The 61,904-nt window shown below is 37.5% G+C and overlaps 1 protein-coding gene across 1 annotated transcript; it reads left to right on the forward strand.

Annotated features, from left to right (window-relative positions):
- The first annotated feature begins 5,669 nt into the window (after positions 1-5,669).
- MEOX2 (mesenchyme homeobox 2) lies at positions 5,670-59,015 on the forward strand. Its single transcript, XM_048304332.1, has 3 exons — positions 5,670-6,570; positions 45,006-45,178; positions 57,699-59,015. The coding sequence occupies exons 1-3, from the start codon at positions 6,060-6,062 to the stop codon at positions 57,921-57,923; spliced, it is 909 nt and encodes a 302-aa protein (XP_048160289.1). The 5' UTR covers positions 5,670-6,059; the 3' UTR covers positions 57,924-59,015.
- The last annotated feature ends 2,889 nt before the right edge of the window (positions 59,016-61,904 follow it).

The following is a 61,904-nucleotide window of genomic DNA, read 5'->3' on the forward strand; positions in this document are numbered from 1 at the left end:
TGTTTCCTATACCTATTATTAATTAATGTTGCTATCCTGAAAATGTTTCTAGTCAAGCAAATCACCATGAACACAAATAAGACTCTGTAAAAACACAGGATTACTCCCATGTGAAACTAGCAAAATGAATAGACCCCGAGCTCTGCAGGGCAGTGAATATCTTTCTGTTCTGAATACTAGCTAGTTAGGGGTTTCTGCTCCAAGTCTAGAGTTCATCACACTATAAATCATAGCAAACACACCTGCAAAGTAAATAACATAATCCCAGCAGCTATTAAAACCTAGAGATTTTGTGATTATTTATTCTTGCTGCATAGATACATGCCTATGTGTCTTTTTCTCCCTTCAGAGAAAAGAAAATTAGGAACTACTGCAAACACACACTGTGAGAGCAGTATTATACTCATTAACTTGTAAAAGAGATGACAAAAATTAGTGACTTATCACTCTCCCAATGATGGAGGAAGAGTTATGAAATATGCCCCCTGCTGCTGGTCCTGCAAGGACTTGGAAATGTCAGCCAGGAGACAGTAAATATTTCACATAGTGGTATGTTTTTGTCTCTATTTCAGTTTTTTTACTGTAAGCATACTGTGTACTTACCTGGTTGGTAGGCGTAAGTCTTAGCATAAATATTTTGATGAACAAAGTTTTCAATCATCTGTATTTTTTATTCTGGGTGACTGAGACTTGAAGTATAATCAGCAAAATGATAATTTTGCAGCACAGTTAGCCGCAAACATTGTTAAAAATACGGAATGATGAAAATGCCCTTCACCTTTCTTCCATGCACAACAGTATCTGTATTTTCAATGGGGACTCCAGTAAAATGTCTTTTAAATGCATACACAGATCAAAATCCACAATGTGAATTGTATCAAACAATAAAATTATTAAAGTGTAAAATACAAGCCTTTTTTTCCCTCTGTGATCAGTAATTTTATGAGGAAAATGGACTGAGTGTAGCGTGTAATTGTCAAGATCTGGAGACAACAAAATGGAAAACATATTTTTCAGGCATTATTGATTTGCCTGCATATGCATTTTGAGTACATTTCTAAATACAAATGAAAGATATGTATTATTAAAGTGCTCTACAAAGCTTGTCATAGCTGTTTTCTAGTTCAAGTATTCTAAAGTGGAGAAAATACTAGAAAGAATAAAAAAATGTTAAATTGCAATACAACATGCAGATTGGGAAACAAATAGTATTGTGCAAGATGGTTCCGTTTGAAAATAAATTACCTATTTAAAAGTTTTGAATATGACTTCTGGGATTTTTGAGTATCTAATGTGAAATGCAAGTTTCCCATAGCTCAAATTCTAAGAGCATTCCTGAAACATCATAGCCCAGGTGAGAAGCCTCAAGTACATTCACAATTTTAATACTTCATCAGTTTATTTAAATTAAATAGGAAACATAAGATATTTTACTAGTTACAGTGGGCTGGCAATACAAATAACTTTTAATGATGTAATGCAAACTTGTAAATCATTTTCAGTGAAGGCCTCATGGCTCAGCACAACTTTTCTGTAATATACTAAATTGCTGGCATAACTTTAAAATTTGTAATACTTGGAGATCGTGAAAATAGGAACAGAAGCCATATGTATGTGGAAGAAGTAGCTGAAAATACGGATTTAGGCTTAAAAGTTTTTACAGATCTGTAGAATTTAGATACTACAGTCTTTAAAGCAAAAATTGTGTCTGATAAGTGTTAAACCATGGTACATGTAAGCTCTATAGAGAGTGAAATGGAAGTACACCACAGAAATGCAATGTTAAAATTATGTGTTACACATTGTTGTAACACAATTTCTCAGAAAAAAAATGTTTTTATGACAAAGTATTGTAAAGATACTGGAATACCATAGGTTTACGAATGGTAAATGAGATTATAATCAATTTTAACTAGTTAGGGATTCAATATTTTTGACTAGTCAGTGAACAATCACTCATTTTCTGTGCTAGGATTTTCAGTTAAGGCATTCAAGCATCTCTGAAATGATGCATAATCCCCAGGCTTTATTACCGCTTATATCTGTGGGTTTAAATTGCAGCACAGGTACCAAGAGAAACGAATTATATTGCTTCAGTGGGAGTTAAACTGGCAAAAATTAAGGAAAAAAAAAGGCTGAAAATAAATCTACATCTGTTGTGAATCTGGATTGACTCTAAGGTTAAATGATGCCTGCATTCACCAAATTGCCATGGAAAAATATGAACTGATCATAATTACAGTAGAATAAAACTTTGTCCCCTTGCTTTGGTAGGCTCTTGAGTACAATAAAAACCTTGGCTAAAAGAAACTGAATTCATATTTGTAAGCTTTCCCTTTGACAGTAAGGAAAATATTCTTAAATAGTGTAAATTGCCATCCTTTTGCTGACTTCAGCAAAGTTATGGCAATTTGTATCACTCAAATGGTGGTCCCCAAGTATGACTTATCTATCTGATTTTATTGTAATATGTATATTGCAAATATGCAAACCACACACTAGAAAGAACAGATAAGAATCCTACTTACATTCTGATAAATATTCAGGAAGGTGGTTCTTTCAGTCTCCAATGTAAAAAATCAGAAAGACTACAAAAGTCCCGAAGAGGAGGAATTGTACACTGGTTCGTTCAGGTCAATTTTACATGATCTCTTTCCCCATAAATGGTAAGTTAAAAAACCAAAAACGACCCACCAGCAAAACCAAGAAACACAAAGTGAATGCAAATAGTAGCCCATACATGAAAATATAAATGATGTTCCAAACTGTGTTGGCTCCAGATGTTTTTATGAGTTAAACAGTTTACTGTTTTCACATATTTAAAACATTCTGTTTTTTTCACTTGATGTTTATAACCTTTGGGCAAACTTGCTGGCATTGATTTAAGTTATGCTTTTGTACCACATGTAGGTTAAACACACATTCTGAAAAGATACAATGCGAACAAGAATTCAATCGTTAATATTGAGAGTTAATAACTGCTTACAATTTTTCCAGCAATTAGTCTCAGTTATTACTGAGAAGCTTTGCACTGAAGCTATAACTAAAAAGTTATATTTTTTTTACAAAGGATGCTATCGTATAGCCATAGGTATTTGGTAACTGCACAGAAACTTTCTGAATCATTTCAGAAAGTGCTTGAAGCTGTTTATTTGCCTTAACATTAGATGCCTATATTTGCATTCTCCTTATATAGTTTAAAATGAAAGCATAAAGCTCTGCAAAGAACTGCATTTCCAGTTCATGCATGCTTAAAGCTGATTTTTAAAGAAGTAATAAGAACACTTGATGTAGGACTTGCGAACTTATTTGGGACCTCAGAAGCCCAGGGAAGCACATTCCTGATCAGTCAGATTTGGTTATGAAGCTACTGACAAACACGGAGGTGTGCCATTATAGCTTTGCTATTGCATTCTTCTTTTTCTTCTTCTTCTTCACCTTTAGGAACCTCTCCTACCTCTTCCTAAAAAGTCCTATTTGGCTTGTCTCTTATTTCTCTTGTAAACCTTATCTTTCTCCCTCCCCCTCGCACCCTCTCACTTTCTTCATTGTGCTTCACTTATTTAATTTTCTTTTTTTTTTTTTTTTTTTTGGTCATGTGCGAGAAATCCTGTATGGCCATCCTCTAGAGCTAAGAAAAAGCATTTTTACACCGCCTTGGCTTCGGGACTTCCCGACCCCTTCACAGCTGTGGCGGTGTGAGGGCTCCAGCGGCGGCGGCCCTTAAAGGTGGGGTCCTGGCATTCCGGCCCCTCCGGTCCTGGCCCCCCCGACGGCGACTCGCCCCCGTGGCCGAGGCGGGCGGGCGGACAGCAGCAGGTTGGAGAGCGGTGGAGGGCAGCGGTGCGGTGCGGGGCGGTGCGGTGCGGGGCTTGGGGGGCCGCCCCGCCGCTCCCCCGTTCCCACCTGGGGCCGCCCGCGTCCCCCGCCCGCCCCCGCAGCCCTTGGGCCGCCGCCGCCGGGGCCGCCGCGGGCTCGACGCTCCGCGCCTGTCGCTGCCTCGCAGTTATTGCTTCATGGCAGCGCCTGTTTGTGAGGGACAGCAGCACCCCTGGGCTGGCAGTCCGGCGAGTTCCCAAACTCAAGAGAGGTTCAGCCATCGAGATTTCTTTGTGTTCCTCTCTTCTAATATTAGAACACATATTGAAACCATATACACAATGAAAAGCACAAAATATTTCATCAGTGTTGTAACTGTATATTTCCTTTATTCTGAAGAAATAACAAGTTTTGAACGGTGCACAGAGGCAGCAACTCCTGCTTTGGATGCTGCTCTCTTTGTAAAGACCGCGTTGTTACAGTTAAATCTAGAGACAGTTATTAAAAAGAGTTAGATGTCAGAAAAGGGGGGAAATCTTACCGTCGAAAGACTGCTGCAGGTTCCAGCTCAGTCTGAAACTGCAGGGAAAAGTGGAGCAGCTGCTGAACAAAAGTTTTAGATTTTTTTTTAAAGAAAGTCTGCAAAACTAATTTCCCACAAAATAGGACTCAATTTCCGTTTAAGAAACTAGCTCTTGCAAAAGTCATACAATTGCTGATTTTTTCCACTAGCAATTGAAATTCATTTTATCTTTCGCACATGGACCCAAGAATTTAGACTTGCAGGAGCGAAATGGTTTTCCTTCTCTACTTTTTTTTTTTTTTTTAACTTTGACTTGGGAGGAGGAGGAGCAAGGTACATCGAGCAGGAAGAGCTGAAGAGCAAAACCTTTCTGCAGTGGGCACCTCTTCGGTCATTGATCACTAAACGCGTTATCCTGATTTAAACCAGTTAAGAGCCGCCTTCGTGGCTACTGTAATTTCACTACACGCATGTTTAAAAATAGTAAAAAAAAAAAAAAAAAAAAGAAGACAGGCCCAGGCTGTCCAGGTTGTCCCCCCGATCCACTAAAGATATTTACAACGAAGCAAATGAAGATACGGGAAATAAACATAATGCGACTTCTTGTTTTGAAGGGGCAGGGGGCAAGAAGGGAAATTTCTCTTTCTGCAGCCAAAGCTGCTGGCACGGTGGGCCACGCAGGTTCGTTGCAGAACCAGCCGCCGATGCTGGGAAGCAGCGTGAGGCTCTTGAGGGCAGCCGGGGCAGCGCCGCGGCTCACCGCCAGTGCCGGGGCAGTGGGCGCGGGCGAACTGGGGGGATGACCCGCACCCGCACCGGGACCCTCGGTGCGGGGGAGCCCGGCGGGCGGCTCCGGCCTCTGCCCGCGCAGCCCCGCAAGCCGCCGCGGTCGCCTGCGCCCTCGCACCTGGGCGAGCAGGTGAGGTGCTGGCGAGAGCGCTTCAGCCCCCGGGGAAACGGGGCGGTGGTGGCCCCTGCGCCCCCCGCCCCAGAGTCACCCCCCGTGTGTCGCCTCACGTCTTTATTGTGCTCCCCCGCCCGCTGCCCCCGAGGGGCGGCAGGACCCCTAGCAGTCCGTCAGCCCCGACGGGGAGGTGATGGCCCTGCGAGGGCCCTGCGGCTGGGGGGCACGGCCGCCGATCCGCCCGGGGCGGGGGGGCTCCGGGGCAGCCGCGGCGGGGAGGCGCGGTCGGCCCGGGGGCAGGGACGGGCGGGCTGCGCCCCCGCGGAGCCGCCCCCCCGCCAGGCCGCGGGCGCCCGGGGCGCGGGCGCGCAGCGCTGCCGCCCGCTGACGGAGCGGCTCGGCGCGGGGACGGCGCTGGCGTTTTGGAGGGAGTTTGCATGTGGTCAGTGCTGTGCTGCTGAGCCAGCCCCCAGCTCACATTACACACTACTGTATTTATAACCTCTCGAAGCTGTTTCCCCCTTCAAGCAGTTCTCTGGGACCACCTTCTATTGGCTTCAACCTCTCCCACTTCTTGACATCTGAGCGGCTCTGAGAACGGCTCATCTAGGTCCGAGTGTTTATGCAGCGGAGACTGGCCACTAGGGCTAAAGACCTGGATTATCTGAGCTCAGCTGCCTGCTGCAGAGTCTGTCGGTGCCGTTTTGGAAAAAAAAATCCCAGCCCCGATCTGTTTACAGTGAAAGTTGACAAAGGGTGGTGAAGTTGGATCTTTCCTAAACTCTCCTGCCTGGAACCTGAGACTTGCATGCCATGGATCACACACTCTTTGGCTGCCTGCGCAGCCCTCATGCCACTGCGCAGAGCTTGCACCCTTTCTCCCAGTCTTCTCTTGCCCTGCATGGAAGATCTGACCACATGTCCTACCCTGATCTGTCTTCTTCTTCTTCCTCTTGCATAATAGCGGGATACCCCAATGAGGAGGGCATGTTTGCCAGCCAACATCATAGGGGGCACCATCACCATCACCATCACCACCACCACCACCACCAGCAACAGCAGCACCAGGCTTTGCAGACGAACTGGCACATTCCTCAGATGTCGTCTCCTCCCGCCGCGGCCAGGCACAGCCTCTGCCTTCAGCCTGACTCAGGAGGACCTCCGGAGCTGGGCAGCAGCCCTCCCGTCCTGTGTTCGAACTCTTCCAGCCTGGGCACCAACACCCCCACGGGGGCAGCGTGTGCGCCAGGGGACTATGGCAGGCAGGCTCTGTCCCCGGTGGAAACAGAGAAGAGGTCCGGCAAAAGGAAAAGCGACAGCTCAGGTAAAGGCTCGCGCGTTCCCCAGCGGGGCGGGATCCCCGGGTGGCGGGTGTCGGGGGAAGCGGCACGGTCGGGCCCCGCGGACCTGCCGCCGCTCGGCTGAGCTCGCTTAGCCCGGCTCGTTTGGCCCAGCTCGGCTCGGCTCGGCTGGCCCGGCTCGGCTGGCCCGGCCACGGCCGCCGCCGTGCTCTCGCCGCCGGCTGACACCGGGCTGCCGGGTTGCTCCTTCCCTCTAACGCGCTCTCGGGATCTCCATCACTAACGCAAGCTTTATTAAGGCTACGCGGGGAAAAATAAAGAAAAAATCCAGCACGTGATAGAGTATGAAATCAAGGTGGTGGGGGAGAGTTTCCTACAGCCAGGGAGAGAAACGTTTGTAGTTTTGGTGCGGTTTTCAGCATCTGGTCCCGCGTCCCCCTCCCCCCTGCCCGATACGACACCTCTGCTTCAAAATTCAGAATCCAGCGCGCTCTTTCCCCTCCGCCCCTTCGCCGTGCAGTTGACTGCGGCTCCGAGGCGATTGCACAACGCTTGGAAGCACTGCCGTGAAAGCGGGGATTCGGGAGAGGAGCTGATGCCTTGCTACCCCGTAGGATCTGAGTGAGCCTGCATCAAATCCTCAGCGTGGAAGGGCAAAATTTGGAGTCTGTAAAGCAAACGGGTGAATGGGAGTTTCAGAAAGCTACTTCACTTCAGTTTGCTGGTGGCGGGGACAGACGAAGGGAAGGAGCTGTCTGACTTTTAAAATCACTGTAATTCTTACTTAAAGGCGAGCATAGAAACATGTAGATTCACAGTCATTCTAGAGCGATAATTTGGCATCAATGAATGTGCAAAAATCCTTGACATTATCTCTGCTTTCTAGAATAGCAAAGCCTGTCTAAGTCCCACTCTGACAAAAGCCACTCGGCAAAGGCAACACAACTGATGGGACTTCCATTAGGGCACACATGAACTGGCGGGTCACCAAAAACGTAGTGAGACAGGCAGGAGGCACTTGAAAGAGAGGGCTCAACAGACTGAAAACTCAAGAGCTGGCATAGCAAATTATTTGTTATCACAGAAGAGAAAGTGAAAGGCTTTGTACGATATATATGAAGTTCACAACTGAAACCATCACCTCTTTCACTCAAAAGGTTGTAAGCTTGGTAGAGTGTAAGCAACAGAAAGCATTTTAAAAAGTAATCCTCAAGAATACCATCAATTCCTTCATTGTCCATTACATTAGCAAATGTTTGCAGTAATTCAGAATGTATTTAGCTGAATTTTGTATTACGTAGCTGGTATAGTTGCTAAAAACTCCTCTTGAGTTTAAAAGCTGTATTTAGTTCAAACGCTGCTGGTAAAAGCTTTTGTTTTGTCTTCTTTACCTTCAATGAGACAAAATGAATTATCTGATTTCATGAGGTGTATGAAGAGTCCCTGTTATAACTGCGAAAATAACTGGATGTCTGCTGGTGTAAGGATTGATTGTATTTGTCAGTCTATTTAATGCTAAAGGAAAAAAGGAAATCGGTCCCTTTCACTGTCAGGGAAGCATCTGAATCACTTTCTGTTTATTTCGTTCTGCAATGCAAACCAAAAAAACACCAGTGGGGAAAGTCCTAAACCTTACCCTGAAGTGACTGGAGTCTTCCACTGGATTAGTGGACAAGAGGTCGAGCCTTTAGCCATGGTTACGTTTATATTGCAATGTACTTCGATCCTCACTTTCTAAGGCTTTCTGAAGATCAAGGTAACTATTTCCTCCTCCCTTCCGCTAAGAAAAAAATATGACCGTTTACACAATTGTGAATCTCTCAAATTGAAAATAGATGTCTTTTGACAACAACTGCGTAGCTGCTGTATGTTTGGTTTTTCTTCAGGAAAGCCCTGTATTTTGGACTGAATATTTAACCACACCCCTTTATTAATCCTGATCTCTGGTGTTAGATATTTAGTGCCCTTCTAATATATGGCAGCAAGAACTATTTTTAATTTGCTGTGTTTCTTTATTTGTCATCCATAATTGCCCCTCATTTGGTTGAACATCCTCTCCTTTATTTCTCATTAATCTTTTTTTAAAAAACAAATTACTGTGCTTGAAAGAATTTCATCCATGCCTTCATCGTACTTGGAACTACTTCAATAGACATTTGTAAAAAATCCTAATAGTAAATAACTAAGGGGTGAAGAGAGAGAGAGACTGTTTTAAGTTTCAGTGCCAGCTTTTTGAGACAATTATTAATGCTCCTGCTTAATTTACACGTATATTTCCTCTTCTTAAGCATATCACTTAAAGCCACAGAATACTCAGTGTTTTCTTGAACTGAATCTGTTCTGCATTTCAGAGCTGAATTAACCTTAGGCTACCCCTTTTTTGCACTACTTAGCTTTTGTTTCTGTGTGTTTAAGATCATAAAGCTGAGTTTGTAGATAGTTTAAATAATGTAAAACATGATCGTTCCTTGTATCATTTATCTTCTAAACAAGTAACTGTTTCTTAGCCGTATAGCTACTCTGAAAATTTACCAGAAGGTATACCCCATTTTACTTATTTGTTATGATGGCGGGAAAGCAACTTTTTAAAATTATAAACAGAAATCCAGAGGGCAAGCAGAATTTCGTACAATGGACTGGGTGTTTTTCCCTGGAATTCACATGTTGCAAAGGAATGGGAGGATATAGAAATATTTTCCTCTAAGCTGTTACAGTTTCATTTGGGATTGAGAAAGCAAAGTGAAATGTGCTCTCATGATAGTTTTATAAACTGACCTAGTTTTCTTTAGTCCTAACCCAGGTTTTAAGCAGTCTGGGAAGTTCCCTTTGAAGATATTGAATAGACTGCTACTGAACAGGGTGAAATTTTCTACTGTTCTCATTGTAAAGGACTGGGAAATACAGTTTACGTAGTCATCGACCCCTGCTTGCTACAGCTGTCAGTGACTCCAGGTTTTGTAGCTGCTCTCTTATTATCTGCAGAACATTCCTTTCAACCTGCATAGGCCCAGAAGTGGGTCAGTAAAGTTGCCTGTGAATTGAGGAGTGGCACATACAAATCTTTCTATGTGAACGTTTTGCAGTGAATAATGGCATCTGCATCCTCACCTTTGTAACTCAGCTCTGCGTATGTCAAGGGTGTAGGAGTAGAGAGACAATACTAAATTTGAGGGTAGGTTACAAATAAAATTGCTTATTTTGAAGTGCATTAATGGTCAGAATTATCTGTGTGCTAATGAGGTGCGGATGAAAACCATGCTGAGTGTATAGAAAACATATTCTTGGAGTGCTATGTTGCTTTGTGGTATGAGTTATTCTAGATGGAATATTTTGAATTTTTCTAATGCCTCCCCTTCTCATTACTTGTCTGTGAGTTTCAGGGCCATTTTATTTCTGTTTATTATAGAGTAGGTTTTGATTCTTAGATAATGCAGAGCACATCAGATGCAAACATACTACTGTGTTTTCCTAAGTTATGTCACTTAGGTCCAAGTTTTCTTAAAACTTCAGTCAGGAAAAAAGCACATTAAAGCCTATATAGGAAGTGCTATCTAGATTTACTGAGAAATATGAAAAAGGGTGAATCTGGTAGCCTTAAGGAAGTCTAAAATGCTATGGTGAAAAAAGATATCTGTACTGTGCTGAAAAGGTTGGGGGGAAGCTGAGTATCATTGAAGGAGTTCTTCTAAGCACTACAGCTATTCAAACATTTAATTACAATAGATAAATATATAAGGAAATTGCATTCCTCTTAAAGTCTAATGTAATTAAACACTTGTGCCCAGACAGAAAAAGCCATTTTTTTAAAAAAAAGAAACCAAATTTTGCCATGGGAAAATGCTTTTTGTATGGCACAGGTTTCCAAGGAAAGGCTAGCAGGTAATAAAAATTATTCATATTTTTGACTGTATTTACAATAGCATAATTTAGAAATGCTTCTGAAAAAGTGTTTTAGGAATCCACTGTTTCAGTGGTGCCGTCCAGTGTTTCAGTAGCTGTTCTGTTGGGTTTTGTTCATTGACAAATCACATGAAAAAAACCAATACTTTGTTTCCCCCTGAGTTTTAATATTTTATAACCCACCTATTCTCAACATGCAAGCAGTAAAAAGTTACATTGCCAGGGAATTTATTTTAAACACATCCAAATATCATAAATCATATATACTTGTTTGAAATGGTTGCTAAAAAGCAGGTCATTTTGACAAATGGTTATAAATACTGTGAAATCATGAGTTTTGAGGACTTCTGATTGGTTTCTGAAACCTGTCAGTAAGAAAAATGAGCTGCACACTTGTAGTCAAAAAGCACTGTGTAACTGATTCATCAATATGTCTGTGCTTTTCAGTGTGGTTGTAAACAGAAGCAAGAAAAAATACATAATAAAGCATAGCTTTTCCAGAAAGAGTTAATTTGTTTGTTATCTGGTATAAAAGCATCACTTACACTTAAGAAAAACAACAACAACAACAAAAACTCTGTAGATTTCATAAATGAAACCATTTCAAAATCCGATGAGTAATAAACGTACTATTAGGAGAAAACTTTCAAGACTGATTGCATATCAAATGTTGGGCTTACTAGTGAGCTACTTGCTGAATTGTTTTAATAGGGGAGAACTTGCAAGAAATTCACTTTTGCTCTCAGGAAATATAATCAGGAACTTTTCTAAGACTAAAATTTGAAAGACTATTTTGGTGATACATTTTCAAAATTCTTTGCCCCAAGCCAAAGAAGAACTTTCTGTGGACAAAAAAAAGAAGAAATATGTATGGCTTCTAGTTATGCATTTCTGTCTGTTTGTATAAATGATTCAGTAGGATTTACACTTCTCCCTCTCCCCCTCCTCGTCAACCCACCCATTTGGAAACATTGGAGGGCCGATTCAAACCTTCACTGGATCACAAATGTTTTTGTGAGAAGGTCCATTGACTCCAGTGGAACTCCTGAAGTGCTCAAGGTTTTTTTAAGCCATCGGAGCTTAATTCTGTTACATGGGGATTAAAGATTCAAACATTCTGGCAATATCTGGATAAAATGTCACTAAAAAATTTCAAAAAATCATAGTTTTAGTTACCTTTTAGGATTTTTAAACTTCTGTTACATAGTAGTGAAAGAAAAATGCTTTATAATTCTTGCAGATATTTACTGATGAAATGTTTGGATTGCCTGATTGTTTGAAAATTGCCAATTGAGCATTTTATATACACATTGAATTTTACCTACATTGCTTTTGACATCCTAGGATAAAATTTGTACTAACATATCTAGTATGACTTCTGTAGTATTTTGTAATGTAAGTAGTAAGATTGTGATTCTCCTTTTTTGTCTTTTTGCCATTTTTAGACATGCCAATTGTTTAATAAATGTTTTTTAATTGAGCCTGTTAATCTGCATATCATTTTCCATTTGGAAATACTCATTCTTTAGTAATGCGATGACTTGATATGCTGTATCTCAATTCCTCAAGCGTAGCATTGAGCTCTGTGTCTTGAAATTCAAGGGAAGGTAACATTATCTTTGCTTCTGTCTGCTGATACCCTAATATTGCTCACTGGATTTATTGCTTTCAAAGACACCGTTACTGGGCAGTATGAATGGTCGCCATAGCATGTTTCTCTCAGTAGCAAAATGTATTCTACCAAGCAGTGCTATAAGCCTATGGAAAGGAAGCAAAATAAATCTGGTTTCATCTGCTAGACTGAGCAAAGTTTAAACCCATCAGTAAAATGTAGTTATGGTGGGTTTGGGTTCAATCCTTATTTTTGCTATGCTACCCTGTGTCCTTGTTCTAATATACTTAAGAATGCAACTTGAAAGGATGTGAAAGGAAAGTCATATTTTTTAAATATAAATACTTGCATATGTCGCTAATAAGGTTTCTAACTGAAATAGTGTGGTGTTAGAGAATTTTGATAAATAGTGCTTGAGGCTACTTCATTACATCAGTGCACAGCTGGGCATTGAACCCAGTCCTATGATCTGTCTCGAGCCTGTGCCCTGTCCTTTTATGACTGTTTGCCCAACTTATACAATGGCCATACCAGTTCTTTCCTTCCATTTGTAAAGTGCTGTAAACTTTTATGGATCGAAAAGCTTTTGTGTGTGTGTGTGTGTGCGTACATGCTTTTTATTTTTAGTAGGCTTTAAAGACTTACAGATCTGCATCACGATTTCTCAAGTTCTGCTAGTTGCAGAGTACGAGCAAGATGGTGCACAGCCACCCTGCAGAAAAACTTTCCTCCTGCTACTCAGCAGGGCAATTGCATCACCTTTACCAGCATGAGCTGGGTGACCGCATACGTGGTCACAGCCAGGAGTCATTTGACTTCTGGGGTGAGCGTCTGGGCTCTTCCATGAGCATGTAGCTGTTTTTCTATTGTGTTTAATGCAAGTCTGAATTAAAAAATAGCCTGATGTCATTCTGCTGGATACATGCAGTCTAGTCTGATATTTTAAATATTTGAATCAGTAAAAAGAAAGTTGTTGAAATAAATGGTTTATAAACAGACATGATAAGGGAAATTTCACCAGGAAGATACTGATGACAAACTCCTACTGATTTTTGTTCGGACCAGATTTTACTATAAATGTAGCTCAGCTTGGGAGGAGATAGACCAGTTAGCCATGGTAGTGCTTATGTTTTTTTTGTTATATGCCGTCTTGAATTCTTCCAGCGGCAAATATGGCAAAGGAATGCTTGTTTAAAAAGCCACTGCTGCTATTGGTCTTGGCTTTCTAGCATGCATTGTCCTTGTTATTTATTAATACATATTACAAAATCTATGCCCTTTGATAAGTTTACCTAAACCATATCCATTTAAAATAATATCTTAGTAGAAAATAATATAAATCACAACGATGTTATTCATTTTACTCTGCAAATTTTATACATGTATCTGTGATATCACTAGTGCAGAGTTACCTCACTGCATCCTAACATCCAGTGAATGATGCAAAGTGAAGAAAACCCCACATTAAAATAACGGGATATAGTAGTAGACAGTGCACTGTAATATGTGAAAATTTCCTTCTTAAGTCTTCTATTAAACACTATAAATAGACTACTTATGTTGACTTATGTTGTCAAAATTCTACTTGGTAACATCAGTGGTATTAAAGATGTAATGTTCACTGTAGATTAGGGATGGTATCTTTTATTGCAAGATCTTGGCCCTACAGAAGATACTAAGGCACCTCCTATTCAGAATGTGAGTTGATTTTCTGTGTGAATTTTTACAGATAGTTTTGGGGATAAGTCACTTGATTGGAATTTGTAGATATTAATAAATAGACATAAGATTATATGTCAAAAGAGAAATCTGGAATAATATTTGGAAATTTACTGCTGAATATCTTATTGTTTAATGATGGATGTAATCACTGAATGCTGTGAAGTCTGAAATCCCTGGAGCTTCTTACTCAATGAAATGGAAAATAAGCATTCGGAACTTTGTATTGAAAATTACCTGTGCTGGATAAACATCACAAGATAACATCCATGAGAAGTTAATGGTCATGTTATGGAAAGTTATATTGTACTTGATTCTATGTTTTCTTTTGTTTTCCTTTAATAAATGAAACAAAATAATTGACAAAACAGAAGAAGCAAGTCTCAAAGCAATGAGTCAAATCTTTAATTTATGATAGAACATAATAGTTTTACTAAACCAATAAAATCCAGTGGATTATGAAACTCTAACTGGAAGCCAAGTGATTCTTCTTTTCTTTTCTTTTCTTTTTTCTCTTTTCCCTTTTCTTTTCTTCTTTTCTTTTTTCTTTTTTCTTTTCTTTTCTTTTCTTTTCTTTTCTTTTCTTTTCTTTTCTTTTCTTTTCTTTTCTCTTTTCTTTTCTTTTCTTTTCTTTTCTTTTCTTTTCTTTTCTTTTCTTTTCTTTTCTTTTCTTTTCTTTTCTTTTCTTTTCTCTTTTCTTTTCTTTTCTTTTTTTTCCTTTTCTGTTTTCTTTTTTTTCTTTTCTTTTTTTCTTTTCTCTCTCTCTTTCTCTCTTACTTTCTCTTTCTCTCTTTCTTTATCTTTCTTTCTTGCTTTCCCTCACTCTCTTTCTTTTGCTCTTTCACTCTTCAACTCTTCCTCTCCTCTCCTCTCCTCTCCTCTCCTCTCCTCTCCTCTCCTCTCCTCTCCTCTCCTCTCCTCTCCTCTCCTCTCCTCTCCTCTCCTCTCCTCTCCTCTCCTCTCCTCTCCTCTCCTCTCCTCTCCTCTCCTCTCCTCTCCTCTCCTCTCCTCTCCTCTCCTCTCCTCTCCTCTCCTCTCCTCTCCTCTCTTCTCCTCTCCTCTCTTTCACTGCTTCTTGGACTAGAGAAAAACTGGTTGATTGAACATTATTTTATAGCAAATAGGATATGAAAAACTAAAACTGAAACAGATTACTGCAACCTTTTAAAAGCCCTTCTTCCTTCTGCATTCTCTCAGATCTCTAATAGCTATTTCTTATTTTTAGCAAGTAAGTCTGAACAAATGCTGCCTTACATAAACTGTGTTAGATGCACTTCAGTATCCTCTGCCACTATTGTGAGTTTTAATTCTTAGACTGTGATCTTATGACGGTTGTAGTATGCATTTAATTTTGTGTGTTGGGAGATGAATGAAATCTCGGGATGCTGAAGTCAAAACTAGCTATTGAGTGGAGCCAGGACTTCACAGCTGAAATAGTCACAGTACTTTGATATGAACACCACTGAAGTTAAGTGTATGTTTACACATTTTGGTGAATTGAGGGCATTAGTCACTTAAATTTACCAAGCGGAAAAAAACTGTTTCCCACTTTGGTCCTTCTAAAAATAGATACAAAAAAAATCTGTTGGACATATGTGGACTGACAATATAGCTCTGAAGAGAGTTGAATGAACTGTGGGGTTTTCTACCTGCCAAGCAAAAAATGGTATATTCTAGATGCATGCAATATATCCTGAGTGTGCATTGGAAGGGGGTGTTTTGACACGGTGAGTGAGGCTCCTTAGGCACATTGGTCTCAATAGCTTTTCAAGCCTTTCATTTTCTTTCATCTGGTGGAGAATACCAGAACACTGTAGGCTTCATAGAATATGTGGACAAGTAAAAACTACTTATTAAAATATGCTTATTATTGTAAAAGGAATGGTAGGAACAGTGACTAGATGTCTCCTACATTTGTGAAAATATCGGTTTGGTTTAGTGAAGAAAAAAAAATTTAAGTCAGATGTGTTGATAAACTATACGACAACATATTTTGCGAGGCTTCGTTACACTGAATTGCTAAAAATGGTGTGAATGGAAGCCTGTGCAGCTACAGCGATGCTGACCACTCAAAGATTTCTTGTAAAACTGTGCTTAGAATGCCAAACAGTATTTTCTGCCAGAAGAAAGCGCCAGTCTAAAAGGTGCTTAAGCACATTCACGCCTTTCACATTTATATTTTCAGAATGAGACATTAAAACATCGTAAAAGTCTGCAATTCATACCCGCCTTACATAGGACTTAGGAAGAGCTGAGAACATTAAAAGTTCTTTGCAGTTTGGGTTGATTGACTGAGAATTGACATAGTAATATTAAGCTCTTTTTTTCCCTGTTCCTATATTCTTGTTTTGGGAGTACCATAATGATCTCAAGCTGCAGCTGTGTATTCAGTCTTTGCGTTCCTGAGGACATTAGAACAATATACACTAATGGTCTCACTCCTGACTCCCTCTCCCTCTCTCCCTCCCTCCCTCTCTCCCTCCCTAATTTTTTTTTTACACAAGTCTATTTCTGAAGGAGTGCCTGCCTATATATCCTTCCATTCATCCATGTAAAATGAGCACTCTCCTAATTTCAAAACAAAAAATACAACCCTTTACCTTGATCAGATTTCCATTAGATGTAACCTTCAATAACTTAAGAACTGCAGTGATCTGCTAAATAAGATAATGTTAGTCTATCAAGCAACGCAAGATGAAACAGTTATGAGTCAGTTAAAAATAGACTACATTAGCAATTGTTCATGGGGCATCTTGAATCTGCAGAATTATCTTTTTTTTGGGTATTATTACCACTTTAATTTACATGATTTTTTAATAGCTTATTGGGTCAATAAAAAGAGTGACAATTCTGTCTGTATCATTTATTTTTATGAAATAATACATTGTTATTAAAAGTCGTAAATGCAACATCTTAAATTCTAAATTTAAAAAAATGATGTGAGCATGTACAGGAGAAAAAGCTGGAGACAAGAGTGCAAACAATTTTGATTGTTCTATATTATGAAGAAATATTCTGCCAAATTTACCTGTAGTTTGGCTTAGCTTTGCACTTTAATTTTTACTCCACTCATTCTGACTCCTTTGTTTTTACACTTCAGTACATTGCTACAACTTTATGAGACAAATGTCTTTATTACTTTAACATGAGGGTATGTACAGAAATCTAACAGTATTCAAACGCTATAAAGCTATCTTTATTTCACTGGTTCCAAATGGAAATGTAGACAAAGACAGGAGGTGCCAATTGAGTTTGCAGTCTGCTGGCATGAGAAATATCAGAGATTTCATACTTTTGTATTTGCAAACATATTGGGAATGCTTTTCCAGACATGACGCCCAAACAAATACTTTTCTTGGATAGAGGTTGTGTGTTTCAACTGCAATGGCTAAACATTTCCAGCCATTTTTAAGTCTGGTGAAATATAACTTAGAGAATGACCCAGTCCGTCAAAGTTCTTGGGAAAGCCATTTCCTTTCCTCCTGCAATAGTCACTCAGCTTTGCCAGTCTATATACTGATGCTCTAACTCTGTCAAAGCTTAGGTTACTGTGTATAGCTCTTCTGGAATTAACAGTATCATGTTGGCAAAGTTAAGCACAAGCATGTCAGTTACAACTTGGTTGTTGATTCCTTCAGCTTGATGCTGTACGGCTAAGAAATGTTAGTAGTTCCACCAAATATGGGTAGATACCATGCAAATATTATTTACGGAGGCTCTGGCCTACCTTATGTATTTCAAGCATGTTTCCACAGCTAATTGATAGTCTTAATTCACATACAAACTGAAAGATGCTTCCATGTTACCCAGGAAACATTTGGCTGGCTTTCTTATATAGATAACTGGAAAGCTTGGTGCTACCCATGTAGTGGAGTCTGACTGCACCTTATTGCTGGCCCATTAATCAAAAGGACTTTGTTAACCTAACAGCAGAGTCTTGTTACAAAAGACAGATCTGAAATCTACAGTGAGCTGGAAATACAAGAAGTACTGCTCCTAACTGAGGTGTTAATACAAACCTACATGGAGCCTTTCTAGCTCAGAAGATATTTGGAGGGGAGTATATACTCCCTAAATACCTAAGGGAGAGGGTTTCTGTGAATTTTGGAACTGAAACGAGTTCAGGGAATATGTGCATCTTGTTGCACAACAAGCACAAAAAAAGGTCTCACCAGTCAGCCTTTGCACCTTCCCTGCCATGTCATTTAATGGCTCATGTATCTTTGCTCTCCATAAAGCCAAACTTTATGCAGTAAAGGTCGGTTTCTTTATAAAAGCAGACAGCATTTCCTTTCCTTCCAGGGCAAGAATGCACAGATGTAGGAAAAAAATTGCTCACAAAAGAGACCTCGGGTGAGCACAAAGCATCTTTTACAGGCATAAAACAACTTTGTCCTTGGTTTTCCCAGTGCAAGGCCATGGACTGCTGCTTGTTTCGAACAGGTTGAGAACTATGGTTTAGAAGATATTATTTTGCTGTGAGACTTTGCAAGTTGCTTTTTGGTCTTCTCTCTCTCCAACATATTTTCAGACTGTTTTGCAAATGGCTTTTACACCACTTAGCAGAAATTGAATCCTGTTTTTCTGCCCTGGCCGTCTCTTGGTTCCTATTTTAACCCTGCCAAAACCAAAGCTGATGTAATAATCATACCTTTCAATCACATCCTTTTGAAATTTCCTTCCTGGAATCATTCTTCTGGTTCCACCTTATATTCTCGGAGTTAAACTAATTTCACTGCAAGGCGTTGCCCAATGCCTCAGACAATGTTTTGGATCCTGTTTCTTATCTACCTCAACATTTTTTCCATGCTGTCTTAAGTGTGTTCTTCCTTTTTCCATGCACACTTTTCTCTGTCTTCAGTACAGCTCACATACCTGCAAGAAACATCTAAAAACAATATTCTGTCATTAAGCATTGTCATCAAGCTATCATCTCTTTTACCCTGAACTTCTTTTTTGGTAATTGTAGGTCACACATGGCTCTTCTGTGGACTTACAGTCTGTAAGAAAAGTGTTCAAGACAGGAAGTGAACAGAGAAAAATGAAAAAAGAAAAGGAAAAAAAGGTCCTTCCTATGCCTTCTCTTCTCTCGATGTTTCAACTTCATAAGGGTATGCACCACAGAGCAGATTCTGTAAACAGCTACAGCAAAAATCAAGCATGACTCAGAGTGACAATACTGATATTTAGTATCTATTAACAGTGATGTACACAGTGTTGAGCAGACCTGTGTGTAAAAAGGAAGTACTTGAAACTAAGTCAAATGTGTGGGAAAAAAAAATCTAACTTTCTTAAAATGCACTCTTTTAACTCCAAGAATTTAGGTAATTACTTGTGGCAGAAAGAATGTGGTTCAAAGACAGTAAAGTCTCATTTTGAAGGGGACTGTAAACTCTTTAAATAGCACTGGCAAATTGCTCATTTACTCTAGTTTTCTGTAACAAGAATTTTGAAAACAGTAAAATATTTTTATGTGATCCCATTTCACTGATATAATAGACATGAACATATATTTGGGGTATGTGTATGTATGCATGTCTATATCAAACCTAAAATAACAGTAGACAGGGACCTGGATAGTCCACGTGATTTTACTGGACCAGCACTCAGCTATTTTGTGTTATTTTATTCCTAAACATGTTTTAAAACCAGTTTGGGAAGGATGAGGAAGCTTCAGGAAGGGAGAGAAAAGTAAAGTTCTGATGATAGCTTTTAAATGCTTGGGCTTGGCAGTTTTGCAGCTATTTTCGATGTGTAGAGTTTTTCAGTGTAATATCAGCAAATATAGTGCAGGGTAAAATTAGAGACTATATCAAATCTGAACTCTGGAGACACATGAGGATCAGCTCACAAGATTGGCTGGTTTTCGGCTAGTCTCCAGTGGGCTTTTTTCCATATCACCATACAGTTTGGCACAACCTTCAGGCTCAGCAAAGACAGTTTTATTCCAGGACTGAAATAGACAAAAGCAGTAGATGCCAGAATTGAGGTGCATTTGCAGAGTAGGATGGAGAGAGTTTTACAGCTTTTGTCTCAACTCTTCTCTCCTCTTGCTAGGAGCAAATCTCTTTGGGTTTTTGACAAGAACTCTATCAACTTTATAGAGGAGGAAGGGAGGAGATGCTGACAAAAACCTCTAAGCGCGTTGTGTCAGTAACTCGTATTTCTCAAGTACACATTAGAATCTAACTATTTGATAAGATTTTTTTTTAAAGGTAAACAGATACTTTTCTGATCAAAATTTAGAAAAAAAATAGGAATGTTACAGACTTCTGACAGTGATGGAGTCCTTCTCCCTTCCCCCACTTCTCATCAGCAGGCTGATGTTTCCAACAACTTCAAAAACAGAAGACTTCTCTGTAATCCTAAATGTGCATAAGGAACAGATTAAAGTCCTGATTTGTGAAAAAAATTGAGCATATGCTTAAGAGCCATTGACTTCAATGAGAGTTAAATATGTCCTCACACACACTTCTTGAACTAGGGACTTATAAGGATATTAAAAAGGATCAAGAGGCTTTCCCTCTTCAGGAAATGCTGCAAAACTGTCATAACTGAAAATTATTTTGGTCATAATCATACTGACTCTCATCACCCCTCACCTCACTTCCAGTCTTCACAGAGGAGAAAAAAACCCTTCTCTCCATCTCTTCTACTCTCTTTTCCTTTTTTCTCCATGCTGTTCTATGCCAGGCTAAACTTACTCTGGTTCCAAAGAAGAATTACAGACTCTGCAGTGTCAATTAGGGATGACATTATTATGTGATGAATGTGGACGATGGTCAGATAGTACAGTGGATGGTGGTTGAGCAACCCCCCTGAGAGAATTAATTATAAGATAATTAATTACATTGCTGTATAGCTGATTTATCTGGAGGAATCCTGTGTACAGGGAAAAAGGTACCCCCTGCCAAATAGCAATCCATATTAATATTCTTTTATTAGACGAGTGACAGATGGAGTGAAATAGTGATGACTAAAAAGCTTGAGTGTGGGTTGATTCCTTTCAATTCGGTGTGACAAAATGGGTTATATATATGGGTTTTGAGTGTGGTACTCATTTATTAAATGCTCATTTGGATTTTAAAAAATAGCTTGCCTTCATTAGCCATCTCGGGAATCAGACTCCATGGTGTAATAAATCTCAGTTGCAGGAATTTTGGCCTGCTACTCATCTCAGAAGACTCTGAATTTTCTTTTTCTGAGCCTCGTCTCACACTCTACTACAATCTTAAGTGACTTTTCCCTTTTCTTTGTTATCCAGATTTAAAAGGCAGTTCTCATCCTTATAGACAGGAGTAGCCAGTTTGGGGAGGAGTATTTGTTCTCTTCTTCAACTCACTCATTCCAATTTTTTTTGTTTGTTTTCTTAATAAAAACTCTTTCTACAACTGAAGCTCAGAGTTAACTTTAGCATAATGACCATTTAGCATGGTATCACTTAGAGAATATAATTTTTGTAAGAAATATAGAGCAGTAGAAACTTTAAACCTGCATAGAGTTTGGAAAAGAAAAACTGATGAGAAGGTTTCTTATTCAGTATAGGAAAAGCTGAAAATGGACTGCATGTTTCTTTCATATTTTATTAAATTAGCTCATATAAATTAGTAAAGATGTTTCCTGCCAACTCTGTTTACATTCTTTTTGAAGCAGCTTTCTTTCATTCAAGTCAGAAAAAACCCCAGATTTCCATTCATACTTTGTGTGTTCACTAGTTGCTCTGTCCTTTGCTGCTGTGTGTGTTGTAAAAATAAAGTGAGATATTCAGGCATTATTTCCTTTTGTCCAGTCATGAACTTGCTTGAAAGTGTTGAATATTTCAGTATTCTCTGTAACAAGACTGCAAAATTTCTGGGTTTTTGATCAGAGATTTTCTTAATATTGTTGAATTCACACTTTTCTGCAGACCAGGTTTCCCACAGTGGGAAGAGGACTGGAGATGAGCTATTACTCCCCCAGGGTTAGTATCAGGTAATGCTGTGCTTTTCCTGTGTGATCTGTTTGAGTTGCAGAGGTGTGGTACTACCATAATTCCGGTTGATCTCCATAGTTGCCCTCTAACATTTAAATACATGGTCTTTTGATTATTTAGTACAGATTTTAAACATCCTAGGATGTATCAGGGTCTAGGCACAATGACTTATCCTGGACTCTTGCAGAGCATTGCAGCTCCTGTATCAGGATCCATGCCGCTGTAGGTTGGACATAGCTGCCCTGAGTAGCAGGAATTCTGTATGTTTAAATCTTCCCTTAGCAGGGTGTGCCGAAGCACACATCGGCTTATATTCTACTTCCACATCATGATGTGATCTCCTTTTTTGTCTTCCTTGTACAATTTACTTGGTAATTTTCTGACTATTTCTGTTGCTGTGTTTTGCTTTATGCTGATTTTCAGTCTGTTGCATCTTCAAAACCATGAGTTAATCTTTGACCACTTTTGGAGAGCCAAGTAAGATGGATTCATATTTTTTTAAAGGTATTAAACAAAAAAATTTTCTTCCAAAAAATATTGTTTTGAAAGATACAGTTTTACAATGACTTTATACAAAATTTATAAACACTACTAATAAAAATAAAATATGGCAAATAGTCCCTAACTGGGTATTTTGCAAAGTTAGTGTTTTACTCATCTTACTATACTAAGGAATTCAAAAGCTAGAAAAGTTGGCATTAAACTTAAAGGGCAATGGAAAGTTGGTAGCCTAAACATTTGTTTTGATTCATATGGAGGGAAAGAATTTGGACCAGATGCTGGAAAGAGCTCAGAACCCAGAAGCCCCCATTGTTCTTCATTTAGGTGCCTAAATGGTAACAGTTGGGTGTGCAGCTTTCTTGAAAGCTGATCCTTTTGTGTTAGGCAGCTTTTAGGTTTTAGCCTATCTCTTCCTGGCTATAGAACTTAACTGTAAACACTTATTCCAGAATTGTCCCTCATCTATATCCTTCAAGCATTTGCTTATTGTTAGGAGATCAGTTGTTAATATTGCAAGGCTGCAACCCCTTCAGCGTGTCCTGAGTTTTAAAAATATGTGTCCCTCACATTGCTTTCATCCTGGGGACATTCCTCCTCTGCATCTAATGCTTTGGTAATGCATTTGCAAGGAGTTCAAGCAGAGTGTGGACCCTTAAAATACTGTGCATTCATATACTTTTGTTTGCTTTAGGCTGGCAATCCTGTAAAATACAGAATATTTTAGAGGAAGCAGGGCTGTGCACTTTCTTCCATGAATTAAGCTTCCAGTCCTAGAAAACTTCTCAACGGAGCCTAGTATATAGATGGTTGCATTTCAGTGTGCTTATATTTTAGTGTTGATAATATACAGATGATCATGAAATACGTAGTTGCAGGATTGGATTAAGCCAAGATGAAACAAAGCATCTACTGTGCCTTCTTATAGTTAAGAAAAGGATGGTAAAGATTAGCTCTCATTTTCACCTAAGTTCTGTATGCACGCACACATACACAATACACAAACACAATACAAAGTACCTTTTGAAAGTTTTCTGGGCTACGGGGACTTTAAAATGTTGTATATGATTCAAAAGCACCTTTGGGCTTCACTCTTGGGTTATATATTTTTAAAATTTAGATATAATTACTAAAAAGGTGAGACTATTCGTAGGCTTAAAAGATTAAGACTAAATTTTAGTAAAAAAGACCTCATGATACCCTGCAACCCGAAAGTAGAGAAGATGGGTTGCTTTGAACTAAGACAATGTCAAGAAATCAAGGAGAAAATGTTTAGTTTCCAAAAAGTGAGCATTGTGATTTTGCCAGGCAAACTGCCCCCACAGAGAAGCAAATACATTACTGTGGGCAAATCTCCATGACTGTGCTCCCTACTGAATCCCTGTGTAGATCTTCTAGTTTCATTTCCTTCAATAATCTTGACACAGTGCTGTAGTTATTCCATACTTCAGATCTTCAGTCCGTAGAGAGGACAAAACCAGCTTACAGTTCCTTCTGTATAAACAGAGATAAAACATTCAGGATATCAAACTAGACTGGGGAATAGGAGGACTCAAAAAGCAATGACAATTCCATTTAATTGTTTGAATGCTGAGTAGATTACCTATCAAGGTATTTTTGAGCAGGTATGTGTCTCCAAAGAATAAATAGCACTCTAACATCTTAAATAGAGGCATTTTTAATATTTTGATGATTTTTTGAGCCAATTATTGGCAGATGTGCTTTAGCCAACCATATGTCTCAAGGTGATGTACAGATATATTTCTCTGCCTCAACAAATATTCCAGCTTCTTTCCAAATGGTATGTTTGTTTGGCTGGTGCACAGCCTCAGTCAGCTATTTTTCTGAAATTGAATCCAGATCAAATGGAATGCCCTGCTGGTTGTATCTCGGTGCTTGCCTTGACCAGTGTTCTTCACCCTTACAGAGAATGAGCAGTTGTCTGGTTACCTGGGATATTCATAACAGGGTCCTGTATGTTACTTATAAATCTATCTTACCTTCTTTGATAGATGCAATTATTACAACCAGTTAGCATTGGAAGGCTATAGCAACATAAGTCTGGTAGTCTCTCTCTCTGCTATGTTTTCATTTATTTATTTTTAACATTGAAATTATGCAATCCTCAGAATAATCCTTCATGCATTGCAAACCTACCAACTGCTGAAACCCCTTTTCCTCTTGTTGTACTGAGTCTGATCAACTGTATTGTACAATTTATATTGAGTCTCAAAAACGTTCATATCAATTTTCATATTTAATTTCTCCAATGTAAATTTTTCATTCATTAGGAGCTATTATGAATTGCCATATCATGAATTGTCTCTCCAGAACTAGGAAATTCTCTTCTATCCTGAGATTTAATTGGAAGAGATTGGGCACCCATTTTTTTCTTGCCTGTCACTGTCTGACTCGTTGCCAGGAGATATTCAACAGCCTGGTTCCTTTTGCTGCATTTTCAAGTCTAAATGTAGGCCATCAATATATCTGGATATGTTTCAGTATAGTGGTTATTAAATTTTGTACAGAGCTCTAGGAAATTGTGTGAAAGGTGTTATATAAATGTACAGATTAGAGTGGAGTGGATTAAATAGGACTGTACTTCTGGAATGCACATCACCCCTTACTATGAGTTCTCATAGTGTGGTTAGAGCCAGCCTGTGCTTCATGAAATTTTTTTTGTGTTGTCCATTTAACCAATAAATCTGTCATCACTGACTGGTCTCCATTTCCTCTGAAATAAACAAATCACTATAAGGTTCTTTGAAGCAGCAGACTGCCAGGAAACACAAAAGTCACTTTTGCTTCATCCACGGAGATAAAGTAGTTAGAAAGTGGAAATGAGCTGCAACTGAAGGAGCCTCAGTGTTCTCACACCTGCTAGAAAGTACAGTAGATTTCCATAGAGCAGGAATTCAAACAAACCTCAGATCACTGTATTCAGTGAAAGTGAGCTTGCCTAGCCAAGAAATGAATTGCAGGCCCTTGGAAACTACTTAAAGCAAGCCAGTTTCACAGGGACAGAGGAAATTCGAAAGAGTCCAGGAAACTCTTCTAGGTCTGTGATATCCATTGCATTAGCTGTTGTTTTCCTGGTCTGTATTTCTGACCTCCACACTTCTCAGACTCCATTTTTCAACTGGATGGTCCTCTGCTTGCTGCATGTCGTGTTTCATTCCACAGATCACCCCTCTGAGCCTTGACTGCCTTTAGTGCCAAGTGTTCTCACGTGTAAGTTTGCATCTGCTTTTTCTTTGCTCTTGAGCTGGGATTTATTTCGTTGCAGTCTCTGTTCCCAACAACCTATGGCTTAAGTGTTATCTTCTACCTCTTTTCAATGTGAAAAATTAGTCTCAGAAAGCTAGCAAAGTCTTTAATTCGTTCTGGTTGTTCTCTGATTGTCTATTTCTGCTGCTGAAAAAGGCTGTGGAAGTTAAGCTTCTGACAGGCGAGCATGGTCGTCATGAATGGAAAAAAAGTACTGATTTTTGCTTCTGTAACTCATTTTTAGGTTAACTTAACTAGCACAGCTTACTTCTTTATAAATTGAAGGAAAAGGCTCCTGTTAAAAGTTTGCAGTTACTTTCAGCAAAGTAGCTTTAAGCTTTCTTCCCAATAAAAACCCTCACTCTTTACTTGTACAAATGTCTGTGAATATAAACACTACAAGTAGCTTCTAACTGAAGGTGAAATAATGGAAGGAAAAATCAGTAATACAAGAAAGCCAACATTTTTTAGGAGAATCTAATGAATCTTTTTTAAGAGTGGACCTCTGGCATAGCAGAAGCTGAGAATTTTAAAATGGGACAGTTTTACAATGTAGTTTATAAATAGTGTTGAAAAACCTTTCACATTTCTTTATCCATTCCATTTTTATGCTTGTTTCTAAATAATTTAATTCTTGTAAAGAGTTTTTACATCAGTATTTCCAAGGACTTATTTTGTTTGTTGGAATACTGTTATTGTTGGAAAACGGTGTTATTATATGCTCAGTAAAAGTTCTATCTTGGATTTGGATTCACAGACAGTAATTTTTTTTTGTGTTAGTCCCATAAATAAAATAATAAGTTTGTTCTTATCCATATCCTTTTAAACAACTTATTTTCAGACTCTTTCTGACATTCCACTCTTATTTTTTTTGCTAGCAAACTTAATACATTTTGAACTCCAGTACAGTAGAAACTATTCTTGTAATTACTGCAAGCGTAACCACAGGCTTCTGTTGTATCCTTTCCAAAGCTTATTCTAACCCCTGTATTCAGATTACCTTCTGATGCTCTGAGTACATAGGGATTTCTGTAAGTTAACATGGACTTTTAAAAACAGTTAGAAAAATTGCCTTAAGGGAACATTCTGGTATCTGTCCCTTTCCCGCTATGGACCAAGTGTTTGCATGCTCCCACCACAGTGCTCAAGCATCTCTATCTTCCTTACTGGTAGTATACTGAAGTATTGAAAGGAATTGAAGAGAAAATTCTGTGTGGAACCAGTGAGGTGCATACCACCATATCCTGTCCTGACCCAGGATCTTACCCCATCACAAAACCTCATGTGACAATGGGATGGGGCTTCCCTTCCCCTTTTCTTTCTTTTTCTCTGCATTAATGATGGATTGCATTAATGATGGGGAGATGTAATCCAGACCCATAGTAAAATGGTGTAAACCTACACCAAAAGGAGTATGGTACTTGCTATAGAGGCAGATGCTAAATCTGATTTTGGAAAAGCCTTGGGGCTCCAGCTGACCATATATATTTCCTGGCTCATGTTTAATCCCATGTGGGTCTTTTTGTCAGTAACAGAACAAAAGCAAGGAAAAGAAAGGCATGTATATGTCTATCATTTATGTGACAGTTCAATTCCTACAAAACATACTACTTGTGTTAAAAAATGGGATTAGTTTCCAAATTGCAATTGCCAGAGTATCCTGAAATGAATCCATGTGCAAGCTGAAAATGTGCTTAGAGATGATTTTTCCAAAGTGATTTTGGTAGCTATAAGTCCTGGAAAGGCACATTTTTTGAGGCTACACAACTCTTAAGTTCTTGATGTATGACAGACAAAATGTGTATGATCAACACAAACAATAATAATAGAATAGTTGCAATAATCAAAGAAAACAGGAGAGATTATAGAAGTTGAATTTGCTAAAAATATTATATTTTAAATCTAGTTTTTGCTTTTTTTGTTTGTTTCCACGAAGTTTCATTAACAATAAAGGCTGATGGTTGTTCAAATGAGGAAATATCTGTACACGTGTATCTTTATAACAGTCAGGTAGCATGTAGCCTTCTGTCTGAATGGGAATCCTAGTTTTGTCACTTTAAGCTGAGCTATAAAAGAGGGGAAAACCCCTATAAGATTAAATAAACTCAGGTATAGATAAACGAGGTGTGCATAAAAAATTCCATAAGGATTCTTTGATTATGTCCTTATATCATTTATTTGTGCTACTGCTAAAGCACCTTGTTACAGGGAGAAAGAAAATCTGGAGGCCACTAAACACTTAGTTCTACATTACAGGCGCTTCAAGGAATGTTAGTTATATGACAACTGTAAAGAATGTTTCTACATTTTACTGAGCAAATAAGGGATCACTTTTCCTATTGATTCATTCAATGTCTCTGAAGTAGTAATGAATGCAGTGGAGAAGCAGATTTTTTTCCAAATCAAAAATAGTTGGATGAAGTAATGCTAAAATGGGATCTTCAAGCCAGGTTAAGTAATACTGAGCCAAAACTTTGAAACTTCTGTTTTTAGTTTGATAGCTAGTTTTGTAACAGTTTGTTACAAATGCTTGTGAATTTCCTGTTTACGTTGTCTTCCACAGAAAATTGACCTGAAAAAAACTATCATGCATAAATCCAGTGAGAAAGACACATTCATTTAAGAGTCAGATTTGATGATCCTTGTGGGTCCCTTCCAACTCATATTATTCTGTGATTTTATGACTCTTTTCTAATAATTACTCCAGTCACATAAAATAAGTTTGGAATGATTGGGTGCGCTCCATATAAACATCAAAAATTTTCAGGTGTTCATCAGAAAAACTATAGTTGGTTTTTCAAGGCTGGTTCACTGTTTATATTTATGGTGGTTGAGCGCTTTTAGAATTAGATGAACTGAAATAATAAACAGTTATTAAGATGCTTTATGAGAACTGAAAGGCGTCATGTTCATGAATTCTATATTCTATAAATATGGCAGGAAAGAATTAAATTCTTCCTGTATGTAACACATAGACTTTTGTTTGTGTTGTGTATATGTGCATAACTTATTAAATCAGGGTTAAGAGAGCTTTTGGTCTGCTGCTGTAAACCATGAATTCTGAAGTCTCACTTTTATGGGAATGGAGATTCAGCGTTGGTGGAAAAAAAGACCTGGCTCTGCACTTATGAGCCTCTCACACTCCTGAGTTTTAGAATTGTTTCAGTAGAGCACAGTTGTCCTGTAAAAGTCTTGGAGAGAAAAAGCTGCCAGGTTGCTTATCTATATCTGTTGGGGTTTTTAAACAGCTGCAGAGAGACCTTGAGGCAGACTCCTTACTTCAAAGGGGAGCTGGTGTGCAGAGCAGGAAAGGAAAGTGGTCATGTGAATCTTCACGCTAAGCAGACTACTTGAGTGTTTATGTAGCAACTGAAATTTTTTTTGAGGACATGTGACTTAATACCTGCATATGCATTACATCAGTTAGCAAATTCTGCTCATTGGTGCCTGCTTTGTTTTGGGTAGGACAGGGCATAATCTTCATCATCTGGAGAGAGAGTTAAGCACGATGAGCATCAATCCAAGCAAATATACAGGGGCTAGACAGTGACAAGGGCATCTGCCTGCACGTCTTAACATCAGGAGGAGGGGGAGTGAGGCGGAAAAAACTCAGAAAGAGGGATGCATTTCAGACGAGTGCTTTGGTCCTGTCTAGAGTCAGCTATGCTTTGTCCAAGTGATGATTTGTACTGCATAGAACATTGCCATTTCCTACATTTTTCTTAATATCGATTTAGAGTAAACAAGGAGCTTAACATAATTTTTGGCATTTCAACATTATTGCCCTACTGCTTCTTAACTACTTTGTTAGAAATATTGAATGCTTTGAGAAAGTAATGGTACAGATAGTCCAGGACATTGTACTCATAATGATTCACAATATTCTGTATCTGAGAGAAAAGTCTCTCAGATAAGCAGTAAAAATGGGATAGGTACATTTGATGATCAATAGCAACAGAAGATGTAGAGAAATTACTAAAATGGAACAACATCTTGTTTCATTGAAAGTAACTTTCCTTAGAAAAATGGGTACAAAAGGCAATGTACTTTTCTGAGTACTTTCTACTACTTTCTTTTTTCACACAATGGTAGTTGTGGAACAACATATTGTTCATATCCTGTATGAGTGCTCTGTGGGATTGTGATTTGTAAGCAGGTTTTCAGAACTGGATTTGAGCTAATTACTTTCGTACACTATGTGTGTTCTTTTACCAAGTTTAAAAAATTATTTTTATTCCCTTAAATATCTGCTGTATACAAAGGGAGTTTCAAAATATCTGTCTTCTCAATATACTTAGGAAGATGAAAGTCTAAAAACTGATCAGTGATTTTACTCTTTGGCAACTTGACATATGAATTGCCTAAAAATAAATGTCTGATTTTCTTAGTTGTCTTATTGACAAATGGTTATCTTGCATTTGCAACGACACCTGTATAATTTCAGAAATTGCTGTCACCCTGGAACCATTTTTGGATAATTGTATTTCTGCTTCCTAAATATATTTCTGGTAATTTTAGTCAGATTTCAATCTGTAAGGATCTCTTCATCTGTTTAAGTTCTTAGTTTATGAAAGGAATAGATCATACCCACATTGCATATTACCAATTTGTCATGCAGAAGATATTCTGATTTATACCTACAAAAACTGGTGCTTTCAACTGTTAAATTACTATGTAGCTCAGCAGATCTGGGTATCTATTGACATAACTCTCACAAAAGGTTTGCACAACTTCTCAGAGATGTCTACAAAGGTTTGCTAAGGACTATATATCATATTCATGTTGCTTTTGTCCTCTTTCATTCGTGGTTTAGACCCGGGCATGTTTCCTTTTCTTAGCCTTTTGCTGAACCTGTGTCTTAGGATATTACATATTTTGACCTTTTCCTATGATTATTTAATTTTCCTCAACCTTTGAGAAAAAATACGCTCTTCTTTTGGTCATAAGCATACTGTAAGAAATTTCAGAATCAGACCACTTAAGAAAACCATTTTGACTTGGAAAAAAGACTTTGCTGCTGTTGCTTCTGCAGTTTTACCATGGTGGGATGTGACATGAACCTCGTCTTATGCCCTGTCTGTACATCTTTGACTACATCATGCACAATCTGAATCCTCTTTGCCCTTCTTTCCCCCTGAACGCTAACTTAAAATGTGAATTTTGTCCAATACTATTTATATGTAAAGCAGTCTGTAATTATACAAAATTGGTCATTTCTTGCCACACCTTACTTGAACAAGGATCAAAGTCTTTTCCAAGATGAGAACTGTTGTTGATGAATTGTGAGACTAAGTTGAAGGAGGTCACAATTCTGATTATCCCTGTCTTTCCTTAAAAACTGCTCTGGTATAATGCCCAGGAGGATGACAGCTAGGATGCAGTGATGAACATTTTCACTTGTTTGTGAAGAAGTAGGGTGTTTTGAAGAAGTAGGGTGTTTTGAAGAAGTAGGGTGCAACATATGATAAATGTATTGCCAGCTCTGGGGAACATGGACTTTCCTTTGACAGCATGCAGTATCTAGCATAATGAGGAAGCCCTTTAAGCACCACTGCTGCGTTGATGAAAAAGAATAATATATTTGGAACTTTCTTTGTCTCATTCTTTTTGGGCATACATGTCTTTATTCAAGAAAAGAGCTTCTGGGCTCTTTCTACAGTTTTTGAGACAAAAAAATGTCCTCCTACCTAGGGAACTAACATTTCTAGCTTCAGACTTTGATTGAATTGCTGTCTTTTCCAAGTCGTAGTATAAAAATATATTTATTTATTTAGTTCCCTTTAAGTCTTAGTAGGGTCAGGCATGAGTGTCCTGATAGTGTCCCTTCTCTGAGAATTAATGATCATTATTTTCAAGTAGTAACAAACTGTCTGAAATGAGCTCCTATTACTTGTCAGTGCAAATTAAAGCAAATTAAATAAAACCAAATCAGAACTAGTTCTTAACTAATTAAAAGGCACTTTTGAAATATTAAGATACTCAAAAGAAAGTGTGTATCTATTCAGTAGTTTGTGAGGGGCAGGTTCTGTTTACAAACAGGACACCATCCCCACAAATAATCCTATTTGCCTGCATGTTAAGATATGGGTGAATTAATGCTCATTAATATGTGGAAGGATATTTAATTTGAACTTCTTATCTGGTCACTATTGATGCAATCCAAGAAGGAATGACTGGTGATTTTTTGATGTTCTCAGCCTTGTCTTACACACAGACATCTTCTCATTTTGTCCACCAAACGGAAGATTAGCTTGCGTGGCAGTTACTCAAGACAACTTTTGTTACATCAAGGGCTTACTGGGCTGCCACAATCAAAATGAGTGAAGAAAGAAAGGAGTTGATACTGAGATTTTAAATAAGGATTAAAGCAGCTTTGAAGAGGTGAACCAGGAATGGAAGCCATCATTGAAAAATGGGTTCATTTGTGCATTTTTGAGTAACACCAAATAAATAAGTGGTCCAAAACCCAAAGCAGAGTAACTAGATGATGTAACCAATGAGGTCTTTTAGGGTGACAGTAGATGCAACTCTCCCTTGGAAATAAAGGAAATAAACAAACAAAAAAACAACCAAACAAAAAAACCTCAAACAAACAAACAAAAAAGCAAAAAAAACCAATCAAACAACAACAAAAGAGAGAAAAGTCAGACTTTAAAGTAAAACTGCAATTCTAGAAGCAATGTATATGGTTTTTCTGGTGACTTACTTGATACAAAATAATGCATAATACAAAAATAATTGATTTTTTTGTTTGTTTATATTTCAAGGCATGAAAAGATACAGATTTCCTGGTTTCAAAATGAAAGTGAAAATATATGAGAGTAGGAAGGCACAAAATTGTGTTTAGAAAAAGCTTAATGTTCGGCTAAATGCACAGATGCATAAACTAAACACATTTTATGCTTATACCACTGTTTATATAGTAATGAGGATTTTCCATCAGTTTTCATCAGTTAAACAGAAGCTGTCTTTTTGCTGTTTAATGGAAACAAGACAGTCTTGCGTAAAAACATCAGATGTATCAGCATGTTATGGTCTTTGATTTTTCATATGAGTTCAGAACAGTTATAACCATAACAGACACACATTTTAACTTCCTCTACTTTTGATTTTTGACTCAGATTTGTGAACTGAATTGGATCCAATTTCAATTAAGAAGGCTGGATTTTTGGATGATAGAGAAAGTCAATATACAGTTTTTGTTTCTGTTTTGAAAGATGGAGAAATCTTGTTTATGACTAGGAACATCTGCCAAATGCTCCAACACCAGTAAAAATTAACTATTTACTCAAACTGATGTTTATATCTGTGAAAGTAGATATTGCTCCATGTTTCCAGTGCCCTAGAGGCCTATAAATCCCCTGGAAAACATCACAACAATGTGAAACAACCCAGTGCAGTTATCCAACAAGAACCATTTTTGTAGGGCTGAGCTGTACCAGCGCATGCTCAGTCCAGCCTCTACGATAAATCCAAGCCTTAGTGACATTTGTTCTACTGACTGGAGTCACTAGGGAATGCAAAAAGGAAAGGAGATGTAAGTCATGCTAGTTGAACACTTTAAATGGCCAGACAGCAAGCAGATGAATCCTAAAAGTGCTGTACTGCTAAGGAGCTCTAAGCAGAACAGTGGGTAAGAAAGCGAATGAAGTTGTTCAACACTTTACAGCTGCCTCTTGACACGTTGTCCTGCAACAGACAGTTGAGATCAGGTTTTGTATCAATAGCAACTATCAGCCAGTATATTGCAGGGGTGGCTATGTGAAGTAAACAGTCCCTTGTTTGTAGGTGTCCCCTTTGCCTCCAGATCCTGAGCAGCAAAAGCAAGAGACCCATATTCAGAGTGGTCATCGATGTGTAAAGAAAGACTGGAAACCGTTTTTCAAAGATGTGCAATTTTAAAATAAGATACCCTTGATAAAAATAGTATAATATCTAATAATTTTATTCAGTTGGGTGGAATTTCAGTGACTGAGTAGTCTAAAAGTAAATTAAATAAAGTTTTTATATTGAAAGGAGTAACGCCCCAGAGCTTGTGCCTGACTGCTATAACTCTTTTTTTTTTTGAAAGCTTCAGACCTTTATTCCACTTCTTTATATTCCTCTTGAGTTTGAAAGCTGCTGCATACTCTTTTTCAGAGCTGCCAGACCAGAGTTCAGGAGGTATTTTTTGAGGCTTAGAGGGAGATTTATCTACCTCCCCTCCTCACCCCATTAGCATGGGCAAATGCAGCATTCACTGCTATTGCATGAAGTCCAGCCCTGGAATTGCTGGTTGCCTGTATACGTGCTGGGATTTCATTGTTGTTTCGAGCCTCTGCTTTTTAGATTGTATTCCTACATCCTTTCATAGGTATACTAATAATTTTACTGACGTTTTTTCCCCCGTTTCTGGGATCTGATAATCTCAGGTACTGTGCCTACTCTTAGTACAGATATCCAACCCTAGATTATATGGATGGGAAGAAGAGCAAAGTAATAAAATACCAATTTCGATTTCCTAGAAAGATGTAGTTAACATTTATCAGAGTCAAAAGGCAGGAAATGTGTTACCTCCAGCTGCCAATTGTTACTGGAGGCGACAACTGATCACATTAAAGAATGTAGGTACGGATTTGAAATGTTTTAATAGTACAATTAAATAACCTCCTAATTTGTTTTGGGTGTTACAACTTTTAGGATGAAGAAAAAAGTTACACCTATCCAACTTTTATCTTCACTGTCTAGGTTTGCAAAAATTTGTTAGGCTTTGACATGCACTGTCAGAATATTTCATAGAACAGTACTTTACCAGGAAGGCCTTTATTCTCCAGCTCGTAGGCAGCAAGCTGTAGGAGGTGAGTGATGGAACAGTCAGGCCCTATTATTTAACATTTGTTTGCCAAATGGTCTCTCTGATTGGAGGAAACAAAAGTTTTTATTTTCAGATGAGTTTAGTAATCACAGAAAGACTTTTCCATTACTGAAAAGAAGTAAGAAATGAAGCTGGGGAAAAAATTACCTTTTAATTTGACTAAAATACTGTGAGCATGGGGTTTTGGGTTGTGGGGGTTTCCTGTATTTTGCTTTTTTTTTTTAACATATTTGTTCTCAATGGGCTCACTTGAGACCAGAACTTTATGGACACACTGACATGTTTGCAAAATCAGTCCCTTGTTACTATACTTTCTAAAGAAAAAATTAGGACTTTGTAAGGAATATCAACTCCTTTGGAAGTAGCAGTCCATTTTTAAAGTTAAAAGAAGGTTTATAATTTTCAATTACTGTAACTATAATCTCGCTATTTCATATAAAAGGGAGCAGTACAGGTATGGCATAAAAGTTTGCCATCTCAAAGCTATACTTGAACCCATACTTGAACTAACTTCTCCTTTTGGATATATAGTACTTTCTTGCACTCTAATCTTAAAATAATAGGAAGGCCTCCAAAAAATGATGCTGTATCTTTTTGCTCTCATGAAAGCCAAAGGTTTTTTTTAATTGTACCCTGACAAAGGTTTTCATTATGAATCACAGGCTTTAACTGTGTAAGTTGATTGTTAGAAATCAAGAAAAATTAGTCATCAAAAAGCCCTCCCAGACCATAAAATAAGTAGTAGATTAGATCTAGCAGAAAACTTAAACCTGCATTATTAGCTAGACTTTATTTCTTTTACAGGTTTATTTCCTTCACCCAATATACTATTTAGAGAAATATTTAAAGTTTTTAGTATAATTATCTGGGCATTTTTCCATCCTTTAGCAATTGTACTATAGGTTGAAAAGGGAGTGGTGTTAGCACCAAACATGAGAAATCCTTTGGGTGTTTTTAACGGATTCTGCCATTTGTGATAATCATTTGAGAAAACAAAAAGGAAAATGTGGCACGGTGATAAATAGGGGAATTTGTAAGTCAAAACCAGCTGACATTCAGGACTTCTAAAGCAATCATTAGGAGGGTTTCTATCTCGTATTAGCAGACAGTAATAGTTTTAAGTGAAAAATGAAACTTTCATGGTTGGTCTGAAAGCCAATGGTACAAATAGCTAAAACATCTGAAAAATTTTATTTTACAACCTTTTTTATTTTGTTTTCCTCTGAAAGACAGGTAATTCCATTTAATTGTATGTGGGAAAGTACTTTTCACTGTTTTTCCAGTTTTATAGATAGTGTTATACTTCAGTACAATGTTGTAAAGTAAACTGTGAATGAAACAGTAGAAGACACCCAGAACAGCAACCCTGTTGGGTACAAGAGTGCGCGCATGTGTGTGTTTTTCTGTTTTGAAGAAAGTCTGGATATCTGCTCAGGTAGGTTATGAGCACAGCTGGGCCTATTGGCTTCATTTTAATGCTTTCTGAGGGATAATAAGATTTAAAAAACATGTCACTAAAACATACGCAGGCAAATACATTTGCACAGAAATCTGTATTTCTTAAATACCCAGACAGAGATTACATTTGTGCCTCATGCTGAAAGCTGTAATGCCACACTAGCTGAGCCATGTCCAATAGGGACAGCCACTAAGGCAGAAAATAACCACATGGAATTGCTTGTGGGGGCTGTGACACTCATCAAGACTGTGAAATTGAAGGTGATTTGTGATCCTGCAGCTCTGCAAGGTGCTACATACACTTTAGAGGCCAGTTATGGGTGTTTAAAAAGGACAGGTTTTAGAAAGAGTAAAAACATTTCAAGCAGACTGAATTAAAAAAAAAAATGGAGAAAGGGCACACTAACATAGGATTAAACAGAAATATTGGATGTTAGATTTGCTCCAGACACTGCTTTTTTTCTGTCATATGTTCAACATATATAAAATTTTCACTACATCACTAAGGGCTTCAAAATAAATCTGTTTCGTGATGAATGGGGAAAAAAATTAGCTAGTGTAACACACGTGGAAGAATTACATTAAAAATACCACTGTGAAATGGCTTCCTGTTTCCTGTAGCAGCAAAATAATTCTTAGAAAGAGTTAAAGTGGAATTGTTGGTACCCATTTATATTTTCCTTTGTGTAACTGTATCCTAAAGCTTTGAAAAGATGAGTGAGTTAGGCAATATGGAGCCCTCAAGAAACGGTATTAAACTGCTGTAAAGGGTTTCAACTTTTATTGCTAAGTATGGAAAACTAAAATCCTTGATTCTTTGGCTTACGTGCAAAGTATTTATTTTTTTGTTCAGACAGGAGGTTATGCAATTGCAATAAACTTTTTTTAAAAAGCAAACTTAGAAGTCAGCAAGATTTTGACTGTAAGTTCTGCCTGTATATTTTGAAAAAATATATATGAAGGAGCCTAAGAATACTCTTCTTTATTCAACTCAAGATTTCTCCTAATCCTACACAGAGTAAACTGGTACTTATAATGAGAGCAAAACCAGCTCTCCTACCCTTGTGGTTGCAAAGAGATTCTACTGAAATTCTTGAGCTTCTCCAGTTTGCTCACGGTAATTTGGGGAAGAACTTGGCCTACCCTAAGAAACTGGCCCAGATGGCCCTTTTCTAGGCCATTTGCTCTAGTGAAGGTACACATTTTTGCACAATGAGGTGGTCTGTTGCAAGATCTACAAGAATTACTATAGATTCTGGCTTTTACTTAATTCTAATGTAAGGTCTTGTGTATGAGGAGTGGAGGCAATAGCACTGCCTATCTGTAGCACACCAACTATGGAAGAAAGAGCTCTAGGCTATACACTTGGTGAAGTCTGTAATCAAATTACACCTTAATTTCTGCAAACTATGGGTAATGTGAATAATGTGTAAAAAAAAATTAAAGCCTAGTTTCTTCTAGATAAAATGCAATCAGTATTAGAAGTATATTTGGTATTTCACAATGAAGAATTATTATAGTGATAGCAGAAAATTAAAATGTTGACACCTTTTCATGGAGTAACTAAGTAACCATATTAAAAATGTTTTACTCACTGATTCAAAGAATTTTATCCACAAGGTCTGCATTTTCCAAGCAAAAGAATTATTACCAAGAGCTGACTGACATTTGGGAAGCAAACATGGCTAGTTTTGCATTGGAGTGTACTGCTGCTTAAAAACAAGGGTCTTTGAATGTAAAGGTGAAAGCACATAAAACTAATGGCCATTTATGTAAAGAAGTTAATATATAAAAAAGGTTTGTAAAATGTACTGCTTCACATATGTTCCCATCCTGCTGTGATTTGGATTCTAATACACTAACAGTGGCAGTCTGGCTTTACAGAGGAAAAAATAATATATCTATTTTCAAGATGTTCAAATTCTAGGTAGCACATGCAGGAAACATACTGGTATATTTTGGTATACTACTGGTGACTTTCTTAGCAGCAAATCACTGCAACATATTTTTTAGGTTCCTTAGCCACATCTCAATTTTTGCTGGCAATATCTTACGCTAGATGTGTAGCATATGTCATATAAAGTGGAGGAACCACAACTAAATTTTGCCTAAAGAGGCAAATCTCTATATACTTGTGAGAAAGCATTTCCTCAAAATGCTTACTGGCCAAAGGATTAAATCATACATAGTGAATTCTTCATCACTTAAGTATTTTAGGTTTCTTTTTTTCTTTTTTTAGATATGAATTATATATGGCTTTTTGTTAAACTTGAGTCCCAGAACACTGCCTAGTATTTTTGGCAGGACAGGAGTCTCTGACTTGCAAAGCTAAAGAGAAACACTACAACCTATCATTTTAGGAAGATAAGAGTTGTTGAGAGGTGATTGTCTAAGTAAGTTCTGTGTGTCTTACACTCTTTTCTTTTCAAGCAACCACTACCCTACAGTTTTTAGTGCTTTAGATATTTCAAATACCATCTTGACAGAGAAGATCTCTTTTCCCAAGTATTTTTATACAATAATGTAGGGCCAAAAGGAATATTTTAATGCCTCCTCGGAGTTCTGATACAGCTGCTCTCCAAGGAAGAGCTTTCATCAGAATAACGATGATGATGATGACTGAGGCATGCTCTGTGTTTGGGGTGGGTTCGGTTGCTCTTCACTTTTATTCTCTTCCTCTGAGAAAGAGTCTCTGTGGGAGATGTCTAGGAGGTGAGACTCAAAAAAAGAGAAATTATATAAACTTTTACCTCAACTAGTGTTTTTTTCACTTGTTGGTCTTTGTTCTAAAAGAACATCTAAAAGATGTAGCCAGTAGAAGAAAACTAAGAACTCTGGTTCTTTGTTTGCATGGAAAACCTTTTGGTTTAATTTTATAGGTTAGCATTTACTCTGGAAGATTCACTCCTAATCACTGGGGAGACGGTCCTGGCAGGTCTCAACATCATTTAATGAAGCTCCTCTACATGAAAGCAAGTCATAAAACTCATTTGATAAAAAGGCAAAACCCAGCACATCTGTTATTCAATGCTGCATGTAAGAGATGTATTTGCAGAAGTCCAAATGGGAATTGTCAATCCCACTGGATAAAAAGTGGTATTAAAATGAGGCCTGTAAAGATATTTTCAGAGAAATCCCATGTCTCCTTTCCTATAATAAGCTGTGATTATACACACACTTTGAACAGAGAATAGTGTCTTCCACATGAAGATCTACTCACTAGGGTAATGACTCACATGAGAGAATACATATGTTGTCTTCCATATCTGCATGGTTTGAAGAAGCAATGACCTGTACCTGGGATATGGTTAGAAGGTAGAAGAACAGCAGAGGTATCTTCAAGAACCTGCAGCATTAGCTGCTACAATGTTATGAATCAATGTTTCCGATACTGCAGTATAATCCCTAGACTTTTACTTTCAGAAGGCAGTAATAACAAAATGTTGGCAGCAACAGCTAGTAGGTAATGGTTTAGGACAGTATACAGTGTGTTTGAGAATACCCACAGGTTTTGCTATGCCACTTCAGTGGTTTTTTTGGGTGCAGATATGAGGCTGTTTTAAATTGTTAATTGTCACAGACTGTTAGAAAGCATTAACTCAATAAGCAAACAAAAGTTTGCTTTCATTAGACTGAAAAGAAGGATTCATGTAATTTTGATATTGTACTTGTGCTACTGTGCCGTTTTGCCCATTTGCACATGCAGAGTTGTGAATTATGGAAATGATGATGTTGTTTGTTCCAATATTTAGTGAATTGCAGTTCCAGAAATACTTTTAATGACATTCTCAAAAGAGGCACTCAGACTGAATGTGTTCAGTGATTTGGAAGTATACTTTTTCACTTGGCAAAGTTTTTTAAGAACATTATTTAAATGACTGTGAAGAGAAGGAAAATGATGAAACAAAAATAGATTAATAAAGTCTGCAATATTTGGTGCAAATAAGAGTAGGTGCATCAAAGTAAACATAGATATGTAGACTTAATTTTTTTTCTTTTGTACAAAGATCATATGCAAAAGGATTTAAATTATGATCCTGCAAAGCAAAGAGCAGTGTTTTGGATACAGGGTAACTCTTCATATTAATTCTGAGCAATTTTGAATTGAAAAATTATAAAAAAAGTCATATAAAATCTTCATAATGTACCGTATTAAATGTCAAAAATGTCTGAAAGTAACTCTTTCTGGGTAAATCTTGCTCTCGCATGTAGTTTCTGGCAAAAAAATAGGAACCATATGGAGACCTTTGCACCATCCCCTTCCTACTTTTCCCTTAGTTCATATTGCTCATATCTCAAAAGAAAAAAGAAAAGAAAGCAAGCATTTTGAATTGAATCCCATATTGTGTTCTATTGATTTCTAGAAGCTTTTGTTTACATGTTAGTGATTTAAACAAATGTCAAAGATTTATATTTGAAAGAAATTTCCTTTCACACATTAAACTACTTAGAAGTAGCAAGATTTTTGCTTTTATTACTTTGTATAGATTGCTTCATTTTAAAGTACATACCTGTGTAGAAGTTGTTTTCTGCAAACACTTGATCATCATTTATAGGAAGGCATGCAATTAAGAATATTTAATTTATCCAAATTCACTATAAAGTAATAGTGAAATAAATTTAGAAATGGTTTGCTAATGGTAGGGGCTTTTCAAGGTTAAGTGTTGGAAACTGTTAGTGAAAGCTGAAAACCTGAAGATTGAACAATGGGGTGAAATTCTGATGGCCATTTTGTCACAAATCCCTAGTGGTTATTGTCACTACTCACCCTCAGTATGGATGTCAGGATCTGAAAACCTTCTGTAATTGCTAGTAGAACACTAGCAATCTGATTTATTTTTGAAAATTTTTGTCTGGGGTTTTATATTACTGGTATTAACTGAAGGTTCATTTCTGTCTGCGAAATGAAAGTATGTCAACTGTTGAACTAATCTAAGAAAAAATAATAGGTGCTTCTTGCACATTTTGCCTTTGATCCTGACCCTACCTGGTTACTAGCATATCTTTGTACCATGGTTATCCCCATCAGTCTCTTTCCATGTTCTGTGATCAGTCTTTTTTTTTCCTAGGCATGCATCATAAGTAAAACCACTAAAATTATCACTTTTCATATTCTACACACAGGAGTTTGATCCTGTGTTTGCTTGGCATATTTGATCTCTTGATGTAGAGAGAAGGAAAGAGGAACTCTGGTAGGAGAATACAAATGTTAGGATTAAGAACAAACCTTTCCTTAAAGAAAAGCAGAAGTAACTTTTGAGGGTGGGGAATTGTGTGATTAGGAATGATTTTTTTTTTAATAAATCTTGAGCTGTTATTAAACTTGGCAAAAATCTAAGTCTTTAAAGATTTGTGGAACAGCCATTTATAATTTTGAATGTCTTTTCAAATGGTACCTTCTTACATCAGTTACCAACAAGCACTTATGTCTAACAGGAGACATTAAAGATGCTGCCTGGAGTTTTTGAAAAGTGATAAAAATGGTTCTAAGAAAGAGGCATGACCTGCATCCCTCAAAGCAGTGTTTAACTGCCTACATTACTTGACATCCAAAGAACAAAGGTTTCCAAAAGAGAGACTGATAAGGTACAAATACCTGCATGTAGGCTACATCTTCTGAAACTGTGCCAGAATTTGTCTGGCAGAAGGTGGAAGACAGACAATATAGATTACTGTATTTTTCATCAAGTGGTTTGTACCATCTGTATGTATTTTATGTGTGCCTTTTGAGAGGCAAGTAGTCTAACTTAGTTCCCCCTAGGCTTTGTTCTCTGCCTCTACACTTACCACTTGGCATAAGATGTAGCCAGTAGAAGAAAACTAAGGTTCTTGGGACCTTTTTCTTGTCTTAGTTGCAACAGCTGCAAAACAGATGTAGGCTGACGTGAGTTCTGCCAGGAATCTCTTCCAAGTCTCCCACCCATTTTCCACCAAAGAGAAGCTAGTCAGGTGATATGAACAGAGTCCTGAAGGTCAGAAAGAGATGGGAGTTCCCAATCTTGGCTTAATAGAGACTATTAAAAAAAACCAACAACCGATTAGTAAACCTAGATTCTTTCTCCTTGGAAATTAAAACAACCTGAAGTTTTAAAACTACAATTCCAAGCAGTATGACATCAATAGGACATAAAAGGCAAGCTGTACATGAACCACAGAAACACTGCAGTGAGCAGGTCAGATGACAACAAGGGTTCATAACTCTTGATCACCTAACTGGTATCCATTTAAGTCTCTTTTTAGGCATATTTTCACTATTTCAATTGCATTAAGCAAAATACCATTGTCTTGCTGGCCATATCTTTGTTGATAGAAATTTCCCGGGATTCCAGTTTCTGTGTTGCATTAACCTCAATATTGAGAGGGAGTAAGCTTTTTGTACCTGTCCCAGGTGTCTGTGTACCTCTCCAACTTCTGCTTTCAGCAGTGTTTGAATATACCATGTGGTCTTTAGTGTATCTCAACTATTATAAATCCAATCAATGATATTCTCAAAAACAAATAAAACCCTGCAACTTTTCCACTGTCTCAGTCTGCTGATGAAATCTTACTGGTGACAAAACTATGGCTGTCAGGCACTTAGAATCCAGCATAGAATTAAAGATAGTATCCAGCAATGGCAGAAATGTCTAAATAACAAATAGTCCAGAAATGCTTACATTTGCACTGGATCTGTGTGGGCTAACTTTGATAGCAGTTCTGAATCCTCTCTGCTGGCAAAGATGACAGACATACGCTACTCATGCAGTTATATTTTCCTTTCCTTATTCAGTATTCCTTCCCTTTCCTTTTTCAGTATCCCAAGAACCATTGGCTCTGAATGTTATGAAAAACCATTTGCTGCTGTACAGCAAAGCTGTTTTCCTCCTGGAACCATTTGCTTTCAAAAATTGCTCATGGTACAAGTCTCAGTCACTTAAAGAGATCAGTATCTTACTGGGAAACGTTTGGATGGATACTACTGAAGTTTTCCCTTCAAATATTCACAATAGAAGTAGCTACCAAGGCTTTATAGCCTTGACCCCTCTTTCTGTTGTGTATCCAGGCTTATGTCTTCACTTCTAGTGTTTAACTTTCAATACGGTGTCAGTGTCATATGTAGGTACATTAATTTTATTTAAGGTCACAACATTTAGTCTCGAAACCAGTCAGCCATGGATCTTTCTTACAACAAGTACTGACATGGAAAGACTTCTTGGCTCATGGTCTCACACAGGCATGGCATGCCCAGGACAGTTATAAAAGGACTTTAGAAATTACTTTCATGAAATTAATTTCTGTGTCATACTGCATATAAGGACTTTGCACACCCACCTGCTTTCAAATCTGTAAGAAACACACCTGGCAGTATAAAAATGGTAAGCTCAAAAGCCAAGAATTATTTGGTATTTCTCTTTAGGTATCTCTCTTCAGTGGTTCAATGGAATGGGGATATAAGGATTTAAGTATTTAAATTCAGGTGATCTACTAGTATTTGGACATTATAATAGCATGGCAGACAAGGCAATTTTAAGGAAAAAAGCAATGTGCATGTTCCAGAAACAGAAAAACATGGAGAGAAGTTAAAGTGACTCTAGTTTGCCTACTAGTATAAAGGAAGAAATGTGAATTTCTAGGTGTAAGGTGGTTTTGATACGTCAAGTTTTCTATGTCGAGTTTGGATAGTGGACCTTGGCTCCACATTACTGTCAATGGGCCTGCCATCTAATGTGGTCCTACCGTAGGAAATCCCTACTCCACTTGTGGCTGAACAGTTCCCAGATCCACTCAACAGCTTTGGTGGATACCCTCATTCATACAGCCAGCAGTACACTACACATTTGAAGCAAAGTTCTGTGTCACGTCAGCAAAAGTAGAGGTTTGGTGATATGCAGCCATTAGCTCTAAAACATTTTAAATTAATGACTGTAGAATTCAGTCAAGCATCAACAGTTCTCATAAAAAAAAAAGAAAAAAAAACCCACCAAAGTTTCCTTCCAAGTAACAGAGTGACTGACAAAACGTGAAAACATTCTTATACCTTTATAAAATGTAGATTTGAAACCAGAGTCACTGGCCAGTTGGACAGGCTCAGGCATGCCAATGATTCATCTGACACAGAGTCCCAGGGAGTGATTTTTTTGTGAGCCAGTTCATTTGGATGTTGATGCAGGTTTCTATTTAAATCAGCAGCTGAAGTGTGAATTAATCTGTGACATTTTTAAGATGGTTCGTGAGGCCAGAATTTGACTAATGATACTCGTACTGATCTCCTGCTAATTTTGGATTTATAGGTGTTGTATCATACCCAAAATTACAAACGTCTGGTCTTTTTATTTTTTTTCCTCCTTCTTTTTCCTTTCCACTCTCTCTTTTTTTATTCTTACAGTTTGATCTTTCATTTATTTAAACTGACTTCACTGACAGCAACAGAATGACTGCCACTGAGTTATTGAGTTATAGTAGTTTGGGTCAGGACCAAATGTACCTGTTTCTGAGAGTAAAAGGAATCATGAGGGCAATAATGAAACTTTCAGAAAAGCTCCTCTGATTGTAGCCAAAGTATTCCTTAGGTAATGAGCTTTAGTGGTAGCAAATTTCCTATACTGATACTAGCTGTGGCAAAAAGTTCCTACCTGTACCACAGCATGAGTATGAGAAGATCCCATGGGACATGCTAACCAATTTCTTTTTGATGTGTGTTCACTTTCCTATGCTTTGTCTGTTATCTTTCCCTGAAAGTGCAATTGGACTAAACCTTAAAGTGTATGCTGTAAAACAGCTTTGGCTTAAGATATTAGTGAAATGATAGGAGAGAGAGATTCTTGAAATATTACTCATTACACACTAATCAAATGATACATATCCTGTACTGGTTGGATGCACTGAGAGTTGCCAGCTGTGGGAAGGAATTGAAGCTTTGCAGAAATTCTTCAGAGAATTGTTGGAAAATAAAACACTGCAAGGTTTTAAGCTAAAGTTTGATGTGTGTGAATGGAAGCAGCAGCTCAAGTCTGCCAGAATTACTTCTGCTTTCCTGATTTACAGTGAAGGATCAATAGGAATGAAAGCAAGGGTGTGTTTCAGAGACAGAAAGAAAGTTTGAAGAATGTAGCTTTAGCTTCTTGTTGTCATTGGGCTTGTTTCCTATTTAGCTGTACACTTGTCATTACATCCATTTTTGCTTTTTATTTTTTTTCAGATTCCCAAGAAGGAAACTACAAGACAGAGGTCAACAGTAAACCCAGGAAGGAAAGGACAGCTTTCACCAAGGAGCAAATCAGAGAGCTAGAAGCAGAATTTGCTCATCATAACTATTTGACCAGGCTGAGACGATATGAGATAGCAGTAAACCTTGACCTCACTGAAAGACAGGTACTGATGAAAAATAATGGACTTTAAATTCCTGACCAATACGTACCAGTGGTTAGTAGCTCCTGACATAGAGCTCCTGTTTATAATACTAACATTTATGTTTATATGTCAGATTGAATGTTTTTAGCAACATTATATACCTTTATTATCTCTCTGCTGTGCAAGTAATTTATACTTTTATATGTAACACAGATTGATTTCATCCATTAGGCAGAGATGGAAGATAAAAGCACAAGTCATAGATCTGTTAGATGAGTGCATGTCTTTTCTAAACTGTCCAAACTGATGTCGTTGAAGACACCGTATGTACAAGTAGTTGGTTTGTCTGCATGCAACAAATATGAGCATCTTGGTTCAGTCTATTAAGTATATCCAATGGCCATTAATCCAGAGTTTCTGAACATCCTGTTTCCAGATGGCAGCAAAATGGGAACGCCAGCAAAACTGGGATACAGGCATTTTAAACCCCTTTATCTTACCCTGCTCTGTGAAAGCAGAGGAGATGATGGAATTTCTTATCACTGTTGTTGGTTTCCTGTTCACCAAACCCTGGTCCAGGAAACACTTCTTCATGTGCTTAAGTTTCATCATGCATGTCGTCACATTGATTTCTAATGGAAATATCCATGTTACACATGTATTGAAGTGTTTCAGGGTCTCATCTCTATACACTAAATAGGTAGTGAAGTGACATTTCAAATAATAATTACATCAACATACACATTTTGAAAATGTGTTTCAGTAAAGAAGTTTAGAATACTGGCCTCAAGTACACAAAATCTGATGAAATGTTTCCTACAGTTTTATTACTAAAATGGAAAGCTTTTTGCCTACTGATAGACAATCATTCTTTTTTCAGGAATCAATATGAGATTGAGGGATTGCTTTCATGCAATCAATAAGATGAGGATATAGTCAAAAGTAGGTATCAACATAGCATAATGATTTGTGAAATTTACATAGAAGCAGATATGCAATTTTCTTGAGTTTCTTTAACACCTGCCATAAGTAGACATATCAGCAAAAATCCAGCCTTTTCTAAAAAAAAAAGCAAGCATGTTTACTCAAAAAAGCAAATGCAACAGCTTTTTTCTTTGAAAGCTTCTAGAGAATGGCTGTACCTTTGAACTTGTCAAGAAAAACACAGCAATTTCTTGTTTGATTTGACCACATCGCCAGGTTCCACTGGGGTAATTTTCAGTCACTTAAATACAGTTGTTATGTTTGTGAATCCCACCATTCTGTATCAAAAAATGGATAAAATTTTGCCTTTTTTCATTTCCACGGCCTATTCTATTTAGATTCACACCTGATTTTGACAGTTAAGGGGAGAAGGAATGAATTCTTGTCTTGGTGACAAAGGTAGAGTCGACATGAAACTGAACAATGATAAATAAATTTTAAAAAATATTTTCTGGCCAATTTGACAGGAATCAGTCAGCTGAATATATCTCCATATTTATAACGGTGAATTTGGCCTAGAATTTAACTGTTCTCCCCAATAAATTCTATATTATTTTCTTCAAAGATCAGGTTGAGTAGTACAACTAAATGAAGAGACAGTTCACCATCCTGAAGGAAACAGTTAATCTAAAAGCATTTAGCATACTGAAAAGAGACAGATAAATATCGAATATTGTCTCTGGAGGAGAAAAGGCAGCCCAGCTACATAAGTGCAGAGAATTCATTTAAGTCATGGCAGTACTTGCTGTTTTCCAGCTGTCACAAAACATCAGTTTTAAGCATTCTGCTGATTATTGTGATCATTTCTATAGCATTGTCATTAGTCTATTTAATTATGCAATCTAATCCTTTCTGCTTCCCCAGATTATCCCGGAGTGACAACTGAGCTCCCAGAGATTACTCCCTTCCTTCCTTCCTTCCTTCCTTCCTTCCTTCCTTCCTTCCTTCCTGCCTTCCTGCCTTCCTTCCTGCCTTCCTGTTTGACACCATCTTAGAAAAGGAAAGCATTACGATTTTTAGTTTGATAGAATCCAGTTCTGTATCTTGCCACAGTAAAATGGTCTAAAAAAAAGGAGAAGAAGAAACAAAAAAAAGCATAAAAACTGCATTGTTAATCAAAAAATGAAAATTGAGAGGAAATTCTGGACATATTTTTCAGTTTCTGAATCACACTAAGCCAAGTAATGTTGTAAACTAGAAATGTCTCTTTTAAATCAAATATACTGCTTCGATAGAAAAATGGTGTAAATAGCATAGATCTGGGTGTGGGTTTCCATGGTATATGGCAGACTTCAGAAGCTGAATGCCATAAATCAAAAGACTTGGCTCTTCTTGCATACTTGTTTTACATTAGTATTCCTCCAGTGACTTAAAAACGTACTTCAGGGTGAGCGTGGTGTGACATTAATATTTCTTTTCTCTCCAGTTAAGAGAAGGTATTCTCCTTCAGGACCTGTCTTTCTGTCATTACCAAAATGAATCATTACTCTTGAGTGAGATACCAGCACTTATTTTCATTCTTACTAGCGTTACTACTATTTTTTTTACTATCTGTCCCAACAGAGGAGATCATATTTGATACCTACATTTAACAGGTGCAAAAAAAAATCTAAAATATATTGATGGAATTATCCATGCCCACCCCCCCGCCCCCCTTTCCTGTGAGGTAGCATTTTTAGAAAATTGCTGTTTGTAGAACCATTTTTCTTTAGTATTTTTCCCCAAAGCTGCATTGCGAAAAATGCAATAGTTGATAGTTCCTTTGAAAGTAGAAGTAGTTCCTTTGTTTGAAATAAGTGAACACACAAGTGATAGCTTTGGATCTCATCACATGCTGTAGACCTCTTGGTGTTGGAAGATTTCTTGATTGCTCATGAAACACTGAATTTGCACACAGAGAACTGAAACTTACTTGAGACAGTACAATGACAAAAAAGTAGCAGTGGCTGTTGGGTGAACTAATGTATCTGCTCAGAAAATAGAGAAGTTGAGAAAATTGAGAGCAGACCTAACCTCTGATGGAATTATTTGTTTAGCATTATTTTTTTCACTAGGATTTAAAAAAAATGAAAAATGTATTATTCAGAGACAGAAGAACAACAAAATAATCTGGGGAAAGTATCGTTAGGTCATCCTAAAGCTACGACTTTCATTTTTTTCCCAAGATGTGAGATAAATCACGGAGCCTATTATCTTAAGAAATCTCTGTCTTCCTCTTGACTATAGTGATAATTTCTACCATACGCCACAGATTAAAAGAGGCACTGACCAACTAACACTTCATAATTACCTTTCTGGCATTTAAACAAGCTGTAGAAAAAACATATGTCTTACCATATTTAAAAAGCTATATAAGGGTATTAAAGTTCTCTGCAGTCATCAAAGTAAGGCTCCATTTGAAATAACTTACGAGATCAGCTCAAACATAAATGACTCATGGAAGGCCATTTCACAAAAATAATAATGAAAAAAAACCCCCTAACAACATATGGCTCAGGAGAAGGAAGTAATCCTATCACTCCCTAAAAAGGAAACCTGTGTTACAAGACAGGAGGATGAAATGAAATAAGTGCCTCAATTGCCTAGATATTAAGGGTGCACTTTGAGAGCATTATAAGCACATCTGGTGGTAGGATGGCTCTATTATGGTATTGTAAGAATTCCAGAAATATAGGTACATACAATTCCTGCTCCCTCTCCTATAGAGTGCACTCACAATCCCAGCTCAGGCAGCAGTTAATAATTTTCAGCTGGCAGCCTCTATCATATTTTGAAGAGCTAGTTAGACTAAAAACTATCTGAGCTCCCTAGATATTTGTAACCTTGACAAGTGCATTCTTGGCTTTTTTTTGTACCTCCAGATAAACTTGGAGAAGGTTCCATGCAGACTTTTTAATATCTCACTGTGGGATGAGGGGAGGAAGCAGCTGCAGTGGCGTATCAGAGGAGTGGCAAAATGGACATTTTTATGGAGTTGATCCTGCCAAATATAGAAAGAGTAGGAGATCTTTCCATCTCGCAAGATCTTTTTGCATGGAGCTAATCAAAAGAGTAATGTTGCAGTTCTTCAGGCTAGCTAAGGTTACCGGAATAAACAGTTCAAATATGTAATGCTTCTGCTTGCCAACATAAACAGAAGATCCCACCTAGTCAGATTAAATTCTGCTGATGGCAACTAGAAAGTTTATTTCTTCTCAACTTTAACTTCCAATATCTGCCTAGAAGCTATCAATCATTTATAAAAGGCCTAAAGCCATCGATTTTGCATAAGCAAAGGACAAAATTATGCCCAAATGAGGAATGATTTTGCATCAGCGTTGGACTTCCATGCGTGTGGTACCAACATGGAATGAGTCACCAAGAAAGAAGCTTTGTGGTGCCTTTTTCTGCCTGAGATAGAAGCAAGAAGCACTATTATTTAAATTATACTTTGGTATAGTACCATAACCAACACCGTAGCACTGCATTGTTAAGACCATGCAAATACTACATGAAGTTTACCATTAGAAAATTTTTCTCCAGACCTGGTTACCTCAAAGCTTCATCACAAGTGACATAATTAAAATACTTCTCAGCACTAAAAAGTTCCAGGGAGGCTAATCACTGCATTTTTTAGACTTCAGTAGTAAGATAAGAATGGCTTCACTTGGTCACCCAGGCAAGAAAACAGGGAGTTCAATATTCCTCCATCATGTGTTTGCTCTGCACAGCCTTTGGAAGTGCAAATGTCTGTTCATGCATCACATGGCATAACTAGTTTTCTACTTTAAGAAGCTAGTCTTCTGAGGTTAGGTGGTGAAATATTTTCAAACAAAAATCAAACAAAATCAAACGGTATTGATAGGACAGGCTTGACCATATCTGTCTGATTTGTCATGCTGTCACATCTTCTCTGAAAGGCAGCTGCTCATTCCACACACTTCCATGTGTTAAGCACTCTCTATGAACACAATAATAATGAGGCTGTGTGGTTTGAAATCCTTTAGATTTTTTGTTTATTTAAAGTAACACTCTTAATAAAATCAAACTTTGATATTTGTCTTGAACATTATAAGTACCAGCAGTAAGACTTATCGTGCTACCTCTGTTCTTTCTCAGGAAAGAATGCAGCTAGAACACTTAGTTATAACTTGTGCATAATTTTGATTTCTCCAATAATTCTTTTAAAAAAATCACATGGCAAAAATTCAATCAGCATATTTAATTTGCAGTATTGATTGAATTCAAACAAGCAATTAATATGCAAAGATCCAAGTGCCTCAAGTTGTTAGTTGTGAATGGACCCTACACCTGCAGAGAAACCCTGTGAGGTGCTGGGTGGGGAGAAACCTCTGCCTGTGCCAAGAAGCATATGTGATATAGACAGAAATATTAGCAGCTCACACAGCTGCTTTTACAAAGTGTGTGAGGCTCTGCCATTACCTATGCCTGCTCTTTCTTAGGCTCAAGTTGAGAAAGATGTGGCTTCTCTGTCACCTGTTTAGGGAAAGAGGAGCTTTTAAAATTTGTCACTTTAAGAAATAGAATAAATCAGTGGAGAACAAATGATTTTGGAGAGTTAAAAATGAACATGTAGAATAAAGGAGATATTTTTCATGCAGGCCATTGAGAAAAGTTGAATCTCTTTCTGGTTTCACAGGTTTCTACTCCTCAAGGGACTTGTCTTTCTTCATAATAAACTACTAGCAGAAAGAGAAGCATCTAAATACTTATCCAAAATCCAGTCTTGGCTACCTACCATCTTTTAACTTTCACATTCAGTTGATCTGTGCAAAATGGGTGCAGAGTGATGCACATTACAATTTTGTTATCATGAAGTGAAATACTCCACATGTGAGTAATTCATGGAGGTAAATGCCTACACAAAGAAGAGAAAAGTTTAGCTAAAGGTCATCTTCCCCACAAATTAGTTTTCCACCACTTGTTTATTTTGTAGATTTGGAATTACACAATCATAGAATCATGGAATTGTTTGGGTTAAAGGACCTTAAAGATCATCTAGTTCCAACTACCCTGCCATGGGCAGGGAACAGTTCACTACACCAAGTTGCTCAGATCCTCATCCATTCTGATCTCGAACACTTGCAGGGATGGAGAGTTCACAACCTCTCTGGGCAACCTCACCCTCACAGTAAAGAATTTCTTCCTAACATCTAATTTAAACCTACTTTCCTTTATCTTAAGACCATTCCCCCTTTTCCAATCACTACATGCCCTTATCAAAAGTCCCTCTCTTTCCTTGTAAGCCCCTTTTAGGTGCTATACATATGTGAAGAAATGGATGAAAGTAGACTCTAAAAAAGATGTATTACAGGAGAATAAGATAGACAGAGGTTTAGAAGCAGCCCCACAGATTGCCTTTCTTTGCCTTTAACTAAAAAAAGAAAGACTAATTTAAGAAAAAAACAACTTCCTTAGACTACGTAAAACAAGTCAGTAGGAGGAAGAAACCTGAGACAGTGTGCCTCTTTCTGCCTAAGATATGTTAACGGCAAAAATCTACTTTGGAGAGGTTTTGATTCAGACAGATTAACTGTTTGATCATGAAATCAGTTTTGAAGACCATTGGTGGAGAAGGTGACTGTCCTTTGGATGGAGTAGAGGGAGGTAAACTGAGTGGTCTCAAAGATTTCTAAAACTGGAATGAAGTACTGCTATCACTGCTGTGCTCTGAAATATAATGTCTATTCCATCCCTGTCTAAATGTGGGAGGTAGAAAAGAGAATGTATCACCTAAGCAGTACCAAAATCTCAACTGACTTTTATGTAATGATAAACCAGAACCCACTCCTACACCTTCCTGGGTGCCAAAAGCTCCAGCTGTCCTTTGTGCACCTGCCAAAACCTCCCCTTTTTCTCAACAGCTGCTGCAAAGTACTTGTACACATTCAGTGCAAAGTTCTGTAATGAAACACGGGGCAGATCATTTTAAATAAGTGAGCAGGTGACTTCAGTAATTTTAATCAGGAGGTTCTGGTACCACTCATTAATTTCCAAAGAGAAGTCAATTTCCTTCAAGTGATAGATTTTGGAAATTTTTTATAATTACTAAGAAGACATTTAATACTAAGATTTATTTAAACTAGTTTTAATCTCTAAAATTGAAATTTTTATGAGAATTTCTTTGGAATAGAAAATGGAAATCCTTGAAGTCATATTCTATGAATACATATTTATTTGTAAGAAACATTCTGGTTGTACATTTCTATTTGCTTTTATAATTTTCTGAATAAACTATCATGAAAATACTATCTCTACATATGCAAAGAAGGTAAGCTTCAGCTGTATAACACCAGGGATTTCTGTAAAGCTCAGGAGTTTGACTTTCCTTAAAACTTGGCAGCGTAAGTGTACTATCTAAAAATAACAGGAATGTTTTCAAGGCCAAAGAAAGTTGAGAAGTAAACCTCATTTTTTTTCTAATTTCAAAGGCTCAGGGTTATTTTTTGTTATTCACAAGTTTGTCTGTATTAGAGGAAAGTAAATTGACAGATTGAAAAATAATAAAAGCAAAAGGAAATGGACAGCAGCTGACCAGGGCAGAATGCTTTAAAGGCTTGATGCTTTGGACTTCTTGACATATCATTTAGGTATATTGAAACATGGCATTTAGGATACTGACTGCAAAGACTCTTGCTTAGAAATATGGATCTGTTAAAGCAAAAGAACAGTTACAACTGGCACAGCACTCTTGTTTCTAATTTTTAAGGTTCTCTAGATATCAGGCCTCAAATTTTAATCTTGTTTGGGACTCATGCCACTAAAATAGAATAGAAAATGGAATAGAAAACCTGATTTTAGGAATCTTTCATTTCCAGAAAATAGCTTTTATAAAGTATTTTTTCTTAAAAGAAAAAAGGGTGCAGATAGTGCAACTAAGGTAGTTTGAATTCAGTCCTTAATTTTTCAGTCGATTATTCTTAAAGTTAACGTGATCGAAAGGCTCTGCTGAAGACAGAGCATTAAATCAGAAGTTTAGGAACTGTTTGCATTTTGAATCAAAAGGATGTCTGGATGTCCACATTGGGAAGTTGTATTAAAGACACACATGCAACACAGCACATCATGTGGCCCTTAAGACTACTAAGGACCTATATTATTTTGGCAATCTAGACACTAACAATGTCAACTTCCTTGTTTTGACTCCCCTCCTATGATTCCTACAGGTAGACCTTAAAATAAATTGGTCACAGCAAAAACATTTATCTCGTACGTCAGGAGATACACGATGAGAAATAATTTACTCGTATCATAAGCAACAGTCTAATCATCAGATGTGGAGATGCAGATGCTAAACAACTTGTTGACTAAGGGAAAGGAAACAGGGCTTTCGTGCCAGTAAGCAGATGTGCTCAATAGACTGGCTCATAAGTGCTGATTTAGAAACAGCTGTTAATGCTACCATCATCTTTAATATAGCTCATTTCCCGCCACTTCCTTTGTTTTCTGTGCGTACATATGCTTGCTCTGTACAGTCGAGTTGTGCTAGTCAAAGGGTGGAGAAGAGGGAGTGCATCTCAACAAACAGTAGGCAATCGGGACCTGATTCTGGGAGGTGGTGACCACGCTCAGGTCCTGCTGGAGCTAACTCAGACTTGAAAAATAGCATTAAATGGTTTGTAAATCTTATTAAGTTTGTCACAGTAGATCTTTAAACTACTTTAAAAAGATATAATTTTTTGCAAAAGTTGTAAATGTCACCACCAGTTCTTTCACTGGAAGAAATTTCAGGAGTTTTTCAAATTCACTTCAGTAAGGAATTTTTCTCTCTCCTTTATTTTTATTTTAATTTTTCTTAATTTTTCTTTCAGTCATTCAGTCACTTTCTGTCACTCTTGACCTTTCCCTCTCTATTCTATTCTATTCTATTCTATTCTATTTGTTTTATTTTCTATCTTCTTTCTTTGTCCTCTCTCCTTTATGTTTCGCTGGGTGTTTTGTTTTGATTCATATTTTATGCAAGACCTGTGAGATTTAAGTGAGTTGTGTGTTTAAAAAGCATGTTATTCCATGAACCAAGATAAACTGATGCTCTGAATTACTTCACACAAAATTTGCCTCACTTCCTTTCCATCTAAAATATCAATGGATCACATATCAGTAACAATTATACCCTCTATAACTGGCTCTTCAGCTCCAAAGGAAGTTCAGAATTCCAATATCTAAATTTGATCTCTAGAGGAAATAACAAGTGAAGTACCTGTCTCATATTATCAGCACATGAGCATTAAAGTCTTCATTTAGAGTCTATTGAACTGTACGAAAAAACTCCCATTGACATTAGTGTACTTTGGATCAGGTCAAAAGAGGACTTCAATACTTCATAATGCAGGACATAAAGAAACATGTATTAAAAAATATCTAATGTATTCCCTCATATAAGAGCCCTGCTGTACATTAACACAGCAAATGACAGCAAAATAAACTCACAATATTTTCAATGATAAACTTCATTATAAATGATTTCTAGCTTTTGAAAATAATCTTTTACATACCAAATAAGGAAATTGCTTATTTTATATTTTCTAAATAAATCAGATGCTGTTTATTTAAAGTAATGAAAAAAAAGCCCCTTTTTTGCCTTTTTAACATAGTTACAATTTTCTCTTTATGGGAAGGCTATATGCCCTTCAGCAGTATATTTCCTCCCACGAGATTGTTGGGGTTACTCTCTTCATTCTACACTCAAGAGAGTGCATGCAAAGGTAGCTGGAGTCATTTCAGCCCAACTTTGCCCAGTGCCATGTTTCCCATACAATGGGTCATGTGCAGACATAGTGTTGCATGCTGGATCCTCTGAGGAATACGTAAATGTATCTTGTGCTTATTCTTGAAAAGGGAAATCATCATCCCTTAATTGATTTATATCAACTAATATGCAGATGTTGACCTCTACTAATTCCATGGTGGAGGCACTTTAAGGCTCTTATGAGCTGATCTGAGGGTTGGTGATCCGAGTGAAGAAGTACTCCCCAGCCTGGATTCAGCTACTCATTACATGGAAGCTGGTGTTAATCTTTTGGGTTTAATGCTCAGGAAGACAGACTCCTCTCAACTCCGCTGTTGTGAAGTGGCCTGAATTCTAACAAGCAGAATCAAAATGTATTGTCATAAAAAATGAAAAGCAGAATAATTTATTAAATTACAGCAGAAAACAGTCAAAAAAGGTCAGCTCAGCAAATGTGAGAATTAGCTTTGTGAGAGAACAGAAATGAGCACCTGTAACCGAAGCCAGGCAGTAATCATCATGCTCACTCCTGTCCCATCCAGGACAGTTTCAGACTGGCCATAGGAGTATTAGCTTCAGTTTCTCAAGTATCCACAAAAGAACTGGCTGCATCCAGAAGGCTGTTTGCCTGGATGTCTCCTGTTCCAGTAAGTTAAAGCAGGTTGCATCCAGGCTGTGCACTGAAACTTTTACTTCAAATGTGTCATTGTCATTTTTCTTGAAACCATGTTTAGTATATATTATTACTTTGTTTTAGGCTTTCAGTGCTGTGAATTATTCCGTGAATGTTCAAGGACATAAAAATATCCAGAGAATTGCTTGGACGTCTTAGCAACTACTCCAATCCTGTAATTTCTTCTTACCAAAGAAAATTCTCTCGGCCCTTATTTCATAAGAAGTGTGATAATATCCTGGGATAATGGGTCCAATCCAAAGTGTATTATTTTTGATGTTTAGAGTATGACTGCAGTTGCATCTACTGCACTATCTGGCACAAATAGAGCAGTGCCTTTTGCAAGGGAAACTTCACTATTTAAAAAAAACCCACCAAAACTAAACAAAATAATATTATCACTTCTCCCAGAAAGCTGCCAATGCTGTACCCTTTTGAAGACACTGTTTCCAAGGACATTTCTGATACCAGTCCTGAGTATGATAATTTCCAACATCACAGCAGCCAGTCATAAATATCTTCCCTTTTACACTTATTTCACTTAGCAACCTAGATTTCTTTGACTCTGATGAGTTGACTGGAGGAAAGGATGTGCTATGCTTTAAGGCTCTTAACTAACCTGGAATCATTTTGCTCTGTTCCCAAGTGATTTGCTTTAACAGCTCACTTTGGCTTTAGCAGGAATATAGAGTATTAAAAAAATAAATAACCTCTCTTTCTTCCTATATACCTACATGAAGATAATGACATTATCTATCAGTTCAATTGTAGTAAAATTTTAATGTAAAATTCAAAGCGATAGTAAAGGTTAAAAACGGTGATGTTTCCTGGATGTGTAAGACAGATTCAGCAAAACAGCATTTTTGTGGCTCTATTACTCATGTTGTACAATATTTCCTGCTGTGCCTGTTGCTTGCTGATTCTTTTAAAACTCTGAAACACATTCTGCTAAACACAGCAGAGGATATACCAACATTGCAAGCTTTCTTGCTTTTTTTCCAAGTTAAATGTTGCAGGCATTGTTTATTTTTCTGCGGAACCTTCATCTGAAGAGCTGCATACACGCACACGAGATTTTTCAGCAACATTAACTCTACATGAATCAAACCGAACAATATTCTATTCATACTGTTTTCAGTGACATTACTTTAAGCTGATCTGAAATCAGCCTTTAATCTGGTCTAATATATTTGACAGCTGCTATGCACATCATTTTTTTCTTTTCTTTTGGCTATTGTGGTTTGCAGTGCAAATAATTTAGGTTTACTTCTCCCTCATATATTTCCATACAGAGAAGGGGAGGAGGGGAAATGAGTTTCAGCTGGAGAAAATCTTGGGATTTAACGTGACTTAAACACAGATACACTTTCAGTCTTCCATATTATGATTTTGTTTTTCATTCTTACCTGAAATTATTTGTCTATTTTGACTCAAATTTATAAATGCCTTGCCTTCTGACTTTGGGGGTATTTTTTTCTCTGAAAAATTTGACGAGGGTCTAAGGCTATGGCAGAATAAAGGATCAGTTAACTAGAATAATTTGAATACATTTGTGAAATAGACAGGGAAGTCTTAAGTTCTGAAGTTAAGAAATGCTCTTTCAGATACTTCAGCAATAAAAAAAAAAGCACCTTTAAATTGCTGCACCTGAAACTCATCACCAGTTTACAGAAACAAAGCAGAAAGCAATGGCAACTTTTCATGCAAGTTCCTTTCCAGAATAACTACCGTCCTATGAAGGTTTCTCTGTTACTCACAGTGTATGTTCTTTTGCACAGTCCTGTGACAGGAAACATTTTGCCTTTGTTTCTCTCCCTGACAAATGGCATTAGTATGTTTTTCGAGAGTATGTGAACTTTTTAATGTTTTCTAAAGGGCTCTGAGATGGTCCTATGGAGCTGTCTGCAGCAGATAGCCCAGCTGTCTTCTTAGAGTAACCCCTTTTCCTCCCTTGCAGTCATTATCCCCAGTGTTCACATCCTATCCAAAACTGAATTGCCTGATCTTCAGGGAAAGCTTGCTAAGCTCTTTACCATCCAGACAGAAAGGCACATTAGAAAAATACAATCCCCAAGTGCTGTGCTACAGCTAGAAAGTTCATTTTTACCTTCAGTGACCCCATCTTTCTTTCCTTGTTTTGTTTTTCTTGTGTGAAGGTAAAAGTTTGGTTCCAGAACAGACGGATGAAGTGGAAGCGTGTAAAAGGGGGCCAGCAAGGGGCAGCAGCCCGGGAGAAGGAACTGGTGAATGTAAAAAAGGGCACGCTGCTCCCCTCTGAGCTCTCTGGCATCGGCGCCGCTGGGCTCCAGCACACGGGGGACTCACTAGCCAACGACGACAGCCACGACAGCGACCACAGCTCTGAGCATGCACACTTATGATACACAGAGAGTGTCCCAGCTCCGTTCTCAGGAAAGATGCTTTGCTGGCAAGCCTTACACAGGCATCGTTTACTTATGCAAGTGACTCTGGCTGGGCTGTGATCTTTAAAGTTGTTATGGAAAATTCAGGCTTATTGTGTCTGCTTTTCTCGATTCTTAGATGGTTTACAGTAAGTGCCATGTCTTAAAGGTGCCTCAAGAGTGGAGAAGTGGAAGACAAACTTACTTTGAACATTCCAGATTTGTTTGTCGTGTTTATGACAGTGGGCAGGTATTTTTGCTTAAGCTTGCACTGAAAATTACATTGCTCTCAAAAGACATTATATTCTGAAAACCACAGTGCCACAAAATCACTATCTAGTGGATAAGAAATGTATTTTAACTCTGTATATATTTACCTTACAGCATTTTCCTGTCTTCACTAATTTTTAGCAATGCATTCATATTAGCTGATGGCAATAGTCACTCATGACAATAAATGGCTTTTTGTCTCTATATCTTTGTTTTGTTTTTCCAAAGACATACAATACATGCAGATACTTTTGTTCAAGTAGAGAACAATACAATAGTGTCTGCTAGGACACATCCTTGTATGACAGACAAAACAAACGTTATGTTGCATTTACTATCAACTGCTGCTAATAGGGTATTATTAAATTTACCTAGCTCCTCAATTCTTCCTATCTTATAACTGCAAAAAGTGATTTTTACAATCATAAGGATAGTCCAGTAACCTGCCAAAAATGTCATGTTCCACTCATGCTCAGTGGAAACTTTCCAAAGGATTATTCATTTCTACTTTGTCATAATTGAGTACATTGATAAATACTGACACTCTGCAGAAATGTTGTTGCTTCATGTTCAGTTTAAAAAGCCAGCAGATAAACTGAAAGTTATTATCAACTGCTTATGTTGGTAGAAATCAAAATATGATGGTAACTCTATATTGTGTCCCATGTGTAAAATCAAGACACATTTTCTGTTATAAGCTTTTGTGTACATACAGGCAAATACCAAACTCCAAAATTTAATGCAAACTATTGATTGTACTTTGTAAAGAAATATGTTTAATAAATAATCCTTTTTAAATAATTCTGGTCTCTACAATGATTTCATAGGATTCAAAAAGTGATTTTTGCCTAAGGAGCTCTGTTTCTTTTTGTGTCTTTTGGAACTTCGTCTGGGGACAACACAAACCTGTTTCCAAATTTAGGCTTTTAATCTTGGATAAGCCTTCTACCTTAATCCATTTGGGAAACTCTTTCTTTTAGTAGGAAAAATTTAACTAGCAGCTAATGATGTCTTCAGCCAAAACCAACAAGATTGTGTTCAACCATTTTTCCAGATTTAGAGCAAATGTAAAGGGTTATTTTGTTGAAGCTTGTTGACTTGGATGAAAGGGAGTAAATATAAGGAACGGATGCATACTTATATTAATCATGCCTTTGTTCAATAAAGTTGTTCAGTACAAAGAACCTCAAAGTATCTCCCCAAAAATTCAGAGATTAATTGGACTGGGTAGTGTGGTAGAAGGAGATGAGTGAAAAAAAGAGGGAGCAAGAAACGTGCATACCCTAGCAAATGCTTGTGAGCATTCACTGAAACTCTGCTATGTGGAGCAGTAGAGTATCATAAAACTTAAATGCAATCAAGAAATCTGTGTCTATTTTCCAAATACTTTTCACTGTAAGTTTGATCTTTCTTGCACATTAATTGTTGTCATGACCATTCTAGTTTAAAATATCCAAGCAATGGGTAATTAATTTCTTAAAAGACTTCAGAGGATTTTATTGATTCCAGCAGTTAAGGAATTCCAGCATTTTTTTCTCAGTTCTTTTTCAGATGCCTTTGTCATACAAAAGTGCTCCGAACAGGAAGGGGATAAGAGAAGTAAGCTAACTATTGTGAATACTTTATATTTTTGATTTTATGTCTGGATGGGAAAGGCTTTTTGGGATTATCAAAACAGAAAAAAATTATAGTGATTCAGACTAAAGCTTTTTATTCTTGACTATTTTTTTCCCACTCTTAAATGAAATATAACTACATTTCAAAATGAAAAATTTCAATGAAAAGTTGAAAATAAGTATCTTTAATTTTCAAATAACACTTTTTAACCACAGAAATTTAGTCGAATACAATGCGACTTGTTTTGCTAGTAAAACGGAGAGATGTCTTCCAAGTACTCCATTGGCCAAAAACGCCTTTTCAAGTTTTCAGAATTGTTTATTACCGTCATTCATGAAGAAATTACAATTGCATCTGAAAACAGATCAACCAAGTTTGAGCTGACGCTTTACAAAACAAATGGAAGTGCTTTATTTACATTACCTGAAATGCACCAATATGTTCCTAGCCCAAGGCATTTTGCGAGGTGCGTTACTCTGTTAGTGGCACAGGGATTGGACTGGGTTACTTGCCGTGGGGAAGCAGCCAGCTTTCCCTACTGAGAAAGATAGTATTTTTCATTTTCCTAGTTTTTAACTGAATCTGCTGAGATTTAGAGCACAGGTCGAAGAAAGAGAAAGGTGCAAATAGATTTACAGTGCCAGGAGATAGTTTTTTTGTTTAGGTAAGTGAATGAATCTTGAAACAAAGGACCAAATGATGTAACTTTTTATTACAGAACAAAAAGACGACTAAAAAAAATTGAATCTCTCCTATGCTTTAAAAGCAGCTCAGACTTCGAAAATGGTTGTAAGGTGCTAACTCTAATTTCTCAGGTTACTTTGGTAAGAACCAGAAAGACCTCTGGTGGCTTTAAACAACTGTTGGTACACCACTGGTGTGTGCACTGCGGTGCAGAGATGCTACACTGGCAGCAGTTGAAGCTATGAGGTCTAGGCACAGTGAGCTTCCTACTATAGTCTTGAAGGAATTTCCTTGCATGCTCAGCCCCACAGAAATACAGACATGCTTCTTCCAGATTTCAGCTATCTCATATTCAAGCCACATAGAGCAGCAACAAATGCCCTACACTTTAGCACCACTTTGCGGGTTAGTGGGTCTGCTCAGGACTCATCAACGCAGATGGTGTCTCATCTTCTTCCAAATACTCCAATCACCCAAAAACTTTCTTATGGAAGCTCCTGGGATCAATCATGTGTGGTAAGATGCTATGATTTTGTATCAAAGTTGTAGCACAATTTTGTTGCTGAAAACAGATATGGATAAAGGCTTTTGAACTATAACTTAAGGGTTTGCTTTATCTTTGTTGTTTTATGTCTGTCTGCAGACTGTTAAGTCTTCTACCAGTCTAGCCACGTGGTATAGCTAGACTATACCATTCAACAGATGGACAAAATCAAGCCCTAAGTTTGTGTCTTGCCCAAAGTTGTGCAGGCACTTGGTTATAGAGCAAAATATAAACATGATGAAACCGAGTCAGGTTGGTTTATCTTTATTATTTCCTGTTATTAATAGTGGATTATCATTTTTCATGACCTGTTGTCAATGATCTGGCTTCTGATGAATAATGAGGTTTTTGAGTTACCATAATTTTGATATTGTATTTATCCAGAGTCAACCTCTCTTTGAGTTCTTTTGGTGTGTTGCTGAGCCAGACACAGAAATGCACTCAGAAAATACCCACAGAAAATATAATTGACTGTAAAAAGACAGTGATTTTTAGCAGTTTAATTTTCAACGTGATGGATAATAAGAATTCTTTTTTCTCAGGTATAAAGCTATATATTAATTGCAGGGCTTCTTTCTCTTCCTTTATGACTGTTGGGGTTTTTTTTTTATTTCTGATTTTGTTTAGTATAGCTTCATTATTTTAGATTTATTTTGACAATAGCAGTACAAGAGGTATTGTTAAAATAATACCATTGCAAGCTGGCTGAATTTATTTAACCCCACACTGAAAGTAGTATGTCTTCTTGACTTTTCATTGGATCCAAAAGTAGTCAAAGAAAAAGGGAGCACAAGAAGAGACTCTATACCTATATCTTTCCACCACAGGCCAAGTTTCCAGGTATG

The sequence above is a fragment of the Corvus hawaiiensis genome, chromosome 1 (assembly GCF_020740725.1).
Source record: "Corvus hawaiiensis isolate bCorHaw1 chromosome 1, bCorHaw1.pri.cur, whole genome shotgun sequence".
Taxonomy (NCBI): Eukaryota; Metazoa; Chordata; class Aves; order Passeriformes; family Corvidae; genus Corvus; species Corvus hawaiiensis.

What these genes read in the sequence shown, in the direction of transcription:
- MEOX2 (XM_048304332.1), top strand. Translation starts at nt 6,060, where the DNA reads ATGGATCACACACTCTTTGGCTGCCTGCGCAGCCCTCATGCCACTGCG. An exon ending in AAGGAAAAGCGACAGCTCAG is followed by an intron (nt 6,571 to 45,005) that starts GTAAAGGCTCGC and finishes ATTTTTTTTCAG; the next exon opens with ATTCCCAAGAAGGAAACTAC. An exon ending in TTGACCTCACTGAAAGACAG is followed by an intron (nt 45,179 to 57,698) that starts GTACTGATGAAA and finishes TCTTGTGTGAAG; the next exon opens with GTAAAAGTTTGGTTCCAGAA.